Raw genomic sequence first — 72,089 nt, 5'->3', positions numbered from 1 at the left:
AGAGGAAGAGAGGAGGGAAGAGAAGGAGAGGGAGAGGAAGAGAGGGCCTCCGATGACTGCCGAAGGCCATCCGAGCTCTTATCGAGCTTGAAAAGGGCAGAGGGAGGGAAGCAGAGATAAGGGGGATCCGTACTAGGTGTCCGGAGGCTAACGCCGCTGCGACGTCTCCAACGGCCAATGAGCCAGCACTGAGAGACCTGAGGGTGGTCAAGACCGGAGGAGGGCCTCCACGCTCCTCTAGTATGGAACAGGAATTCGTCCCTATTTTACTTTTTTTTTGACTTTTATCGTGCAAAGTCGACAATGCAGTTGCCGACTTCGCTGTATTTTTTTTTATGATTTCAGTTGAAGTCACAACCAAAATTATAAAAAATAAAATAAAATACGGCGAAGTCAACAACTGCATTGTCGACTTCGCGCAATAAAAGCCAAAAAAAATGCAAAATAGAGACAAACCCTTGTTTCGCACTGAAGGAGGGCGAAAGCCTCCTCCGGCCTCGACTGCCCTCAGATCCCTCGATGCTGGCTCATCAACCATCAGAGACGTCGCAACAGCGTCGCCATCCATCCAGAAGCCTCTGACGGCCTCTGGACATCCGGTAAGCACTCCCCCTCTCTCTCCTTCCCTCCCTCTGCCCTTGCCGAGCTCACATGGCCTCTAGCGGCCTTCGGAGGCCGCCGAAGGCCCTCTCTTCCTCTCCCTCTCCTTCTCCCCCTTCTCTCGCTCTCTCTCTTCCTCTCTTCGGTGGCTGCCGGAGGCCCTCTCTTCCTCTCCCTCTCGCCCCTTCTCTCGCTCTCTCTCTTCCTCTCTTCTCCCTCTCTCCTTTGCCCTATCGATTCAGCCCAGCACAGACTGGTACAGATCCGTACCAAACTGTGCCACCAGTCGGCCGATATGGGATCTGGTTCCGATTCGGCAATCCTTGATATGATGAAATAAGAAATGAGAAACAAAAAGCTAAATAGAATAACATCTCTAGCCTAAGAAACTAAATGCAAAATCCCAATTTTTCCAAGGGGCAATATCCCTTAACCGATACAGGAACTAAGTAAAATTCTTCCACAGTCTCCAAATTAAAAGGCTTTATTTCAGGAAAAAATAAATTTTGTGCCTATCCTTTCAGACCTCCAACCAAACCATATGTTGCAACATGGCTTTGAATAAATTTGGATGCAAATTAAAAATGACAGCAAACTCAAGTGATAACATCCTTATGAAAAACAAGCTGACTTAGAAAAACAGCAGACTCCCCAGCATGAAGTAATCTGGCTAATGATGCTATCTTTAAGATGTGTGAATTTAAAAAAAAAATCTGATTTTCTCTCTTAAATAGAGAAATTATAATATCTAAACCGACATTTTCTTTCATTGCGATATGTTTATCCTTTTAAAAAAAATTATTGAACAGCATCCCTTCTTTCACAATCTCATGACCAGAACCAACTTTTCTAGTAGAGGAAATTGATATAGTAAAATATATGCCAAAATCCACAGAACAAGGACCCTCCCCTTGCATTTCTCAAGTGCAATTGGTCTTCAAATTCGAAAACAAAAAAGAATTATATCCTGTGATGAATGCTAAAGAAAAGCTTCTTTGGATCTGCACAATATCTTAGGAATTCATTTCTTTCTCTCAGGGGTCACTTGCTTTGGATTTGGCACATTTCATGTAACCTGTTTATATGGTCTTGCAATAGGAGTGTCCACTTGAAAAGTACAATCTATAAATCGAGCATGGGATGCAAAAGGTTTTGATCCTTTTGTTCCAAAAGGAATAGCCAATTCTCCCTAAGAATTTTTGCCTTAAGATATTCCATCAAGATCAACATCTTACATAATTTTATTGTACCTTTTTAGCGTTAACACTTTTGACAACCTATCAACATAGCTTTCTCCCATGTGCAACCCACCTTCGAGCCCACCTTCTCCCATTAACAGCACCTGACCCCATAATTAGAGTATATCTAGGACTACATTATAGAAAACAAAGAAAATAAAGAATATGAAACATAATTTCTCCAACAGCCTCAAGAAAATGAAAATAAGAAAGAAATGAAGTCTATTTGGCCAGCTACCATAATCTTTATTCTCTCCATGAGGGGAACAAAGACTCCTCCGCAACTTTAGGCCTAAATTACCTCTGAGTTTGTCCCCTTTGTTCCCCACATAATCATACATAAAGATAACTACACAACCACATACTCCATTGCAACTAGTTGTGCGAAATAAAACCTTAAAATCACAATTTGCCACCTATTTCAGTTAAATAAAGCAGGAAGTTCATTTGACCACATATAAAGACCTATTTAAGTAGTCATCCCTACAGGCACAATTATTGAAGACCCTCTAACAACTCTTTTCTTAATTTCCTATTATTGGAACTAAGTGTCTGCCAATGGTTGGTCATTTCTCATTCAGCTAATCCTTCACCACCTATTTCACTAGTGTTGGCACTTTTAGAGGTGTCAACCAAACTCTGAACTTCCACACCCACAAGACGGAACATTCATAACCAGAATCAACTCTTCTACCGTATGTCATGCAGCCATTATTCTAAACACCTTTAATTAAACAACTTGATCTTATAATAACAGCCAGCCAACCTTATCTAATTTTATTAAGGTTGATTCATATATCCATTTGCCTTTCACCAGCACATCTCTGTAACCAATCTTCTACAATATCACTACCAAAATATCCTTCACGATCTTCTAATATCTTCACTCATATTTCCGAACCCTTCCGCACAAATTCAATCCACATTGATCAATGTTTCATTTAGTTCTTGCAGGTCCTCCCCTTCCCTTTTCCAACCAAATACATCATTAGTAAAAGGGATGATCTCCTTAACCTCTTAGCTCAACTCTTCAGCATTCATAACATCAGTTGTTTCAAGTTACCTAGGTAAAAGGTAAAACTTGTCGTAAAATCAATGGCTATTATAATAGGCTATAACTATGATTAAACTTAAATGCTGCAGAAAGTAAATTATAAAGGGAATCTTATACAAGAAGCCAATGGTAGGAATACAAACCTGAAGTATTTCTTGCAAAGCTTCTTCAGGAGCCATTCGCAAACCTCCTTTTCCCAACCCAAGCCGTTGGGACAAAACTATTTTTATAAAGCATAATCCAATACCGCAGAAACCCAAGAAATCAAGATATACAGATACGTGAGTTACGAACAACTCTTTTAAGGAAAAAAAAATGAAGCCAGCCATTTTATGCTGCTATTAATAATGGAGATCTTAGAGCAATAAAAAGAAAAAATAAATACACCTTTCATGTCAATATTTGTTCCCGCGAGAGCTGAAACAACATAAAACCTATGCTTCTTGTCCTGCATATGATAAGCTTCAAGATGAGTTAAAGAAGATTAACTGGTAGGTGCACTTTGTAAATATCTTTAACATATTTATTGGGGGGAAAAAAATGAAATCTCAGCTAGTATCTTGAATTTACCTTTAACAGCAAATTTTTACTTAATGCACCTCCCAAATGAGCAACATGCTTTGCCTAACAGAAATACAAAAGTTGTTGAAACCATGTGTAATAATTCTCTGACAAAACAAAACGAAAGCAGTTTTTTTATTTACCAACCTGTGCTTCAACTGTCAATACAGCAGGATGATCATAGCAAATGAAATCAATCTGAAGTTCCTGCATGTAAAAAGTAATGAAGTCATAAGTTAATGAACGGATTAGTGAAAGTTAGCAAATCCGTAGGCATTCTCTGAGGATGTCTCGTTGCTGGAGGGACAAATAAATCTAAATTTCTCAGATATCTGTTTCTACTCACTTCTTTAATATATGCAAACCTAGCTCTTTCAAATTGCCAATGGTAAATATCAGATGCCTTGATCAATAACATAAAAAGAAGTCATAATGAATGATCTTCCATAGAGTATTAAGTTTGCAGGATATTATCATGAAGCAACAAAAAAGGAGCCTGCTGACAAACAAAAATTTATCTCCTTCTCTGCATATTGGTCAATATGCACTGTTATTAATAACCGACAGCACCAACTGATATGGTCCAACAGCATATCAGGGAATATCTTTTGCAGGGAACATGATAAAATATTTGTGCATGTACATATAATTACCTACTTGAACAGACACAAATATGAACGTAAGTGCCACTCAGCACAACAAGGCATGAGATAATATGTATCGCACATAGCAGCATGAAACACAGTCATATAACCAGCTGTGTCCCAGTACTTGGCATGCTCTAATGCCAATGCATATCAAGCACTGACAGGCTTGACACAGGGCATGGCACATTCTGTATTGGTGCCAAGCAACACACCACCTGCGCAGAAAAGATCAATCCTTGGTGTGGACACAATAACATGCAAACATACCCACATAACGCCAGCATCCTTTATGTGTCCATATGAGGTGATACAATCAGGAGGATGAATTTGATGATGGATAAAGGGTCATGACAGGCCACATTTGGACTTCTCTTATGGTACAAAACAGGCTGAAAGGTTTAAATTCAGAGCTTACCATATTTGATCCAAAAAATAACTTTGTTGAGACAAGTTGACCGTCCAGTGGATTTTAACTGCAACAATATGAAGAGGGTTAAGGGGAATCTCAAGCAAATCAAAAGATTTAGCTTTTGATACACCTTATCTTTCAATCAGAGTTCCGTGAACTTCAGTATAAGTGGCCAAGCCATCTATCCTATAAAGATGGACAGAAGGATATCAACTTGGAGCAAATTTTGGCAAATGAAATCCAATTCTACTGCACAATTCATATATGTTGCTTTTTTGCTCTTTCTATTTTCCTTTCATTATTTCCCTTTATTTTCTCTAAGTTAAATCATCAGTGTCAGACCTTCATCCAGATATGGGCAAGACGTCTACAACATCCAGCATTAACAACCATTAGAACCTTTCATTCAATATCCATCCAAACACATCAAAAACACAACTAAAATCCTGAGAATGAAGAATTTCAGTCTCCTCCCGTTCCTTTTATTGTCATTTACCTGATCAGGCATCTTAACTGCTTAGCCACCTTATTACCCTACTTGTGGTCACTAGGGGTGGCAATTCGTGTTGGCAAGTCGTAAATGGGTCAACCCGTTTACGACACGACTCATATAACCTAAACACGAACACAACGCAATTATTAAATGGATTGGGATTCACAATTCATACACGGACTAATTATTAAATAGGTCACCCACATAACCCGATTATTAAACGGATCATGTCAGGTCGACACGAACACAACATGTTTATGACATGATTAACAGAAGTGACAAAAAAAATCCTAAAAAAAATTAAATAAACCTGATTTTTTTGGGGGTTCAGCTAAACTGCAAAAGAATATCAGCATGTATAAATTAAAGTAAGCAAAAAGAACCATAAAACACCCAGCCACAAACCATAACAGGGGTGATGCAATAAACCTATTATAAATATATTTAAAAACCTGCATCAATCATCAATCAAAATCTATTTCAATATAAGAGTAACTAAATTATACTAACACAAACATATCCTTACTTAAATTCCACAAATCAGCAAAGTTTAAACACCAAATAACAATCAATAGTTCACAAAATACACAATAATATAGTTTACCAACACAACATAACAAAAGTCCATAAACTAAACCACAAGTCTCCTCTTAAAACCATCAAGGCTCCCACTTCAAAATACACAATATCAAAAATCACAAGATTGTTATGGACTTGACAGAAATAATCTTTTTTTTAATAAATTTACAAAAATGTTAAACGGGTCATGCGGGTCTATTTCGGGTTTGCAAGTCAACCCGCGAATGATGCGAATTTTGCGGGTCATAATCGTGTCGACCCGTTTTCGACCCGAACCCACATAAGCTCAACCCAAAACCAGATTTTTCCGCATCGTGTTCGTGTCGGGTTCGCATGTCATGTCAAAAATTGCCACCCCTAGTGGTCACAATGGTTTACTTCCAAATTATAGTTTCCGCCTTCTTCCTTCGGGTCTATGACAAGCACCAATCAAGTCTTAATAAAATCAAATAAAAAAAGAAAAGCACTAAACAAAAGATGGATGATCTTTTTGAATTTTAATGCATTGTCAAGCTATTCAATTTATAACTAACAAGTGGAGCACTGTATTTCCCTTCAATGTCCAGTGATTTTCACAAATTCATAGATTTGCATGAAACAAAAAGAATTTCAATGTGTACGACTATGTCTTGTGATGGGATGCCTTGTTCCTCCCACTTTTATTTATGCATCCAAGATTATTGAAGATTCACAAGGAAGAATTTTTTGATGGCAAGGATCATAAAGAGTGTCCTAAAATTGCAGTGTACTGTCCACATCATGTCCACCTTACAAGATAAAAGGGGATTTATAGCATCAAAACATGATAAAGATATAGAGATGAGTAGACAAGTAAGCAACTCCGTATAATCAAGCTATAAGCATGAGGAGGTAATTTTGTGAATACATGACTAATAGTGATAATCTGGTGAATTTTGTCTCGACAGAACTAGTTGAAAAGCTCTCAATCTTGTAAGAGAACAATCGAACTAATACCACAACTACGATACTTAAATCGACAAGCAAATATACAAGTTGGAGATCAATGCAAGATCAAGTTGTCTACTTGCCCTTTTAGGAAATACAATGCGAGAGTTTATGCATGGAAAGAGAAGGGAAAGACAGGAGCTAACATGGATGGTATTTCTAAGTAAGGCCTTCGTAAAGTGCAACATAAAACCAAAAGTTGTTCATGAATAAGGATTCCTAAACCAACACCAAATAGTCAGAACAAGGATTGATGATGATAATTATAACAGCCAATAATGTTCACATAAATTAACAACATCCTTCAAGGCAGCCCATTTATCCATGCTCCGGCAAGCCAATAAAAGTTTGCTACCAGAATATCTAAAGATTTTACAAAAAATCGTTAAAAAAAAAGGGTTTCATCATACATGTTGCTCAGTCCAGTTCATTTTTCTTCTCGGGTTATCGAAAAAGAAAACAGAAAACAAAAGCAATACCAAACGGGCCCCGAATTAAGCACAGGGTACAATCTTTCTTCTTTCTTTCTTTCTTTCTTTCTTCTTCTTTTTTTTTTCTTTTAAGCACCTAACTGGATGGCCTTGCTAGATTAAGGAAAGCGCACTTATCAATTCTACGCAAAACATACTCAAAAATAAAACTAACAGAAATTGAAGCAAAGGACAGAAAAAGAGAATAACAGATGACAAAGCCTCAATTTCCGATCAAGAGAGTCATATCTAAGGCGGATTGAAGCCAAATAAAATCGAATCCACATGATAAAGTATGTTATCGGTATTGGAAGAGAAAAGAGTTAGGATGGAAGGGGAGAAGAAATAATACTTGTAGGCGAGCAAGCAGCTGGTCTTTTGTGTATCCCATCTCGCCGCGTAGCTGTTCAGCCAGCGCAGGGCAGCAAAAGGGTCGAAGGATGGAGCGATGCGTTTCAGGCCTCCTCCGTCGGCAGAGTGAGAAGGATTTTGCTAGGGCGCGAGGCCTGGAGATCGCCGTCGAATTCCCAAGCTCACGTTAGGGTGGCTATTTTGGACCCAACCAATTAAAACTTTGCAAATATGGGATGGGTAGGGTAGGGTAGGCTAGGGTTGACACTGTGTCAGGTTTGGTCCCCTGGCTCATTGCAGACTTGGGTCTTAACTTTGGAGCCAGATACTATAATTCATCCAATAATTAGGCATATGTATGCGATTTTTTCGTGAGATCGACAAAATATGATTCAACCCATCATTATATTTTATATTTAATTTATTTTAAATAAATTTAAATTTATATTAAAATAAATTTAAATCATAAATATATCAATTTATTTAACCAATTCAATAATTGAATCAGATTTTGATTTTAAATTTCTGATTCATTTAATATTCAGATTGAATTGAGTTAAATAATCTGTTTAATTCATTTAACATGTTTAATTTATTTAAAATTTGTTTAACATATTTTTGATCTATTTAATTTAATCTATTTAATTTATTTAATATATTTAATCTATTTAATTTAGTTTAATTTATTTAATAAACAGATTAAAAGAATCGGATCGGATTACCTCTTTAATAAACGGATAAGATCAAATCTGAATTTTTGATATATTTAATAAATAGATCAGATTTAGATTGATAATTTTTTTATTTAATCCATATTGATCCGATCCATATTCAATCCGATCCGATCCACTTGTCATCCCTAATTTTTGCATGATGATAGATCAGTTACATCTCGAAAGCTTGTCTCGGCGTGGCAGCTGAGAAGTTTGGCATCCTGCGTTCCCTTTTAACTTAACCACACAGACCTGGTCCTCTGGAATAGGCAGTTAAGGCTGCTAAACGCATTGAATTCAACAGGCTTCCATTTAGAACTACTCGGGAAAAAGTCCGGTCTATGAACGAGGCTTTCTTCTGATGTAAGCCTCTATGAATCACTTTGAATATGGAAATTCTATGCTTAGGTAAATTTTAGGATTCAAGTGTCTTGTCTTGCATTTAGGTGCATCACAAATATTATGTTAGATACACCAGTAAAACTAATTTGGAAGTGGCATAAAACCGCATATCATAGAACACTGTTGCTGTATGGGTCCACATAACTTATCACGGATGCACATTGCCCTTAATTTTAGCCTGGACATATTACTATAGAAGGTTTATTTAGTCATTTTTTGCTTCCCTTAAACTCTCGCAATAATAATTGCAATCTAGAAAGAATTTAATTGATAAATCAGTTCAAGAAAAAATGTTTAAATGGACGATCAAAATCTCAAATTATCATACTTTGATATCTGGGAGATGTATTTTAGCATGTAAAAATAATTAGTATTTTATCATTAAATTAATTGATCGTCACATATTATTTTTTTTCAAAAACAACAACAACAACAACAACAACAAAAGATGAATAAATTCATGAGTTTATCTACAAATCTAAAGGTGATACTGGTCATATGTTCATTAACTACCAAAATTTCCATGTGTTGTTCTAATTTCAGTGAATTGTTGAAAAACTCAACTTTGCGAACATGCAAAAGGTATGGCAATAAAATAGGCAGGATACAAGGATATGGCGGAGAAAAATTGATCTCTCCGGATCCAGATATCAAAAATTATCGAAATGGGTGGGATATACGAAGAATTTTGAATGGATATCTAGGATATGCCAAGAAGCATAAAAACAACGAGCATTCAAGAAGGTACAAATCATTTTAAATTAAAAGATGCAAACAAAGAGATGTAGGCCCAGCAGAAGAACAGCCATAATTTAATATATTTACATCAAATTATCCATGCCTTGTCCAATAGCAGTATGATCGGATAATGAAGATGTATATTAGGAATTGGCACATGAAATCTGACGGAAAAGAGAGCAAATTCGGAGGCAGCAAGTGACCAAAATGGAGAGAAAAGAAAAAAAAACAATAATAGGGAATAGAGAGAAAAACATAAGGTAATTCAATGGGAAAACCCCACCAATATGGGCTGCAACTAGTCTCCAAATAACTTATGTCTTTCCTTCTCATTTTGAAGAGCTTAATCTCATGGCAGTTGACAAATTCCTAACTAATTGTATTGCTAGAAGCAAGCTTATCAATTAAGTTATGCCACTTGTATTGTTTCTCCACCGGATTTTCAACGGCCACCCATAACATAAGAGGACAAATTTGAATCACAACAATCATACAATTCATCAATTTTTACGGTGCTTTGCTATAATTTCTTATACTCAATCCATAAGCACATAAATACAGCGCCATTCGTCTTTTTCTTTTGCTCATAGCAAAACAGAATGTATCGATCAAAGGATCAAAAATAAACAAACCTCTCATTCCATATACTTGCACACAGTTGATACATAGAGGAATTTACGTATATTTGGATACAGAAACCCCAGGGAACAGCCTTAAAACATGTAGCTCCATGGGAGTTTCTCCTTGCTTAGAAATAAATCAAATAAATTATGACCATGCAGTCACTTACAGTCAGTAGTTTCCCCTCCTGATATCACCTTAATGAAAAGAAGCAAAGGAGAAGAAGATCATGGGACAAGATCAGCAGAAGCTCCAAAGATTAATGTCGCCTTCCTCGTCCCACTCCTCCATTTGTGGAGCAAAGAAGGCGCATGGATTCAGCATATAATCCATGCACTTTGGAGACTGGAAGAAGGCCTCGAAGTCGATCGATGATTCAGATGGATCGTGTAACTCATGTTCAGTAGTGCACCATCCTTCTTCCACTAGGCTTGTCATGCTGCCTCGCGAGCTCATCACCAATGAGTCATCATTGGTGATATCGGAGGAAGGTGACGGCGATGGCAATGAGGAGGGGAGGGAGGGTGGTGGGAGGGTCTCAGGGTGTGCGAAAGCAGTGGTGGCATGGGCGGCGGCGGCGGCCACTCTTTGGATGGACTTTGGGGACATGAGGGTGGTGGGAAGGTGGAGGGGTTTGGAGGTGGGGAAATTGAGGCTGGCGGAAGAGCCCTTGAGGCAGAGGAGGGCTGCGTCGTAGGCCCGGGCTGCGGCCTCTGGGGTTGAGTAGGAGCCCAGCCATATCCTGGTCTTCTGGTTTGGTGCTCTGATCTCAGAGACCCATGAACCCCAACTCCTCATCCTCACCCCCTTGTACTGCTTTTTCCCATTGCTGCCTAGCTTTGGCGGGATGCTGTTATGGCTGGGGTCATTATAGACTCCAATGGAGCCATTTGGAGTGTCAGTTACCCTGCTGCTGCTCTTCACCATGGATGGATGGATGGTGTTTGAGTGTTGTACCTCTCTCTCTCTCTCCCGTTTCTGGGCTCAAGCTATGGCTGCCTTCGTTGAATGAAGGAGGAAGAAAGGAGGATGGCAAGCTTATTTATAGAGGAGATCAGTCCGCGACACATGCCATTAGAAGTGAAAGCCAGGCAAGAAAGAGTAAAAGTTACCTTCGGAAAAAGTGATGGTTATTAAAAAGTTCAGGTGACACATAATTTAAGAATATATAGTTTCCCTTCACATCATGTGGTTTTGGTATATCTGTACTTACATGATCATTTTCTACATCGTTGGTTGGAATTAGCTTTCCACGCCTTCGTAGTTTCACGTGCTTGCAATATACGGTCCAAGGTCATACCTATGTTTAATAAATAAAAGAATAAAATATATAATATGATGATCAAAAAATTAATAAATAAAGACAACCAATCATTATACCCAAAGTTCAGATTGTGCAGACATATACATCGTTTAAGTCAAATTGGAAAGTTGCGTGTATTTGTCAATAAATAGAAACATGCAGCCTATAATATTCAAGATGCTGAACATATATATAATTATATAACAAGACTGGATAGCATCTTAATAGATTTTCAAGCTGTAGTTGCTACTATAAACTTTTATTAGTCTACCTAGTAATAGAATATAAAATACTGAGAAGACTTTGCCATCCTCTTTCTTTGGTTTTCTGGAATGTGCACATGCATATCTATTTCTAAATTAAAGAGTTATGGATTTATAATTTTGATGCCAATAACAAAAAAAATTCATTTGCATCCTCTATCAATAACCATCAATTAAATGGAGACTTCCATATATACCAAAAAAAGAGTAGAGACTTATTGATGGCACCAATAATCAGATTTGGTACTTCAAAAATATAACTTTAGGATTTACAATCGCTCTCTCTCACACAAAAAGAGAACTTTACAGAAGAAGAACCAACTCCAATGTTTAATTAGGACTTAAAAAAAAAAAATGGATAACCCAAACACTTGCATGATTCACAAACCAATTGATGTGTCATTAGCCACATGTTACATGGAAAGCTTAATTGAATGATAGAATGGTTCCAAATTATCACAGTGATGGTGTATATGTCTTCGGAAAGCTGAACGCAGTGATGATGCTAGCTAGATGTCAAACTAAAGAATTCAACAAGAGGATTAATTGGGGTATGCTCAAAGCTAGTATCGTAGCTGCTGTTAATCATCACCATATGTTCCAATTGGAACTGGAGATGTACATAGACTGAACTATATGCACATAGAGTGAACTATCATTAAACAAACAAACAAATGACCATCCATCGGAAGCTGCAGATCCACTTTCCTTTTTTTTTGGTAAGAGATCCACTTTCCTTTCGGTAATTCAGTAAAACTGCTGTCATCTAAAAACTTACCCAAGCTAACATAGTCAACAACAACACAGTGATTTTAGATAATGGGCAGCCGACCAGTTGACTGGCCGGTCTAGGTTGACCCGCCACCTGTCGGTTACATGCACCATCGTCCATCAAAGGGGTGGTACCATCGTACGTGCAGCGCATGTGGGGATATCCCTTTATCTCATCTTTATGAAAACAAAAAAGAATAACGTACAAAAAAACACAAAAAGGAAAGAAAAAAAAAAAATCCATTCATTAAAGTAAAACGAATGCAGGTCCTTTGTTTTCCCTGTGAGCTTTTTCCTGTGGGTACAAAGACATGGGTTCACATATCTTTTTAATAAAACTAAAATAATCCAATCCTCTAGAAAAATTTGAAGAGTGGTCAAGGACCTTGAATGAGCTAAGTTCGAGCGTGCTAGGTCTAGCTCTAGGTTAATTAGCATGTTCTATAATTGAGTCAAACCTCATTTATTCTTAAGCCAAGATCGAATTTTACATGAATTATGCTAATCTTTTACTGTAAATAATACTACAAAAGAAATATTTAATATATATGTTAGCTCTGGTGAGGTAGACCTTGCTCTAATTCAACTTGTTTACTATTCAAGGATGCTCAAGTTAAACTGCATTTCGGAACAAGCACTAGTTTAGTCCCATTGATGTATACCAAACGGCAGGGAGCTAGTCACTGAGAGGTTCATAGCATTTTAGCCGCAAGAGGTCTGGTTCTGGTTCCACAAAAAAACATAGTATTCTCTTTTGGGCACTCACTCCTAGATCCCAAGGCAGCTTCGCGGATATGAGGGTGGGGACGGAGGGGAAGCAGCGGGGACGTGGAGAGATGGGGACGCGCGCTGGCCAGATCTCCGCCACCCAACCACCACTGTCAGCTGGTCCATTACTAACTCTTTTTCTCGCATAGCTGGATCTCATCTGTCTCCAAGAGCATAACCGCGTATGACGCAGTGCCTCAAAAAAAGGAATGTGATTAAAAGTCCCAACTGCCTCATCCTCGAGCTCGCTTAAACGCGTTGGACTCTTGACTTGGGAGCCAAATGTCCCTTTCGCTCTGTGATCTGGGGTTTTGTCTAAAGATTATATTTATCACTTGTTTATGAGGTTAGAAGTGATGTCGATTCACATGATGGATTCTTGTAAGCTGGTGATGAATTCTCTTTGAATGGGTGCTTCCAAAGAGTATGGTACGGCTGCTGAGATTCCCTTGGTGGAGGGCAGATACTTTATATTGCGTAGTTTCTTGTGGCGTGCCGAGACCAATGGGAGGGACGCAGGGGGGGCCTCCCTGACCGCCTCCCATCTCCGGCGGATACGACTTCGCCAAGGGCTTGTTTATTTTTATCCCTTTTATTAATGCAGTGGGCACTTCTCCTTTGTCGCATGTGTAGATGTCAAAATACTACGTGCGCGTACAAGACAAAAATGTGAGGGATAAAACTAAGTGTTACAATTAGAAAGCTGGCTTCTTTTTTTTCTTTTTTGGTAAATCAGAAAAAAAAAATTAATCATTCAAGAACAAATGTATTCATGGAGAATCGAAAAATAAAATATTCAAAAATAGAGCAAAAAGATCTAAAGCAGACACTTGTTTCCAAGATGCATGCATATGTATGTAATTTAAATTTAGCATATTTATTACTTGGATTGGGGGACAAAAAACTAATTTATAACGTTAACTAGCACTTCATTAAAAGCAAGAAATGATGCAAGGCACAAAAAGGTCTCAAAAGACAAGACCGGGAGAGAGGGAGAAGAAGACGAAGAGAAAAGAGAAGGTAGGCCCAAAAAGCTTGGCCCACTAAGCACCTGGCAGGCCGAAAATGCTCAAGTGGACGAAGGAGAAGGAATCTCGGGAGGTTAAGGCCACAGGAAAAGCAACATAGAATGAGAGCTTTAGTTTCTTGGCTTATTCAATAGTAGCTGACCACCAGCTCGCAGAGAAAAATAATCTCGCTCCCCATTTCATGATCATAGGAGAGATTATGAACAAATTTGGTTTAGATATTATTATAGATGTAAAAATCCGAGGGACATGCACAGACAAACAACTTAAAGAAAGTCTAGCTCATAGTGTTCCTTAATTTTCACTAGCTTCAATATATATGTGTAGGTGCAATCTATGAATAATCCTTTTATTTTTTTTATACTTCCATTTAGATGTAGTTACATGATGCAGAACCTATGATTTTTCAGATTATTTCAACTGGCTGAATAGTTTGTTTAATTTTGTGTAATTGGACATCCATGTGTATCTGTAACCACGCAGTAATTTGAAGTACAATCAAACTGATCATAGGTTGAGTCAAAGGAATTGAGAGTGTGAAAAGTGCTACTTCAAAACAAAATTTAATTATCTATTATAATCCTATTATGTTATATAGTAATATATAAATAAAGCTTGTTATATAATACAACAATATTACAATAATAATATAATATCAAATGGAGGTTCACTTTGGATGATTGATAACCAAATAAAGCTCATTTACTTTACCGAAGTTAGGTTTCATCGTTTATTTATATCTCCTTGTGAAGTAAGCATGATAATTTAAATTTTATAACCCAATCAAGTTTTACCAAACTAAAAAGTAAAAGCCATCTGTTTTAGTAGTTTCAACAAAATAATATTCCACCTTCCATTATAAGTATTAGTTGTTAGATATTTCACTAAAACATGACAGGACACCAATTCCTTAGCATGTTTATGCATTGCATCAGTGGAATACATTTTGTTAAGCTCTTTCTTCTTAGGATCTTCAAGTTTCCATGCAATGTTACTACAATGGCATTTTGTAATGACATAACTTTTTTTTTTTTTCAAACATCTACGTTGCTCTCTATTCCGTCTGCTTCGAAAAAAACTCTAATAATGTTTAGAAAAATATAGCAGCTAGAAATAAAATGAAGTCTTTTTTGTATTTTTAAATGCAATCAATATGCTAGAGATGGAGATTCGGGGTCTACAATGACATCTACAATTTAGTTCCCAACCAATTCATGTTTAGATTCAAATGAAATTAAAACTTCATTAGAAGCATTATTTTTAAAAAAAAAAAATTATTATTGCCAAAATCCGAACTGAACTACTGAGGCCAAATGAAATCCAAACTGAAATGGTGAGACCGATTGATCAAGCTCTGAGTTGAATAGCTAAGCTGGAATGAATGTCAACAACAATTAAGTTTAAATTTGAAGAAGCTCACGTAGCATAGGCTATCCAATCCAAAAATTAAAAAAAAAAAAAAATTCATTCATCAAAGTTTGTTTGATAGGAAATCCTTCAATATTTAAGTCGATAAAATTTTAGAAGAACAGAAAAAATTAGAATAAGAGTGTGAGAGTTTAAGAAAGGACACTCGGGTCTATCGGTAGGCCAATCCCCACAATGTGCATATGGTGGATCTTAACCACATATGGATCATATGACAATGACTGATCTGCTGCGGATGAGCTGTAACCATCCCTCAATTGACAGAATTGTGATCATGCGTCTAATGGTTAAAGATTCTTGAATGGGAAACACAAAACACATGGTTTATTGCAGCCAATAATTATCTTGATGGTTCAAATCGGTACTTTGGCCAATACTGAAGTACATGGTTTGGTCGTCTGCCATGGCTGATGGTCTGGTTGGCCGCTAAGACTAGTAGCTCGATTAGTGCTGACATCGTCAATTTGATCAGTTGCCAAGATCAAGTTGACGAACATATATCATCTCAGCTTCAAAGTCTAAATTCACGTGTGGAAGCTACTGCATGATGTGAGAAGAAGCAAGTTAATATACGATCAAAGACCGTACCGAGTGACATTCCTCGAGCCTTCCCTTCGTGCTGCAAAGTCTATCAACATGCGATATCATGAGAAGGATAACGTAACCATCACCATCTGTCTGCTCCCTTTTGAGATTCTTAACAGATCTATATTGCTAAACAGCTCATGTGTCCCCACTTCCAAGCCATATTAGAAACTTGATGAAATGACTCCAGCTGGTAAAATTTAATGCGTTTCGCTAACGCTGACATCCCCTGACAGCAGATTCGACACCAGATCTCTATATACAAAATAATGACCGTTAATTATTTCACATCTTAGCTATTCAGAAATTTATTTGGGGAGAGAAGAAAGACCTACCATGACTGTTATCAGTCATAATAACTAGAAACAGCTCCATATTTAATGCACTTCCATCAGCCTTTCAGGTCGAATTGGATCAAGTTCAAAATTTATTTGGTTAGCACATGAGGTTTCTTGGGTGGAATTGGAATAATGACTGAAATATGAAAATTAATCACATCTTATAATTATATCCTAAAAATTATAGAACATGTATATATTATTAAGAATCCGTTCCATGTAAGACTGATGGCTACCTGTTCGTTATCATTTCAATGACACAAATTGATGATGACGACAAATCTGGATTGGGAATCTTATTGGGTTTATAAGAAAACCAAGATTTTTTGGGTTGGATATACTGGGTACTTGACCATGACCAAATACACTTGACCTAATAGCTGGCTCTCCGGAACTTAGCATATGCTAAATTTTTATATATAATTTTGGCATGTGCAACTACAAGACTAGTTCAAGGGGGAGGCGTGTTTTATTGATGATTACAAAATAGGTGGCATGAAAAGACTATATATATATATATATATATATATATATATATATATATATATATATATATATATATATATGAGTAAATCTATAATATAATATATGTGATGCAATGGAACCTTGCTAATTGCTAAAGAGAACTGATCTCAGATCAGACCAAGCCCCCGCCGCCCCTCCTCCCCAGCTCGAATGTGAGCAGTCTCATACTGCGATTATATTGATTCGAGATCCTGCATCTTTGGTGTCCAAGATCACCAAAGTCATAAAATAAGACGAGATCGTTAGAATAACGCCGCCAGCCAATAATGCCAGCTCCAAAATAGTGAGATTACCCTACACATTATCTTTGCATGTGATCCTCAGAAGGACGGCCCTTTCAAAAACGGCCATCAATCCTCCTCTATAAAGAGGGGAAAACAAAAAACCTCCGGATAAATCTTTGGAACACCTATGAGAGACTTCTCTCTTTCTTTTTCCTTTCACTTCTCCCTTCCTTTGTACTGGATAGTTCATTAACTTGATCGTTGGAAGGTCCCTATTAGACACTCTCTAGCAAATGAACTTACTTGTGGACACTATCTAGAGTCTTGACCACATACACCAATTTCAGTCATCCATATTCAAATCTATCCCAAGCCTATCTAAGAATTCACAGTAATAATGTGTCATGACAATGGAACAAAAAAGATAGAAGGAAAAATTACGTGCCCCACATAATCATGCATGTGCTAGTTCTTATGAGACTCATAAATCAAGTATATATCTTAATGCATCATTACAAAAATCAACAGCTATAATTTGATTGTGTGCATGAGCACGTGGTGTATGTGGTATAAGCAATAATAATTATAGGCTTTCTCTTTTCCTTATCCAAATTGACTCTTGGAAAATAAAATAAAATAAAAGGTCTCAAGCTTTCATAAAGAAAAAAGGTATCGAGGCTACGTGATCAGTGATGTCCTTCTACAAGTGTATTTAATTTTCAAGTACTGGAGATAACAAGGATATACATAACTGTTAGATTACTGTGTACATACATCATATAAGAGAATCCTGACAAAATTCTTTTGAATGATTAGAAAAGCTAGTACTCAATATATTGCATGTTACGCGTTTTAACAGCCTAGAATCCTACATCCCAACTTGATCTAAAAGAATGGAGCGGAGCCAGCTGTATTCCAATTGTTTGAGTCTTAAATTGATGGGAAGAAACTGGTGGATGTTCGGTGATCTGGACTGACGTAGTTCGGGCCAAAGAGATTCCACCAAAATAGTGCCCACAATTGCAAATTTTGATGATTTCCTGATATACTATTATTTGAAATAGTTCAGGGTCAAGTTGTGTGGAGGATGGATCTTCTTAGGAATTGTCAGCAAAATGATATACCACCCTTTAAAGGGAATTTTGGCCTATGCCCACCCTACCCACCAACTTTGAAGATCAGATCCCAAGCTTGTGGGCTCTTTTTAATTAGGGGTTTTTAATGTATGGTCCATAATAAGATTATTGATCCAAGAATTATTTTTGATGATGGCAAAAATATTTGAATATAAATTAAAATTATTAATAATATTTATGCAAGTGATTGTAGGAATTCTTACCATTCTCAAAAGGTTGATTCATTTGATGAAAAGATTTTCTCAAATATTAGATAAAATTTATGTTCCTACACTCAATTTTTAAGTAATAGAAGCAAAACAACTAAATTCAATACTAGAATTTGAAATATTTTTGAGCCAACTCAGAAATAAAGATAGCAGACTCTGGTGCATTTGGCATGTCTCTGAGTCGACTAAGATAGAAGCATAGCCGACTCAGTCTCAGTTTAAGAGAATGATAGAAAGGTGTAAACTTCACACTTTTTCTCTTAACTGATCAAGTATTCTTCTGAGCCGACTAAGACAGGATGATAACCGACTCACACAAATAGATAGCCAACTCAATCTCAGACTCAAGTTAAAGACAAAAAAATAAAGATTTCTGATATCTTCCTGAGCCAACCTAAAAAATTTAAGTTAGCCGACCAAAATAGAAGTAAGCAAACTCAAGCAATTAGTTAGTTGACTCAGTCTCAGAGCTAAAAAGAAGATAGAAAATAGTATAAAACAAAGACATCCTTCAAGCTGATCTAGAAAAAAATGAGCCGACTAAGTCATAGTGTTAGTAATTAAGAAGAGATCTGAGCCAACCCACTCTCTGATAGACAAAAAAGATAGCAAGTAAGAAAATGAGTACCTATTTTTGAGCCAATCTAAAATTTCACTTAGCCGACTCTGTACTTCATCTTAGCCAGCTAAGATTTTAGATCAGTCGACTCACAAAATTTTTATAACATAATGGCTCATTTCCAGACTGTTTCAAATGGTCATATTTTATATCTAACAACTATTTTTGACTTCCAATGGTTAGTGCATTAATTCTAGCTATTTTTTATGCTATAAATATGAATATTTTAACTTAAAAGCATATTTATCAAAAAAAAAAGAGAGCTATTCGACAAGAAAGAGAAATATAAAAAAAGAAAGAGAAAGACACTCAAAGAGCTTTCAATTCTAACATTCTCACATTAACTCAGTTCAAATGAGAGGATTAGAGCATTCAATAGAGTCAACAATCATTTGAGCAAAGCATTCAAGCCTACATTCAATCTTCTCTCAGCATCAAACAAGAAGTTCAACCATTCAAGAGTTCAACCACTCCAGCTTCTTTAAAAGCTTAGAGATTTTACATTTTAGTACTTTAAATTCTTGTATATTATTTTTTTCTATTATGATAAGTTTTTGTTGGAAAAGAACTTGAACTTTGAGAGTTGGTCCAAGCCATAAATTAGATATTGTAAAGGTTCATGCTGGTAAGTCAGAAAAAATCAGCTGTTATAAAGATTGTACTCAGTGAACCGAGAAAAATCAACTGGATTGGATGTGAACCCAAGAAAATAATTAGATTGTAATCTTGAGAGACTATAATTGAAATTTTCAAGTAGGTTTGACTCAAAAGTGGAAGTAGGTGCTAAATTTAGCATCGAATCACTATAAATTATTTATGTTTGTGATTGTGTGCTTGTTTTTATTTTTATTTTGCTGCTGCTTATTTAATTTTATCTTGATATTACATAAATATTTTTGAAACTATTTTTGGATATAAATTTCATCTTAAATTTTTTGAAATCCAATTCATCCCCTCTTAGGTTGTTGCATCTAGAAAATAAGAATAAATTATAGAAACATCCTCTCAACTTTATCTTAATTTTAGTTACATTCTTTCGACTTTAAAAAATATCAAACTAGCCTTCAAATTTTTAAAATATTTCAAAATAATCATATTATTCACTTACCTATTAGTTTTTTATTTCGATGGATGAAAATACCTCTCATTCATATAGGAGCAATCATCAGTGAGGAAGGGGTGGAGGCGGCGGGAGCCATCGTGAAAGGAGTTATGAGATCATGGAGGTCAACATGGAGGGAGGGAGTAGCATTGAAGCCTCATGGGTAAGGCTAAAGGTGGAGAAGGGGTGAGAAAGAAGGAGGGGGGGAAGAAGGGGTCGTCGATGAGGAATAGATGGAGGTGAGTAGAGCTACCGTGGAGGAGAAAGACTCATTGACGGATTTGGAGGAGGATGATAAAAAGGAGAAATGGATGAGGAGGAAGAGGAGGAAAAAAAGGAGGGGTCATCAGTAAGAAAGGGATGGACGTTGAGGAAGCCTCTATAGATGAGGAGGGCTAATAAGTGAGCTTAAAGAAGGAGGAGGAGAAATGGGTGAGGAGAAAGGGGAGAGGAGAAAGAGAAGTAGCTGACAAAGAATGGATGGAGGTGGAGGGTATATTAACGAACTTGGATGAGGAGGAGAAAAAGCGGATAAGGAGGAAGGAGAGAATGAAAAAGAAAAGTTACCAGTGAGGAAGAGGTGGAAATGGAGGGAACCACTATGGAAATGATAGGCTCATGGATAGGCTTGGAGGAGGAGGAGGAGGAGGAAGGAGGGAAAGGGATGGAGGGGTTGCCAACAAGGAGGAAGGAGAGGAGGGTTGGGAAAGGAGAAGAGGGAGGAGAGAAAAAAAGGACGGCGAGGAGGAGAAGCGGGTAAGGAGGGAAAAAAAGAAGGAGAAGGAGGAGGTGGAGAAGTGAAGCAATTGAAGAGGAGGGAGTAGGGAGGAGAGGGGAATAAGGATATTTTGATCATTTTATAAAATGAAGGTATCATATAATGGTTACATGACATTATTTCGTTAATAAAGGTAGACAGTAGAATCACTTTGAAATATCTCGAAAATTTGAAAGATTAGTTTGATACTTTTTAAAATTGAGAAGGTACGAATAAAATTGGACTAAAGTTGAAAGAGTTTTTATATAATTTATCCTAATCTTTAATATCTATCGATTGCTTCTAAAATTTTCAATCCACAGTAAGTTTAAATTTAATTTATGGTTCCTATATGACCAAAATTTTCTTCATATACACGATACTCTCTATTGACTTTGAGCTTGCAAGCCTTGTAGAAGGCATCAAAAAAGTTAGCGGATTGGAAAACCTCCTCACTAGCGGGGCCTCTGGGTTCTGGTGGTGTTGGAGAGGGAAGACATGGAGGGGGTGAGGAGGCCGCCCTTGTTGGCAATGTAGGTGAGCACCCACATCGTGGCAAGCTTCACCCATGCGTTCTCATCTATTACCACCATCACCTTCTTCTTCACCACCATCATCTCTCCTCCAACTTCCTTGGCTCCTATCTTTTGCCTTTCTTCATTCTCTTTCTTTCCTCATCTCTTAGAACTACCCTTAGAATAGTAGTTCGAGCCTTCGCTCCCACTATGAGAGCTCAACTATCTTAGAAATGCACTGCCTCCACTCCCCATCACTATTTTCTCCTATGATTTTTTTTGGATAAGTTCTTTTCTCTTTTGTTGCTCCACTTCTATCTATCTCTACCTAGTCTAGACTTGAAACAAATGAGGATGGTGAGGGACTGGTACTACCCTTCAACTAGCATTCTTTATAATAATAATAATATAGATACAAGGGCGTGGGAAGGGAACAAAAATATCTAGATGGGGGAGATGCCTAGGATTTGGGGTGGGAGGGGGTCATGAGTGGGGATGAGATGCTAAAGCTATAGGTTATCATGTCATGATTGTTAATTCTAAAGAATACTTAATCCTTGTAACTCAGTGCTCGATAGAATTGGACAGGTGGTGATGAAGGAGGGTTAGGAATGAATCTTATGATAGTTTATACAATCAACTATTTTAGTATTTTAGTTAATTTGCTCTATGACAAGGTAGATTCCTGAGCTTTTCTGGGTGCTTTTGCATAGTTAAGTGAAAAACTTGCCGATTTTAAATAATGATTATATACAGTTATTCTAGAATATACATAGTTAATTCAACATAGTACAGAGTTAATTAAACATATGCACAGTTATTCTAACATGACCTATAGTTATTCTAGCATGGTGTATAGTTAATATAAAATGGTACATAATTATCATGATACACAATTGTTTTAATATGGATTAACTATGTACTAGTGTAAAATAATTATGTACCATGTTTATTCAATAATATACCATATTGGATTAACTATGTATCATGTTGGATTAACTATATATAAAGATAAAATAATTGTACATCATGTTTATTTAACTATATACCATGATAAAGTAATTGTGTATCATATTGGATTAACGATGTACCAGGCTAAAATAATTGTGCTCTACTCTGTATCCAGATAAAATAACTATGTATTATATTTATTTAACTATGTATCATGATACAATAATTATGTACCAGATTGGATTAACATATACTACGTAAAAATAATTATGTACCATGATACTTTAACTACATATCAAGATAAAATAACTATGTATCATATTTGTTTAACTATATACCATTATATATTAGCCATGTACCAAATTTGATTAATCATGTACCACATTGGATTAACTATGTATCAGGTTAAAATAAATATATACCATATTTATTTAGCTATGTAACATATTACAATAATTATATATCATGTTGGATTAGCATGTATCAAGCTAAAATAATTATATATCATGATATTTTAACTGTGTGCTAAGGTAAAATAACTATCTATCATGTTTAGTTTATGGTATACCATGATACATATTAGTCATGTACCATGTTGGATTAACCCTGTATCATGTTGGATTAATTATGTACCAAACTAAAATAACTGTATGCCACTTATTTAACTGTATACCATGATACCTTAACTGTATACCAAGATAAAATAATTTTATACTATATTTATTTAACTATATATCATGTTAGATTAACTATAGACCACATTGGATTAATCATGCATCAGACTAAAATGATTGTGTAACATATTTATTTAACCGTGTATCATATTCAATTAACCATATATAAGACTAAAATAATTGTATATCACATTTATTAATTATATATCATGATACCTTAATTATTTATTATAATAGATTAATTGTGTATTAGATTAAACTAACTATGCACCATGATACATTAGTAGTGTATATGTTGGATTAATTTGTGTACCATATTCTGGAAGACGACATTGGTTTGTCCATCAATTCTTTCTTAGTCATAATAAGTTGATCAATTAAATTGCTTAAGTATGTCATCATGCAGTCACAAAGAAAGAAAGGGAAAGTAAATGCCTATTGTATGCATGTTAGTTCAAATTATCAAAGTTATTATACATAACTTGACAACCAAAGAAAACCTCCTCTAGAAAAGCAACTATAACCTCAATGAATCTCAAACATTGTATAACCATATGCAATGCATTATCTTTTTATATCAGTTTTACCTACTCTTAATTTATGTACTAACTCCAATAAATCCACATGCCAAAGTATGGGTCTATGTCCTTATGAATTGCAAAGATAAATAAAGGAGACATAGTTATTTCCTAATAAAGTTTGAGAAGTAGGTGATGGAAAGGAGGGTGGAGAGGGTTAAGAGCAAATCTTTTGGGCCGAGGATGACAGTGAGGAGGTCAAGGGCGACGATTTTGGGCTAGAGCTTGGGGACGGTGATGACGAGCTTGGGATTAGAGTCATTAATCTACTTGGAGATCTCAACAATGGTGTAGAGGAAGTTGATGGTAGTGGCGAAAGTGCCGAGGGAGAGGACGATGAGGGAGTGATAGAGAAATGGAGAGAGTTAGGAGAAAAGATGAGGGAGATGCCAAGGGAGGCAAGGCTGGTGGTGGTGGAGCAGACAGCCGGGCGAAGCCAGAGAAAGGTGTGGAAGTAGCCAGATTCAGCATCAGCAAGGGTAAGGTGATGCGGCCAAACAGGAAGAGGGGCATGAAAATATCCGATTCGGAGGAGAAGGCCATAGGGGGGCGAGGGAGTGGTGGATGCCGTTAGGGCCATAGCTAGACACCATCGTCACTGGAGAAAGAGAAGAAAGAGCAAGTTGCTACCATACAACACACATTTGGCCGGCCTACATTTATCTGTAATTAATATTTGATTGAGCAATTTGATATTATTTACAAGTCTAAATGGGTAGGACGCTCCATAGGAATATTCTTGATTTTTTTATGCTTAAAATCTCACTAGACTTTTTGTTAGCGCATTCCATGGAAAGGCCGCGAAAAAAATATCCATTTTAGTTATTAGGATCGGCTCTCTATAGAATTAGATGTTATCTCTTGTCTAAAATAACAAAAGCTATATCATTTGTTGTGAAAAATTTTTGACCACGTACATATACAACTGGAGCAGACTGAAAAGCATCGGAGCAGTGTTCCTGCAAAATAAGTTCCGATCAGAATTAGCTCCGGTGAGGATCTTTCGATGATCAAATCAGAAAACTGATGCAACAGAGAAGAAGGAGAGAAAATCACAAGAGGACATAAGTATAGGTGGAACCTGTGTCACTGTCCCTATTTCAAGCTGAGATGATGAACCAGATTCGATGCATGCCCATTATGCAAGGTAACTGGCCTAATGAGCTATGTTGGAGCCCCGATAGGGCCTGTCAGATTGCCACCAAGAATATGTATCAGCTGGCCAAGCCTTGTATGCTGGCTGATACTCCCTTTGACTTTAATTGTATCTGAAAGCTAAATGTTCCCGTAAGGGTAAGGACCTTCTGGTGGAGACTTCTATGGAATAGGCTGCCAATCAAAAATCTCTTGTATCGTTGGGGTATCATAGAAGAGAATTCAACACATAATGGCATTTGTGGCTCTTTGGATGAAAATTCTGAATATGTGATACTCTTATATTCATTCACTTCTGCTTGTTGGGACCATTTGCTGCACACTGGAAGCCGTGGCCTCTGTCTTACATCATTGCAGGACTTATTTCAGTACATATCTGACAACCAAATTGCCGATGTAGATAGAGGCTTGGTTGCTTGTGTGGCATGAGCATTATGGATGGCTCGCAATCATAGAATTTTCAATCAGCTCTCCTTAAACCCAAATTAGGTGGTCAGAAAGACTTCATGCTTAGTGAAGGATTATGCACAGCAGCATATTAAAAGGGCTATGGTGAGGCACTGGGCCAGTGCTCTATCTTCTCCTTGTAATCCTAACAATATTTTAGTATTGTGGCTGCCCCCTCCCTCGCGGGTCCTTAAGATTAATTGTGCTGCTGCGGTTACAGGTTCCAAAGTGGCTGCTGCCTATATAATTCGTGACCACATTGGTTGAGCTATCAGATCTGGGGATAAACAAATGACTCTTTCTTTGGTCCCACAAGCTGAACTTGCAGCAGCCTGGCTTGAGATTTATATTGCTCTTCATGAGTTGCAGGCACTGAGCTTGAGGTAGAAGGGGACTCTCTAACTGTAATCAAGTGGATAAATAATCCTTCACCATGCAAGTCTCATTATCTCCTACTCAGTGACATTTGGCGTTGGAGGACATCCATCCACAGATTGATTGTGTCCCACATTTATCGAGAAGCTAATCAAGCCGAGGATTGGTTATCAAAGGCAGCCTTAACAGCTGACATTAATCTCAAGTATAATGACACTATGCCAGATGCACCGGCTGCTATTGTGATGGCTGATTGCAGAAATGTGCAATTCCTTAGGAAAAGATGATGGGCTCTATCGTGGATGATCATTTACTTATTGTTAGGATTTGACGCCTTGAGATTCAGCCCACATTGAGCCCACAGCGAGGTTCGCGGCGAAAAACGGAGTCCAACGAGACCAAGATCACCTGAAACGGAGCTCGGATGGAGGAGATACAAGCTTATGAAGTTGGCACGAGAATCGAGACGGCGGAGGACCGCCGGCGGGCGGCAGCGGCGCGGCCGCAGGCGGTGGCGCGCGGGACGCGCCACCCAGGCCGGCGTGGGACACGCGACCCAAGCCCGCGCGGTGGGGGCCCGGGGCCCAGGCGGGCGCGCGGCCCAGCCGGGCACGCGGCCCAGGCGGGCGCGCAGCCCAGCGGGGCGCGCGGCCCAGGCCCGCGCGCAGGCGCGGCCCAGGCCCGCGCGCGCGGGCCGGCCCAGGCCAGCGGGCTGCTGGCCCCCTTGCCCCGATCCACCGTGGACCGGGTGGTCCACGGCGCGGTCTGTGGACCGCGTGGGCGTTTCCCACGCATTTCTCGAGGTCCACGGCACTATTCCGTGGACCGGAGCGCGATCCTACGGTTCAGAGGGCTCCCGGTCTTGATCCGACGGTCCAGGGGATTTTTTGGCTTTATTTAGGACTCCTAATCACTCTCTAATCAAGTTTTAACCTATGTTTAAGCCTTTAAAAGGCCTGAGAACGAACAGAAGAGTGTGGATTCGGGTTTTCTCGCCGCCGTACGAACCAGAGGAGAGAGAGGCGTGAGGCGCTGTGAGAGAGGAGCAGGAGGCTCCTGGACAGCGGTCGTCAGGCTCTTCAGGGGTTCAGGGGGGTCTCCAAGAGAGAGAGAGCTTTTGTGAGGGGAACTTCATGTGAGAGAGAATTGGGTGTACAAGGGTTGAGGGTGAGGTCTCCTCTTGTAAAATTTTCTTTTCATAGTGAAGTTTGCATGCCCCGTGGAGGCGAGCCCTTTTGTGGCTGATCCACGTATTTTGATTGTTTTTTCTTTTGTTTTGTTTCTTCTTTCTTCCTGCTGCATCGCGTGGTACTGAAAGGATCTTGGGAGGTGGTGTCCTGGCCAGACATCCACCCAACAAGTGGTATCAGAGCAAGGCGGTACAAGAACGCAGATTGCAGTGGTGGTGAGCAAGACTGAAGATGGAGAAAACAGGAACAATCAAGATGGAGATCAACAAGTTCGATGGTAAGAGCAATTTCTCCTTGTGGCAGGCAAGGGTGAAGGACGTGCTCATCCAACAGGGGTTGATCGATGCTCTCTTGTGCGATGAGAAGCCGACCACCATGGAGGTGCGGGATTGGAAATGGCTACAGATGCAGGCGGTGAGTACCATCCGCATGTACCTGACGGATGAGGTGGTGATCCATGTACTGAGCGAGACTTCCCCGATAGTGCTGTGGTCGAAGCTCGAGGAGTTGTACATGGCGAAGTCTCTCACCAACACTCTTTTCCTCTGGAGGCAGTTTTACCAACTGCAGATGACTGAGGGACAGAGCGTGCAGGAGCATCTGAGCCACTTCCAGAAGATCCTCACCGACCTCCTTAGCGTTGGCGAGAACGTTGAGGAGAAGACCAGGGCGCTGGTTTTGCTGGCGTCACTTCCTTCTTCGTACGAGTCCTTGGTGACTGCTCTTCTAGTGGGGAAGAGCACTATCAAGATGGACGAGGTCACCGCGGCGATACTCCAGAACGAGGTTCTCAGGAGGGAGAACCCAGCTTCGAGCTCAGGTGTCGATAGCTCAGCTTTGGTGGCTTCTGGAGGTGCAGGAGGCGATAGACGGAGCGACAGGAGATCGCAACGAGGGCGGTCTAAGTCCAAGAGAAACTTGAGCAAAACCAGGTGTTACCGGTGTGAGGAGTTGGGGCATCTAGCCAGAGATTGCCCTCAACTGAAAAATCGGACGGTGGCTGCTGTAGCGACGGCCGACAGTGATTTAGATGGAGATGTCTTCGAGATATCTGACGAGGTATCTACTTCTTCCCAGCAGTGGATATTAGATTCTGCATGCCCCTATCATGTGTGTTGCAGAGAGGAGCAGTTTGACTCCCTGGAGAATAATGAGAGCACTGTATATCTGCCGGATGGATCGAGCTGTGCGATCAGAGGCATTGGGATGGTCAGCTGGAGGATACATGACGGTGCAGTGAGGAGATTGGGGGAGGTCCGATACATACCCGATTTCAGACAGAATCTTATCTCACTTAGCAGACTGGATTCGAGAGGCTACAGGACGGTAGCTGGTGGAGGAATCCTGAGGGTGCTACGCGGCGATAGGATTGTGCTAGAGGGGAAGAAGGGGAGCAGAGGACATTATTACCTGGCAGGGAGCCCAGTGCGAGGTGAAGCATCGGGAGCCAGGTAGAGTCCAGAGCGAGGTGGAGCTCCAGGAGGCGGATCGGGCACGAGACAGGAGACTCGGGAGGACAAGAGGCGACGTCGCAAGGTAAGATTCCTATTGCCGCAGGATGATGCCCCGAGCAGGTCTCAGGTCAGGAGGAGCACAGCATATGACGGAGATGGGATCGAGCAGCCTGGCTCGACTCCCATGTTTGCCCATCCATGATCAGCAGGCGATTGCCCCAGGGCATGGGGGCGAGGAGATCCAGAAGCTCTCGGAGTTTGGAGGAGGCCGAATATCGAGTCGAGGTAGAGATTGTTAGGATTTGACACCTCAAGATTCAGCTCACATTGAGCCCACAGCAAGGTTCGCGGCGAAAAACGGAGTCCAACGAGACCAAGATCATCTGAAACGGAGCTCGGATGGAGGAGATACGAGCTTATGAAGTCGGCACGAGAATCGAGGTGGTGGAGGACCGCCGGCGACCGGCGGCAGGCGGCAGCGGCGCGGCCGCAGGCTGTGGCGCGCGGGACGCGCGACCCAGGCCGGCGCGGGACGCGCGACCCAAGCCCGCGCGGTGGGGCCCAGGGGCCCAGGCGGGCGCGCGGCCCAGCCGGGCGCGCGGCCCAGGCGCGCGCAGGCCCGCGCGTAGGCGCGGGCCGGCCCAGGCCAGCGGGCTGCTGGCCCCCTTGCCCCGGTCCACCGTGGACCGGGTGGTCCACGGCACGGTCTGTGGACCGCGTGGGCGTTTCCCACGCGTTTCTCACGGTCCACGGTACTATTCCGTGGACCAGAGCGTGATCCAATGGCTCAGAGGGCTCCCGGTCTTGATCCGACGGTCCAGGGGATTTTTTGGCTTTATTTAGGACTCCTAATCACTCTCTAATCAAGTTTTAACCTATGTTTAAGCCTTTAAAAGGCCCTGAGAATGAACAGAAGAGTGTGGATTCGGGTTTTCTCGCTGCCGTACGAACCAGAGGAGAGAGAGAGGTGTGAGGCGCTGTGAGAGAGGAGCAGGAGGCTCCTGGACAGCGGTCGCCAGGCTCTTCAGGGGTTCAGGGGGGTCTCCAAGAGAGAGAGAGCTTTTGTGAGGGGAACTTTATGTGAGAGAGAATTGGGTGTACAAGGGTTGAGGGTGAGGTCTCCTCTTGTAAAATTTTCTTTTCATAGTGAAGTTTGCATGCCCCGTGGAGGCGAGCCCTTTTGTGGCTGATCCACGTATTTTGATTGTTTTTCCTTTTGTTTTGTTTCTTCTTTCTTCCTGCTGCATCGCGTGGTACTGAAAGGATCTTGGGAGGTGGTGTCCTGGCCAGACATCCACCCAACACTTATGGTTTCTCATAGCAATGGTATTCTGTCAATAAACAGGGAAGTCTTGTGCAAACAAAATGTGTAACAAGATGGCTATTCCAAAAGAGAGAATAGCATCCTGAAGTTCGTGATGATGGCTGTAGCTCCGGTGGCATTCTCATCAAATACTACTGGTCATGTTATCCCTATGGGTTCAGCAGGATAGAGGCCTTCCATTCCATTCAGATTACATGCTTTAATTACTGGGAACAGGAAATACAGATGATTAATTGGGTGCGGCTTTTCCAGACGTTGGGTGCTATATAACCAAGAGGACCGGCTGGGAGGTGGTATTAGCAAATCTGGGTTTTTGTTTCATGATACACTTTGCTTCAGTGTATTACATTACCCCTGCGTACTTTCATGCCCAGGTGATAAGTTAGAGCGTCTTCATCCCATATCTGTTACTACTTTTGTTGGGCAGTTTGTTACATGGTGGCAGAACCTCTATTTTTGTGTTCTATCTTTGTATTAATGAAGCAGGTTGCTCCTATTTGTACCGAAAAATGTTATGATCCAGGTGGTGTGCCCAAGGCCCAGGGGACCAAGGCTAAGGCTAAGGTCCATCATTCATGAGGGCTTCATGGAGATTCTAGGGCTAGTTGGGCCCTAGGTTGAAAGGCTGTGGGCCTTTCGGGTTCTTGAGGTCTAGGTTATGTGGGCCTCAAGGGACCAACTCTTTATGGACCAAGTCTGGGCTCAGGATAGGTGAGATTAGGTCGAGTCATGAGTGTACATGGGCTTGGGTTAACCTAATCTCCCATAGAGTTGGTCAAGGGAGTTTTGGGATTGGGTCACTTGATCCTGTGTTTATATATACTTGTACTTGTATAGGTTTGATTGAGCCAAGAAAATAGATGACTCTTTCTCTCAAGTCTCTCTCTCTCTTCTCCCTCTCTCTCCAGCAATCTTCCACACACCAGGAGCAAGAAACCTAGGGTTTCTTGCCGCCAGTCCATAAAAGGAAAGAAAGGAAGGGAGGCGCTAGCCCCTTCCCCCTTGCAGCCGCCTACCAGATCTGCTCTCCCCCTCTTGCAGGTGTCCAAACACCAGGTCCAGGACTTGAAATCTCTTGAGAAGAGGTTGGTACAAGTTCCTCTCAGATCTGGAGTTGATCTGAGGTCATTTGAGGTGCGGGTGAGATCTCCATCAACAGATCTACAAAAAGGCTGCAGCAGGACAGATCTGCGAGGTCTGTCTCCATCTATCTTCTTCCCCATCTAGAATATCCCGATTTGAGATCTACGAATTGGAAGACCTCGATCCAGGTTTGATCTGGTTGGGTACCAGATCTTGGATTTTTTAGAGGTGGTTTCAAAGGCATCTTCATCTGAAACAAAAGGCTGACGAAGAAGACAGCAACCAGGCTGATTTCATCAAGGGCCTTGGATAGTGTCCAGAAGTCTCCAGATCTATTCGTTGCTGGTTCTGCTACACCAAAGATCCGTGGGAAGAGCCGGGATCGTGCTCCAACAGTTGGTATTAGAGCCACGGTGGTGAGGAAGCGGTTCCAAGTGCGAGAAGTTGAAGATCCCAAGTACTGAAAATTTTCAGCAAGGTACCATCAAGGTATATTCTACACTTCTTGATTTTATATTGCTTGTTTGGCTTGGATCCGGTCATGGACAGCAATATGAAGGTCGAGTTCGAGAAGTTTGATGGCAAGAAAAATTTTTTCATATGGAAAATCTGGGTGGAGGATCTTCTGGTGCAAGCAGATCTGGATCAGGCTTTGGATGAGAAGCCTGAGGGAATGACAGATAGACAGTGGGCATCGTTGGAGAAGAAAGCATGCTCGGTGATCAGAGGATGTTTGGCGGATGTGGCGTTGTATTCGGTGCTAGAAGAAAAGACCCCGAAGGGTCTTTGGTCGAAGTTGCACACCCTGTATATGGGAAAAAATATGTGCAACAAGCTGATGCTGAAGAAGAAGTTGTACAGTCTTCGGATGCAGGAGGGATCTGATGTGATTTGCCACATTCAGAGGTTCGACCAGTTGTGCACGGAGTTGGTGAATATCGGGGTGAAGCTGGATGAGGAGGACAAGTCTCTATTGCTTCTATGTTCGCTGCTCGGATCATATGATTCTTTGGTGACTACACTGCTTTACGGCAAGGAGACTCTGGAGTATAAGGACATGGTCTCGGTGCTGAGGTCAAATGAACAGAGGAAAAAGTTGACCAGAGATCGGGCTCCCCAGGAGGGTTTGGCAGTAGGGGAGAGGACAGGTAGAGGTAGAGGCAGAAGCAAGTCCAGGGGGCGGTCCAAGTCCAGGAAGGGAAAGAAAGAGGTGAAATGCTTCAAGTGCAATGAGCTCGGGCACTTCAAGCGAGAATGTCCACTATGGAAGAGCAAGAAGGGAGAAAGAAGTGGCTCAGAATCAGTGAGTGCAGTTGCTGGGCAGCAGGTGGAGGATGATCTACTTGTGGTATCAGATGGTCACAGGCATTACACAGAGGAGTGGACACTAGACTCTGCATGCTCACATCACTACACACCACACAGGTCTTGGTTTGCGACATACACCAAGACAGATGAGGGATCAGTGACTCTAGGCGACAATCATCCTTGTAAGGTGGCTGGGATAGGGACAGTCAGGGTAAGGATGTTTGATGGGATTGTGCGGACATTGACAAATATAAAGCATATCCCGGAGCTGGAAAAGAATCTAGTGTCACTTGGCTACTTGGAGTGCAGTGGATACAGCTTCAGCAGTAGGGCTAGAAGCGGAGTACTAAACATCTCCAATGGAGCTATGGTGGTGATGAGAGGCAGGAAGTTGGACAATAACCTCTATCGCATGGAGGGATCTGTGGTGACCGGAGAGTCTGATGCAGCAGCTGCAGCACAGGACCAGCAGGGGGCTTACAGGATGTGGCACTACCGCCTAGGCCACATGGGTGACAAGGGGCTAAGGGAGTTGAGCAGGAGAGGACTCATCTCTGATCTGGAGATGGAGCTACAGGGGAGATCTGTGAGCCTTGCCAGATGGGAAAGCAGAGGAGAGTTCAATTCAACATCAGTACAGCCCGCAGTACAGCCCCTCTGGAGTTAGTACACACGGATGTGTGGGGACCAGCCCCAGTTTTAGCTAGGAATGGGGCCAGATACTTCATGATCCTGATTGATGATTTCTCAAGGAAACTCTGGATTTACTTCATGAGAGAGAAGTCAGAGGTCTTCACCAAGTTCAAGATCGGAGAGCTGAGGTGGAGAAGGAGCAGGGGAGGAGCGTGAAGTGTTTGAGGTCAGACAATGGCGGGGAGTACACCAACAGAGAGTTCTAGGATTACTGTGAGGAGTGTGGGATCAGGAGACACTTCTCAGTTAAGGAGACTCCACAGCAGAATGGGGTGGCCGAGAGGATGAACAGAACACTTCTGGAAAAGGCACGATGCATGAGGCTGCAGGCAGGGCTTCCAAAAGAGTTCTGGGTTTATACAGTTGACGCAGCGGGTTACTTGATCAATCGGTCACCTCACACCAGGTTGGATGGCAGGCTTCCAGAGGAGGTGTGGTCTGGGAGGACAGTTGGGCTGGGCCATCTACGGGTATTTGGGTGCACGGCCTATGTGCACATTGGAGCTGGTGAGCAGAGCAAGCTAGACGCCAGATCACGTAAGACGGTGTTTCTAGGCTATCCGCGAGGAGTCAAGGGATACAGGCTGTGGGATCCCTTGGAAAAGAAGGTCATCATTAGTCGGGATGTGACTTTTGATGAGAAGTCAGTCCTTCGGAGGTGAGCAGGCATGGAGGAGCAGCAGGAGCAGGAGGAGGTCCAGCAGGGCACTGCTGGACAGCTTACCTCTTTTATTTTGCCTCTTGCAGGTACTACTGGAGGACATGACATTCAGGTGGAGAACCTACCTAAGGTGTCTCCACAGGTGGAGAGGACTCGGATGGATGATTGAGGCGGAGAGGTCCAGCAGGAGCGAGCTGGATCGAGGACTGATATCGGTGTTGCCCTACACAAGCCCAAGAGGACCATTAGGCAACCAGACCGATATGGCTTCGAGGAGATGCTGTCATATGCCCTGGTGACAGCGAATGGAGACCCATATACGTATCAGGAGCCTATTGAGAGCCAGGACAGAGAGCGGTGGGTCCAGGCGATGTCTGAGGAGATGCAGTCTCTCCACCAGAACCAGACGTGGTAATTGGTGCAGTTGCCACAGGGGAAGAGGTCCATTGGCTGCAAATGGGTCTACAGTCGTAAGGACAGAGTGGAGCTGGTTGAGGCCTTGGGACACCAAGGTGGAGATTGTTATGATCCAGGTGGTGTGCCCAAGGCCCAGGGGATCAAGGCTAAGGTCAAGGTCCATCATTCATGAGGGCTTCATGGAGATTCTAGGGCTAGTTGGGCCCTAGGTTGAAAGGCTGTGGGCCTTTCGGGTTCTTGAGGTCTAGGTTATGTGGGCCTCAAGGGACCAACTCTTTATAGGTCAGGTCTGGGCCCAGGGTAGATGAGATTAGGTTGAGTCATGGGTGTACATGGGCTTGGGTTAACCTAATCTTCCATAGAGTTGGTCAAGGAAGTTTTGGGTTTGGATCACTTGACCCGATGTTTGTATATACATGTACTTGTATAGGTTTGATTGAGCCAAAAAAATAGATGACTCTTTCTCCCAAGTCTCTCTCTCTCTTCTCCCTCTCTCTCCAGCAATCTTCCATGCACCAGGAGCAAGAAACCCTAGGGTTTCTTGTCGCCAGTCCATAAAAGGAAAGAAAGGAAGGGAGGCGCTAGCCCCATCCCCCTTGCAGCCGCCTACCAGATCTGCTCTCCCCCTCCTGCAGGCATCCAAACATCAGGTCCAGGATCTGAAATCTCTTGAGAAGAGGTTGGTACAAGTCTCTCTCAGATCTGGAGTTGATCTGAGGTCGTTTGAGGTGCGGGTGAGATCTCCATCAACAGATCTACAAAAAGGCTGCAGCAGGACAGATCTGCGAGGTCTGTCTCCATCTATCTTCTTCCCCATCTAGAATACCCTGATTCAAGATCTATAAATTGGAGAACCTCGGTCCAGGTCTGATCTGGTTGGGTACCAGATCTTAGATTTTTTAGAGGTGATTTCAAAGGCGTTCTTCATCTGGAACGAAAGGCTGACGAAGAAGGCAGCAACCAGGCTGATTTCGTCAAGGGCCTTGGATCGTGTTCAGAAGTCTCTAGATCTATTCGTTGCTGGTTCCGCTGCACCAAAGGTCCGTGGGAGGAGCCGGGATCGTGCTCCAATAAAAAAGATATTTGTAGAATATCTTAAGCTATATTCGATGATCTTACCTTCTCGAGACTCTAGAAATCTTGAGTTTTCAAATACTAATTGACTAGTATTTACTATATTTTTTTTGCATGGATTTATCCAAAAAAAAAATCTTTACTTGCATATTTGTATTGTAGTTGTTGGGTATAAAATACCCCCCAGCCGAAGTTTGTACCGGGAGTAACCTTTCCGAACCTTGGGCAACATCTTTCCGAACCTCTCCGACAGTCCAACCTTGGGCAACATCTTTCCGAACCTCTCCGACAGTCGAGCTTCCGCAATATTCCCAAGTTCTGCCGACGGATAAACTCCCACAGCTTCTTCCACAAGTATCGATCGGGTTCCCCCGACGGACGAACTCCTGCCGCATCTCCCGGGCTTCTCCAGCGATAAGCTTCTTCAGTTGTCCATCAGGCCGCTCCAAGTGCTCTCTGGATTCTACCATCGGCCGATCTCCTACAAGGGTCAACCGTTCTCCGGACCCCTTTCGGATCTTTTCCGACATGATTTGATCGACTCCAATTCAAATTTCTTTCAGAACTACGTCAGTTCGTCAGTGGCCGAACTTTTCCAACAGCAGATCTTCACGACGGACGGGCTCCATCTAAGTTTCTACGACGGTCGACCGCCTTTTGGATTTCATCCAGGCTCCTACGGGAGCCGGACTTCTTCCCCGAACTCCTACTGCAGGTAGACTTCGTCCGAGCTCCTACGGGAGCCGGACTTCAGCCCTGAGCTCCCATTGCAGGTAGACCTCATCCGAATTCTTACAAGGGCCGGACTTTGAGCCTCCACCACAAGCGATCTACACCGAGCTTTTGCTACAAGCGATCCACTCCGAGCTTCTGCTACAAGCGATCTACTCCGAGCTACTACTACAAGTGGTCTACTTCAAATTTCTACTACGAGTGGTCCGTGTCGGATTTCTACTGTAAGCCTCCACCCGAGCTTCCCTTGTGAACGAATTCCTTCCGAACTTCTATTGCAGGCAGGCTTCGACCGAGCTTCCTCAACAAATGATCTCCATTCGGATTTCTACGGGAACCAGACTCCGATCGAACTTCTGTAGCGGACAGATTTCGGACGAACTCCTACGACGCACGGGCTCTAACAGTCGAACCCTTCCAGCGGGTGAACCTCTCCAGTGCCATCCGACATCCACTGCCGGTCGACCTTCTGTCGGATTCTGCGTGAAACTGAACTTCATCCACAGAAAGCCCCTGACCGAGCTTCTACAGCAGATGACCTTTGCCTGCAGTGCTAGCGCCCAAGGCACCCAACGGTAGAAAGCTCGCCAGCAACATCCGAGCTCCTCTCAGACGGAGAGCTACCCCTCTCCATCAGAAACCCCAACCGAGCTTCGGCCGACAGGCCTGGACTCCCTGGCAGGCCACAGTAATGGCCGCGACTCTGCTCCACTTCCTATAACGGATCCCACATGGCTCCATCATGCTCTGGCAAGTCACGACAACGGACATCACTCCATTCTCCACAACAGGCTCCACGTGGCAGGCCATGACGATGGCCACGACTCCACTCCACTACTCTCCGTAACAAACTCCTCATGGCCCCAAACGGCCCACCACCAGACGGTTACAGACGTCGCTGTCAATCTGTTACGCCCTCCACCTATAAAAAGGGGACCCCCAGATATGTTATTCCTTGAGCTCTAATCTCTATCAAAAAACTCTACTAAAATTTTGGTTCGAGCACTCCATTCTTGTTGAGGCAGAGAACTAACTTGAGCGTCGGAGGGTCTTGCCGGAGTACCCCAACTCCGGTTTAGACTTTCTTTACAGGTCCCGATGGCGACCGCGACTCCCTCGACTTCAGCTTCTCCGACGTCGGTGGATTTTTGCATCAACAGGATTGGCGCTAGAGGAAGGACACTGTGTCTTCGCAGTACCCTTATTCTTAAAAGAGCGCTCAATGGGACCACCTCCGATCATCTTCTCTGACATCTCCTCCTCCGATTGCCTGCCTGATCTCCACCTGATGCCTCCCCGAAGGGCATCCACCAGGCGGTCAACGGCCTCCGCGGCCTGATCTCAGCAAGCTCCGCAAGCCCCGGCCTCATCTCCGGTTTCCCAGGCTCCTCCTCCTCTGGCGACGGCAGTCGGCATGGAGCAGTTTGACCTGCTGGTTCAATAGGTCAGAGGCCTCACCGAAGTAGTGCAGGCCATGCAGCAGCAGCCGCAGCAGCTGCAGGCATCGGTGCGGCTGGAAAGAGCATCGTCGAAGTTCCAGAATCTGACGACCGGATGGGCCACATGGGCCAGCCGCCCTGTCTTTCCCAGAAAAGAAAAACAGAAGGCGGAGAGTCCTCCGTCCGATCATGATTCAACCCTCGGAGAATCTCTGTCTCCGCTCCACCAGAAGACCTTCGAGGCCCGCAATCGAGAGGACCTCCTGGATCAGAGATTCCAGGAGATGAACCGACGGATCGAAGAGCTCCGCCGCGCTCCCACTGCTTATGGTGAGGACATCTGCACTAACCCTCCTTTCTCTCAAATGATCATGCAGGAACCAATCCCGCCGAACTTCAAGCTCCCCCAATTCGAGAGCTACGATGAGACCTCGGATCCGGTCGATCACCTGGAGGCCTTTCGGACCATGATGCTGCTCCATGGCGCGCCAGACGTCATCTTGTGTCGAGCTTTCCCGTCTACCTTGAAGGGAGCAGCAAGGAATTGGTACTCGATATTGAAGTCGGATACAATCTTCTCCTTTGACCAGATGAGTCACCAGTTCGTGGCTCATTTCGTCAGCAGCCGGAGTCTCCGGCGAGGTTCGGAGTCCCTCATCAACATCAAGCAAAAGGAGGGAGAATCCATCCGAGCTTACGTCAACCGCTTCAACGCCGCCGCCCTGGAGGTCCGGAACCATAGAATGCTATCCGATGAGGATTTTTTTGTAGATGATCGGATAAAGCTCTAGCGGCGGTTTTACCTCGACCACATCTATCTCGATAGCCGACCTTAGGTGGTCATATCTATGAAGATCTTGCTCTGCATATCGATACCACCGCATAAGCTATCAGCTGGCGATTTTAGGTATGTTATTAGAGTTATCATGATTTGGTGCTGGCTTTTATGCATGACCATCGTCAAAAATCATGGGTAGATAAGATTCCATTTTCATCTCGACAAGGACCGACGCAAGCAAACTAGCCATAACTGAAGAGTTTTCTCCTTGACATCAATCAAGATCAGCTAGTTATCCCCTGTAGCAATTTTATTTCTTTATCAATTTATTTTAAGTATTCGAGAGAGAAAGGATGAGAGAGCTTCCAACAATATATTTTCTATAAAATAAATTTTTAAAAAAACATATTTCAATATTAGAAAATTTTTTTGAGACATAAAATGATATTTTTGAGTGATTAAAAATATTTTTTCAACAGTTTTACTTGGATAAGGAACAATAGTTATTGAAGACTCAGAGGACAAGAGAGTCCTACAATCCATACATTTTTCACTAAAATAAATACAAAAAGTATTTAAATATTTTAAAGATTATTTTTTGAGAGATTAGGAGGCGTTAACTGGGCTCATTTTTTCACCGCCTATTGTCTTCATCCCATCGCTAGAGGGCTAACTTGAATAAAAATTTTTGCCCATCGGATTACGGCTTTGGGGTTGATCTGTATCTGGGGGATAGAATGGCATATGTCACTGTCAAATCTAACTATATAGGAGCAGCTTGGTCTTCGAAGTTGAGATGGTGCTTGCACACTGAATACTAGAGAGTAATTTACTTGGCTATGCAGTATGATTGATTCAACACTATCAGTTTGTTCTCTGATATTTCTGATTTTTGGTACTCCCATACTATTTATGTGGTAATCTGAAGAGTTATTTTCATGTTCTGGGAGCTTCTTCCTTAAGAATTTATTAAGGTTAATTTTGATAGTAGTGTTAGAAATAGTAGGGGGTACTGGTTATGTCATCCAAGATTCAGACGTCAGATTGTTGGTAACAGGGGGCTTATATCTTTTTGAGCTTTTTGTTTCAAAAGCTAAGCTTTGAACTGTCTGGACGGGCATCATTTATGCCAAGCAGGAGTTGCAAGCAAAGAAGATATTCATAGAGAGAGATTCTGCCTGCATTATTGACTATATCCAAAATGACACGAAGCAGTTGAAGGTCTATCCACTCCTCCATGACATCTGGATTTCTCTTTTTTTTTTTGGATACATGGCATGTAGACTTCTTTGCGTGATTTCATTATAATGTCTATTTCAGAAGGCGAACAGTACGGCAAATTGAGTTGCAATTTATATTGTTAAGTACATCAGAGACTGAACTTGATGATAGAATGAGGCTTGTTCGTAAGTCTTGTAGGATCTTTTATTTTCTAATTTTATTGATTATATTTATATTAAAATAATATAATTACTTACTACTTTGTACATATATATATATATATATATATATATAGCATTATGCTTGGCTAGGGGTCTAAACTTGGCCGCCATATTGCATGCACCGAGTGCAATTGGACCGCACAAATCCCACGGTGGATAACACGCCATGTTACCTCTTGTATTTCATGAATTCTCGATTGCATGCTCTCCACCATGCATATGCTTCACGATTTGCCCCGGTTCACTTGCACCTAGGGGTGCAAATGGGTTGGATCGGATCGGATCATGAGTGACTCTGATCCAACTTAATTTCTTGATCAGGTCTAAATATTGGATCCAAAACTAGTCTAATAAAAAATCAGATCAGATCGGATCTGGTCCATGATTAAATTTTTTGATCCAATGGATCATTCGAGTCGAGTCGGATTCATATATAACCCAGCCCTGATCTATGAATACGGGTTCAATTCGGATTCGGATTCGGATCTGAGCCGATTTGGATCTGAGTTATAAATAATAAGATCGATAAGTAGAAGATCTATAAATAAATCTTATTTGCATTATAAATTTTGTTCTTGATATACGAGACTATTAGAACTCTTATGTCTCACACTCTTCATCCAAAAATCCAAAAAATCTAATCACATTTTCCTCATATTTCTCCTGACTTGGTTAATCCAAATTTAAAATATTTTAATAAAATTTTAAAAGATAAAGATCTAAAAATTAATAGAATATTTTTTAAAAAATAACAGACATTAAAGCAAGATCGATCAAAATTAACATTCATGTAATATAGAAAGAAAGAGAGATAAAGGATGGGTTCGGATCGAGTCGGATTGGATTGGATCGGATTATATATTTCAAGATCCAAATCAACTCAAAAATTTTTACTGATCGAATTAGATCAGATTAGATCAAAATTCAGTAAATTCAGATCCAATCTGTAAAATAGAATAGATCTAATTTTAAAATCTAATTTAAATTCATGAATCTTTTAAAATGATTCGGATCGGATCTGTGTGGGTCGGATCGGATTACGTCGCGGGTCAACCCGGCCATTTGCAGCCTTGCGGCTCTTACTTGCACTGGTGACCAATGGCTATAGGTGCATTGGGGCCTCACAGCGCCTTTCCGGCTGGCTTCAGACCGTCGCTGGACTCGGAGAGGATGTTCTCGATTCCCTCGCGTCCTTGGCTGCCGGCTTCCAACTCCTCGCCCTCCTCTTTTACCGGAGGAGTCACACCCGCGCATCTTATCACCGTCGCCTCCGCCCTGCGGCTGGGCGACCTCCTCCGCGGACACTTCCCCGCCCACCTTACCCTTCTCCTCTGCTCTCCCCCGCCGGTACAAAACCCAAACTCCACCCATCCCCTCTATCTCTCCCTCTCTCTGAAATATACCACTAAATGTTGCTTTTGTTTTAGAAATCTCGGTCGAATTGAATCATCTCTGAATGAGAACTGTCGCAATAGTGATGGTGGATTTGATATTTTCACCTAGGCAAGATTGTGAGGAACTTATTGGGTAGACTGTGATCAAAGTTGTGTAGAGATGAATCTATCGGTGAAAAAGAGTAGAACGTGAGGAAAAGAAGTGTCCTGGTGTTTCTTGTCTCTTACCATGGTGCAACTGTATCCACTGCGGCAGAATTACTCTTCAAATTGAAGCTTTTCTTCCTTATTTCTTGTAGGCCGAATTTATTTTCGCACGCCACCTTCCTTTCATGCATCTATAGATGTTGCCCCAATCCCGCTAGATTTCCTCGCTAATAGAAGAAACATACATGCAATTTTATAGTTTTATCAACTTGAGAAAAATTGGACATCCAGTTTGGTTCAACTGAGGAGAACTAAACCTCCTAAGTCCTAACCCTTCATATGATGAAAGGGCATGTGCTCAATGCATTCTGTTATATTCTTTGGTCTATTAATTTAAATCTAATATTTTCTTGTAAAATAAGCATATAATGTCTTGGTGCGCTCAAGATGAACTTGTCCTCAAGGTTGAAGTGCATTAAAGTATACAGTCCCACTTGGCACTCCACCACTGATGCCTATATTTTTTTAGATGTATTTTTCTAACAAAACAAGGATATGACATTCCTGTTCATTTGGGTAACCCTGTCCTCAAGGTCAAATTGCAGAAATGCACAATTCCTCCAGGATCACAAGCCTTCAATGCTTTAGTTTCAACCTATCTCTTCTCTCTTTCATTTGCATGACAGATGATCATGCAAGCTTCTCTTTTATAGAACACTATGAATACAATCAAAACAAAATATCTCTTCATGAAAACTTCAAGGAATGAAATGGATGGAATTAATAAAATCAGGCACTTGAATGACTCATCTTCTATGAATAGGTAATAACCCTGAGCCTCATTGGTTATGGTGTGTATGACATCGCTGCCACTAACATCTGAATTTTCTCATTTAAGGAATCCATTTCCTTAGCTATGACACAGTTTTGTTCAGTGGTCCTCTAAAGTGCCATTGTCCCTCCATCAATTCCCCCACAGGCATCTCATTATCTTGAAATCATCATGCCTTGATGCCAAGAACTCCAATACCTTAGAAGTAAATCAGGTCAAGGCTTTGATACCAAATGTTATGTACCTTATTTTTTGATGGGATAAAATATGTGCAGTAAGTTGTTCCAGAGGAGAAACAGGCTATTTGGTGTAATTGAGTAAATCCGAAGCTCCTGTTTCTTTATTTAGTGAAGAATATTTGCCAACAAAGCTATTCTCTTCACGTTCATAGTTAGTTGTATACAGTTAACAACACTGAAAGCAACTTTCCTTTTACCAAATACCCACTAAATTATAGTTGCAGGCAATGACATTTCTACAATATCTACCTATAACCATACACCTTAAAAAAAAATCTGTATCTTAACTATTACAACCACGAATAACCAATTGGCTTACCATTACTGATCCCTAAATCTAACGATTTTTATGTTATAGAATATTCATAATAAAATGAGCTATTTAAAATAAGTTACTTGTCATTAGACAAAAATTACCTAATATTGACAGATATGATTAGTCTGTTTTTTGATAAATTTCACGGAAAGAAGACACACTAGGGAAAGAAGACACACTAGAGCTCACCGTCTTCTTGATCTGCTTTTGTCAAATACTTCTACAATGTGTGGATTGTCTTTAAGATGCCACTTTCCTTTTCCAGTTCCTCTTCGCTGCAGGACTGATATTTTGAACTTGAACATGTCCCCAAAATACCTCTATTCCAATGGGCACTTCATAAGCCATGAAGGTAGTTGAAGAGCATAATAGAGATGGACCAGGGATTTAAAATACTGCATATGACACCCACAGTGGCCATGATCTGGTACCTTATCATACTGTACTATACTTTTCCATGCTGCATTAGTCATGTGGCACATCTCATGGGAAAGAATATGGGTATGTGCAAGTTTTGTATAGGTTGATGCTGTTTCATGGTGGTCATGGACTGGCACACATGATGCGGTGGTAGAAACCTATGTACTCTGCCTGGAGATATCTCACTTGGTTGTGGATTGGTAAAAAGTACAATTTTTAACCCTTCCGTTGGACAAGATCACTTTCTTATTTGCATATGACTGATGTCATGATTCATAATTTGCTATTTCAGGTCTTGCTATGACTTTTTAGTTTGATCTCTGCCTTTACCATATGTGAGACATCAAAATCACAAAAATAGCTCTTCTGTGACATCAGCTGACATATCATCATATTAATACGATCCTGACAGTAGTTTCCAGTAAAGAACTTTAGATAGCATTGTTAAACAATCATTGACACAATGATTTCCATAAGAAAAATGTGTGCCACTAGGGCTTCATTTTTTTTTGACCATCGTTACAGCAACCTCCAGTTGAGCATTTAGGGAAGTATTGTGAAGCAATCATATTATCATCCAGCTATACCATCTTGTATGGATTAAGATATACTTTGTTTTTCAGTTTACATTTGGCATTTCGAGCTCTTTTGATGTTGTTAATCCTGTACAGCTGCTGCTGTCAATAGACTATTTGGATGCTACAAATAGCCAACTAACATACATCTTTACCATTTATGAAATTGGTGTGGAAATATTCTTTTATCTGGTTCTTATTTTTTGCCTTCTGATAACTGTGGATCTTTAGGGAAGTGTTGAAACCTACGATGCAATAATATGGTCATATTCACTATCTCAGTTCTCTACTGTATCTTCCTTACCAACTATTAGGTCAATGTGTGCATGCTTTTGTGAGCTTCATATACTTGTGGCCCATGTCTTCTTATTGAATTCGCTTTAAAGCTTTAATTATTTCCATGTCCTTCACTTTCTTGCATTTGTTCCATGATAAAAATGAACTCACTTGGATAATTAACTCGGACAACAATGTTTGGCTTCACTTCGTTTTTTGCATGTGATGGCTCTTAAGCTATATTATCTGAAATCTGACATGAAACATCTAATCGATCATCCATCATATGTGCCCTAGTATACTATCCATATTAAATGAGCTAAATCTAGCTTTGCATGCCATGCATGTGTTTGTGAGACTATTGTGCCTTTTCCAGACATCCCTTCTGTTAATATAGCTAACTATAATTAAGGTAAAAGTACTAGTTGAAAACATGATATCAAATTTGCTATTTGCACCATGTTCTCATCCAAAACAAGTATGCTTGACCTTAAACTCTTACCAACTTATCCATGTTATCTCAGGTCTTTCCCTCCTTTTTCCTTGATTGTTAAACAAAAATCATGCACTTTGCTTTAATTTTGCCTTACTAAGTCCATACAGTCTCAATTACTTTCTTTTGATTTTGTTTTCAATCAATTCATCTCCTATTCATCGACTTATCGAGTTATCCTCAATCCATCCTTTATAATTTTACCAAACATTCACCTTAGCATTCTTACATTTGCCTTGCTTTATTTTTTTGTATGCTTGAATCCATTTCATAGATCACTACTCTTAAATATTCAACCTTTTGCCATTATTGCCATTTTCTAACAAGTTTCCCTTAAGCTGAGAAAATGTGAATGCTCACAAAATGCTCAGTAGGCACCATTCCGTCCTATCAAGCTGGCCTTAACCTTATTAGATGTGCCTTCTTCTATCTTTGAAATTTCAATGCTTCTGCTTGTTATGTCCAATGATAACGACATAATTATACTGTAATAGCCCCTGGTTATCAATTTTGGTTATGGCTTTGTAGTTTTGTTTTTCAGGATACTGAAATCTGCCTACACATTGTTATTTACGAGCATAACTATGTCCTTGAAATCATTATTTTCTGATAATTCCAGTATTTTAAATGAAATATGATTTTGTCTTCCTCTGACTGTCCACTTTCTATTATGTGAGGTTATGTATGTTTTCTTTTTTAATAAAAAATCATGCATAACTAATAAAGCTACCCAATGACAAAATATAGCTACATGACACTGTTAAGTGTTAGAGCACATGGGAGGTCTAACATAATTGTTTAAATTCAGAAGTGCCTTATGTTCTTGAAATATCTTGGATTTGAAGAGGTGTAAACTACAAGGATTAACATTGAGGTTTTTTGTTCATATATCTGGCAGATCAATTGCCATAACTGTGTTTTCTTGACATTCAAACATATACTCTTATTATCAGAATCTAGTTAACTAAAGAAATACATTGTTAATGCACTTCAACTGAAATTGAAGTTCTGGTCCATATTGTTTTTCTGAAATAAGCTTGTTATAAATAGTTTATTTTAAAGAATGTGGATGCTTCACACATTTATTTTTGCATGTCCTATGTCCTACATATTTCTGATTCTCACTGTCACTTTTGCAATCAGCAGGATGCTTATCGTTCTGATTACTTGCCTGGAACCAAGGATATTTGGTGTAGGAGACCGTATTTAGTAAAGAAATATTCTTTTCTTGAAACAATAGCTGACACTTTATCAGCATCATGTTCGTCTTGCTTTTCGTTCTTCAGCGGGAAGGAATCTGAAAAGAGATACATACATAAGGGCAAGTTGCAGTTTAGGGGTTCTGAAGGGAATGCTTTTGATGGAAGGCTATGGACCAATGTTCTTCTCGCCCTTAATGTTTTGTGAGTCCCAAGTTTTAAACCAAACAAATACAATCACTTCTTACCATGATTTTGACTTGTATTATTCCCATTTTTCTACTTGATCATTTTATTTATAGGGAATTTTCTTCAACTCATGTTATAAATAACAAAAGCTGCTTAGAAATAACATGGGACAGCTACTTGTTAACTTTTACTTTGAAATCCTCCATGCAGAGTTCTCTAAAAGGTCCTTGTTTATCTAGCTAATGATGTACCTTTTGATACTTGTCTAGAATAAATGGGTAAAATCTTTCAATTTAAGCTAGCCTGTCTTTTTTCTAATACTCAGATTCAGCAACCAATAATAAACTTTAGTTATTGCATGTGGAATGTAGAATGTTCATACAAGGATTCTTGTTCTTTTGCATGAATTTATTGGTCGATTTATTTCAAAACTGATATGTCAGGTTTATTGAAAGGAAAATGGACTAGGCATGCATGCTCTTTTACAAAAAAATTCCAAGATGATGCTTTATGGGGAATGTACATTTACCAGTGCATATATGGGCTATCTGTTGGAGGATGCAGTTATCCCTATTTTTTTTTTTTTCATTTGATTAGTGTGCCTGTGGCCCTAACTACAGTCAATAAAGATGAGATCTTATATTTGCTATCATATATTGTTTTTCCCCTTCTTTAATACTTTGCTCCAGGAAATAGTGTTCAGTTTGGCTCTGTGGTTTATAAGTTTAAACTTAGGAACAAGGTTTCAAATAGTTCAGTCTGATTGTGTCTCACATGTCAACCAAAGATCAGTATGGTGTGTGCATGCCACGCACCGTAGTGACAAAGGGTCTCGATTGCCCTGCTATGGCCTGTTTTAGCGTCCTTTTTTTTCCCTCTTTCTTATGTTATATTGTCCTGACGCTGTGTTTTTTTGGAAGAAATAGGGTTGGGTATTGTCCTGATGCTGACTGTGTTTTGCTAGTTTATTATATAGCACTGCATAACTTGCGATTAAATGCATTGAAACATATGTGATAAAATTAGAGACTGAAACACAATTAGGTTGCTGGAATAGTTGATATATATGGTATTGAACATTACCAAGATTTGAGATGATATAACATATTGGTAGCAATGATATGGCAAAAGAATGAAAGAGTACATCTATAGACTATATATAATATTGAACAATGCCAATCATGTTTTTGACATGGGAGACTAGAAATGAGGTCCCTCACATCACATAGTGCCCTATGGAGTGCCTAGAGGGCTCATGTATGTTATTGTCCGTTACCAAGCACACATCATGTATCAACTTGAGAACATATTTGAAAATCAGACTGAGCAAACACTATTTGCTTTGGTTAATTTCGGATTTACATCATTGTTTGGTGTAAGTTTTGAGGTTCAACCAAAGAAATCTCAATTTCCCTTTATTTTGATCCTTGAATCCAGTGATCAAAGGCCACTAGATACACATACACCTACAACAAAATCCCATCATGTTTAGGCTCCTTTCTTGCCCTAAATCTCCCTAGTTAAGCTTCAGAAAGGATACGATGGTTTCATGTTGAGAGCCATTGGTGGAAACATTGTTAAAACCTTTTTGGATCATATCTTACGTTAAAGTAACCGACTATTATTGATGCTATAAGTTTTATTGGTCGATAGTAACTGCTACAAGACAATTACAACTTCTGAATTCCAAATTCATAGTAGGTAGGTTAATCAAATGTCAGTTTTCATAACTTTCTTCTCTTAAATCCGCTAATGAAAATTTAATTACAATAATTATTGTCTACAGCAAATTTGATTCGAGCACCAAACTTGATACTTCATGCCAATTTTGCTAGAATAACAACTGTAACAATAAGCAGATAAAAATATGAAAGGAGGATAATTGTGATGAAGCTAAAAAGTAGCCTCTAGCTGAATTTCTAGCTCAATACGATGGAGTCAGACTATTAGAAGCGTAAGATCAGTCTAGGATGCAGCTTTTAATTATCATACTCTCTCATTGTGATAATGCTTGTTGTAATGGCTTCCTTGAAACTCTGCCTTATCAAACCTTATGCTTACTGGAGGAATAAAAGAGAAAAGATCATCCTAAACATTTCTACCCAAATGAGATTGAGTTTGATGTGTACCACTAAACTGATAGGGCTTCATGGAACCTTTTCTTACAAAATGAGATTTGATTTGATGTGCAACACTAAAATGATAGGGCTTCATGGATGCATTAAACCGGTTTTTAGGACTGTCAATCTGGTGGCACTTGTCTATGAAATGGTACCAAATTCCTGTCTAAGGCAACTATAGGCAGGAGGAGCCCACAAGAATAGATGGCCACTAGGGAGACATACTGGGTCAGTTGTTATTTGCCCTAACGCAACTCAAGAGCAACATTCAGAGTTCCTCTAGACTTGGAATGAGTTTAGATGAAAGAAGAATATGAGAAATTTTGATAGTGGGAGTCCATGTTCATCATCTTTAGGACAAATTTAAGTCATCAACCATGTTACAGGTATTCGGGTTCATGTCAGATGTTGGTGTAACGGATCCTTTTAACATCTAAGGCTCTCTTCTTACTGGGATATGTCAGAGTGTCATATCAGTGTGAGAAGGGCCGGATAACATAGGTCATTGACTTCTTTTGAAAGTTGAAAAACAGTTACAGATACAGACACAGTGACATTGAGAAAGAGAAGAGAGAGAGAGCAATTACCTCATCTTTTACATATGTAACCATCAATAATAGAATTTAAACATAATTTTTAACAGATGCATTCAGCTGAAGGGAATCAGTAAGACTAGTGAACAAAATTTATGCTGAAAAGTAGATGGAGAAATGGAACTTAATAAGGCTTTTTTATCTTCATTCCCTTTTTTCTTGCAACCACTTTTTAACTGCATCCACCAAGTTTTTTATTAAATATAATGACAGTGAAAATGAGTAAAACTAATTTTATCTATTTCTATGGTTGTCAAGCTAAATTACCTCTTTGGTTCCTTGCTACTTCTCTTGTTAATCTGATGTCGCTCTTCTACATCATATCATCTCGACTCATGTCAGGTAGTAGCATTTTAAGTGTCTTGACTCTTTTCCTGTTTTCACAGAGTTTATGCAGCTCAGATTGCAACCCAGGGAAAGCTGCTTTTGTGGGGAGCTAAGGTTAGAAATGTCAGATAACCTCTCCATGTGAAGCTTATCCTGACTAAGGAATGACTATCTGATTGTGTACATAGGTCAATAGCCTGATTGATAAAGGACAACTATGGAGATTTGCTACATCATCATTTCTGCATGCAAATATTGGGCACCTCATGGTGTGTCTTCTAGAACTCGTTGGTCTTAGTATATGTTAAAATCATGAGTTTAATTGATATGCTTGTACAGGTCAACTGTTTTTCTTTGAACTCCATTGGTCCCATTGTCGAGAAACTAAGTGGGCCTAGACGTTTTCTTGCAATTTACTTCAGTTCAGCAATAACAAGTAACAACTCATATGCCTGCTTTGGAAGATAAAACTGTTTGTGTTCATGCAACTGTGGCTTCCACTTTGGTTTAAGTTCTGATTCAAATTTTGCAAAGAAACTAGGTTCCATGATGAGCTATCGGTTCTGTCATTCTCCTGCTGTTGGTGCATCCGGAGCTATTTTTGGATTAGTAAGTATATTTTAGTAAGTATATTTTTAGTTATGCCTTTTATGCTTCGTGGGTCCGTTAACATATTTATACCCATTGTTTTAAAAAGTGGGCTTGGATTTTGGACAACAATATATCTTGACTTGGGTATACTTTGCTAATAATCTAAGTGAATCAAATTTAATATATTGAACAATTGTTAAGATGTGTTATGCCATAACCATAGTTTGAGAGTTTTGTCTTCAACAATACATAATTTTATTGTGGAAATTATTCATTAGGTTATTCTCTGTTAATTACTAGCATTCTTCTACATGCTTTTCTTGAACTTGTAGTTTGTAAATTTATCTTCGCAGTTGGTTACTTAAACTACTTATTCACCTTTCCTTTTTCTTGTTTGATAACATTTCACTCAATTGTTGTAGCTTTTTATATACTGCCCATCTTTTACATACATGATCCCCCACATCTGTGGTTATATAAAAGGCGTTACCTCTGTGGATTTGATTATTTGCCTGCCATTAGTGAGCTCATTTTAGATTACAATTGGGCTTTATAATACATACATTTTCTATTTGGATATAACTCTGTGATAATTTCCTTATGCTGCTGTCTGTTTTTTTATCAGAACTTTGTTGATATTAATTGTAAAGTTCATATCTACCATCTTCTTATCCTCTACCATGGTTACGGGGGTGTACCAGTAACATACCAACATGGTATGTACCACTGTACACCCCTTATGTACTCATAATTTACCAATATGAGGAGGTATGGCATGTGGTACATACCAGTAGGTACCATAGATAGTGGCATACCAGTCATGTACCAATATGGTATATACTGCAGTATGCTCTTGTATCTACTCATGTTTTGCTGACATGATGCAGTATGGCATGTGGTACATACTGGAAAGAACCATTATGTATCATGATGTGGTCCAATTTTCAAACCTTGCCTCTATCATATGTTTACATGGTCAATCTTTGTTTGTTCAGTTTGGAAGGCATATATATCCGTTAAATAGCTGCTTCTTTTCCTGTTCCGAAAGCATACTTAGTAATGTCATGTTCATAATATATATATATATACACACATACAGGTTGGTTCTTTTGCTGTATTTGTTCTGAGACATAGAGGCCTCACTGGGGGTGGAAAGCAGGATTTAAAGTACATTGGACAAGTCATTGCCTTAAACATGGTAATCACTTACTAGCTTCTGTCATAAGTTGTATGCATGTCAAGCTTTGTTCTTTTATGACAAGTCCCTCCCACAGGTTCTCGGGCTTCTCTCCAAGGGTATTGACAACTGGGGTCATGTAAGTCCCCATAAATTTTAGCTTTTATTGAGTTCTCAATTGGATGATTGCACGCTCAGATGTAACACCCTTGCATGTATGATTTCAGCTGGGTGGCTTGCTAGGTGGAATGGCTATGTCGTGGTTTCTTGGCCCGGCATGGCAATATGAATTCCAAACTGATGATGGAAGATTAGTTTTTGCAGACAGGGCTCCTGTTTTCTACTTCATCAGAAGAAAGAGGTTGCGTTAAGACAGTCACTGCTATCTGAAAGTTATAATACTTACTAAGACACTGTTTTGATTAGTAAAAGGGGTCATTTGAAGGTTATTGGCTGTTATCAATTGAAAATCAGGGGAAAAAAATAAAGGGAAAAGTTGGATGCCAAATGAAAACCAGATATAAGAACTCTAGAGCAAATTAGGTTTACTGTTGTGATAAAATGATCCTACATGATATTACAGTCTTTAAGAAATCTCATCTCTTTCATACTTGGATGGTACCCCTCCTTTTTTTGGCTGGGTTGCTTAATAGCTGCATGGGTTGCCACATGCAAGAGCCAAGCCATTTCATTAGGAGCACAGAGCTATTGTGCATTAGTTCTTAATTGTCTGGGAAACCTCTTGTTGCAATTTAGATTCTTCGAGAAGCACAAAGATTCTTTGACCAAAGAATCTTTTACAAATGTTTGGTGTGTTCCCTTTTGTTCAAAGCTGGACTGAAGGTTTTGCTGGGTTTAAGATGATATACAATGCAGCGAGGGTTATTTGATTTGTACTTATTTGGTTGGCACTTCTGCACCCTTGGAGTCATGACTGCTCCTCCTGCACTCCCTGATGGAAGCTGATCTTGCCCTAGGAAAGCAGTTTTTCTTTTCTTCCATCAAAAAAAGGAAATACTCCAACTCTACCATTGAATGCTTATGAGCTTCTTTAAAAAGAATACATTATAGTTCTCCTATATTCTTTGTTTTGTTGCATGAAATTATCCACAGTTTTCATTTGCACCTTGTTATTTGTATTTTTGATATTTTTTTTAGATTCAGGATATCTTTTGATATTGGAACAAAATTGCCCGCACCCATCCCAACTTGAAGCTTTCTCCCCTGCGGGGGGAACCCTTAGTTTCTTTCTTCCTGATTTCTCATATTTTGCCCCCCTCTCTCTCATCTACTTACTCTACTTTCTCCTCCTTCAACCTCAGGATTTTGGAACTCTAACCTTGCTCGTTGGAGAAGAAAACAAAGAATAGTTTAGCTACGATGACTCTTGCCATGCTAATGACAAATAATCTTACCCCACTTGCCTGGTCCATTCTTTTGTGCCGCAAAAATGTTAACGAGTTCAACACCTTCGGATGGAGAAAGAGAAGATCCAGATAGCTATGGCATCTGAGCATATTTGTGCAAGTGGCCATTCCCTGAAATCTTCGTCGCTGTTGCCGCCTGCAATCATTAAGAATTATATTTAAAAAAAAAAAAAAAAAAAGGGAATCCAGTGCATGTCACTATATATGGAAGATAAAGGAAGTCAAAATTAAATTATCTTATCATTTTAATGTTGATTGAAAAAAAATTAAGCTATTAATTTGATCGATGTCAAGGTTTTAAATACTGTAGAACGGATGGTTCTGATTTTTTTCATAAAATGGAATACCATACGTCCTCGTACTTGGGACATCATGGTATGTCCATTAAGATGTCCTGTTACATTGTAATGCTTGGGATAATGGTATGCCTCACCATCCTATCAATATATAAAATCTTTGATCAATATTCTATAATTACATAGATTTTTCTTGCATTTTGATTTGCTAGTAAGTTCAATTATTTTACAATTCATAAGTAGCTATACTATATTCAACTATTATAAAATGTTGGTCATAAATGGTGTATATATTATTAGAGAAAACAATATTTTGAATATGTGCGTATATTCAAGGAAACAACTAATCCAACAAACATAACCTATCTTTGTTTTATAAAGAAATAAGCAGTGTATACAAAAATTTCAATACTAATAGATACATCAAAATTATAAAATATTTTTTCCTGCTTAATATGGAACTTCTCGCACAACATTTGTACAACTTGTCCAGTGAACATCAGATTTCATACTTTTGAGTATAGAAATATATAAATTTCCTATAAGTTTATATTTATCATGTATGCAACACCCGTGAAGATTCTCTCTTTTTTTCTTTTTTTTTTTTTGAGAGAGATTAGAAGAGTAATGAGCTTCAGTCATATTGGTCGCCTTTAATTTTAATCAAAGATAAAAAAAAAACATTTATGTACATGGAAGGAAGACTATAGGCAAGAATTTACATATGAAACAAAGACCTCGAAATAACCAAAGCAAGAGGAGCCGTTATCAAAAGGAGACTCGGAAGAGAGGAAACCCATCCAAGTGTGGTACGCAGCAGCAAACAGGTCCAGTTCACATCAGAATGCTGCACTCCATCATCGTATCCACAAAATAAACCAAAAACCAGAAAACGAAATGGTAGAAACCAAAACCAAACACAGCTTCCAAGCAACTAGAGAGCATTTGCATCTAATGGGAGACTCAGAAGAGAGAGAACCAATCCACGTACAGTACACACAGTTCACATTACAATGCTGCAAAATATCCATCATTGTCTCCATAAAATAAGCTAGAGACCAGAAAACAAAGGGATGAAAGACCAAAACAATACAGAGTTTCCAGCCAACTAAAGAGAGAACAAAACCAAACCCACAGAAAGCGGCAGGATGCCTTAATCATGCGCATGAGAAGGAAAAGCTATGCTATCCTTCCGATACTGGAGTTGGCTGTGCAAGCGAACTCGTGAAGAAGACCATCTGGAACTAAGTTGAAGACTTCTTTCTCTCTCTCAATTGTAAAGAGGAATATTGTTTTTCTCTCCACTGTTCCTGTTGCTGTTATGCTCCTCTGCTTCCGGTTCTATAAGTCTGAACTTGGTTTTGCGAATTCCCTGCTTCTTATGTGACTAGTTAAGTTCATAATAAATTCTGGTGGAAGCCCAAGTCTTCTTCCATTTTCATCAAAAAAAAAAAAGGGGGAGAGAGAGAGAGAGAGAGAAGGAAAATCACCTGATCTTTGAATCCTTTTGGTCTGGTTCCACTATTTGCAAAAAACTGGAAGGGTCTTATGATCACAGAGGATGGACCAACTATTAATGTAGTTCATTACAGAGAAAATAGCTGCAGATAGGGAAAAGGAATGATTAAGAAAATCTAATAGTTCCTTACATTCCAACAACTCTACATAACAGCTCTAAGTAGCATAAGAATAGTGGAACGAATATTCTTCGGAAAGCAAGCAGCCAAGAATTTAGTGTATAAATCTCTTTAGATTACCAGTTGAATAGAGAACATTAAGAAATGAGCAGAGAATCCACCACATTTGAGATGCAAAGGGACACGAAATGAAAAGATGGTTGACAGTTTCCAACTGATCAGAACAACATGGGCAACCACTAAGAGATTTTTCAATTCTTCATAAAACATTGGCTCTAGTATTTTACTTATCATGAAGGGCCAACAAGAGAGAACATGTTATTTTGAGAAGAATTTTGAGTCTCCACGGTGAAAGCAAGGTCTATTTAATCTCTCTGGTGTTGAGGAAGTTATATAGAGAAGCAGTTGACGAGGTTCCAGAAATAATTAGAGATCGAGATAAAATCCTGCCAGTTGGTTTAAGAGTTGCTGCGATTCTGCAGAAGCCTCAACAGAAATGGAAGAACCATAGCGAGAGTTCCAAGTATGTGATCTACAAATGAATAATTGAAGCACATAACCAGATTTAAGCCTTGAGGCTTGGTAGAGATTTGGAAAGAGAACTTTAAGGTGTGTTGGGGTATACCGACCGATCCCACTCACGCCGACTCACCGTCGGGCCTACATGACCGGCGCCCGACTCTGCCGACCGACGGCAGCCGTCGCCGACTGACCGAATATACGTCGGTCGGACAGACCCTCTTCGCTCTCCATCGATCGAACTATGGAGCCCGATGCCCGACTCCCACAATGCGCCCGACGGACTGTCGAAGGGTTCTCGGGCTTCCGCCCGACGCCCCTCAACCGACCGCCGACCTATAGTCGATCGGCTCCTCCAAACGCCGTACGACTGCTGGAGGCTGCCAGTCCTGACACCGGCATGCGGCACAGCCGCCTTGGGACATTATCTCACCTAAGACATGGGTCAACCCTAGTGATTTGACAGCCCCACGGCGATTTGACAACCTCACGGTGGCTCTGACAGTCCTCGGCGATTTGACAATTCTTTCATTGTCTGCGCCATTAATGACGGCGCCATACCGTGCTCCACTATATATATCGGGGAAGGCAACAGTGCTGGGAGGTCTTTTCGAACCCCCTGAATCCCTCCTTCTCTCTTTCTCTCTCTCTAACCCTCTCTCGTTGAATTCCTTAATTCTAGTCTACTGTTGCCTAGTCTCCTCTCTGACTTGACCGTCGGAGGGTCCCCATCGAAGTCACCTCCGATCAGTACAAACTTCTTTTGCAGGCGCTCGTTTCCGACGACCAGACGACGAGGAGATTGGCCGCAACAAGATAGACCTTAAAATCCATTTATACTTGCAAAAGAGCACATGGTCTTTAAGATATAGCATTCAATTACTGTCACTCGTGAATCAAAAGTATAATATTACAACTATATTCTTGTGATGTGTATATCACCGAGCTTGCACCCAAGAAAAGTTTACGAATGGAAAGTAGATTTCAGGGCCTGAGTCTCTCTTTCTTTTCCCCCGTTGAAGTGGCTAATTCCAGTATTATTATATGCAGTAAAAGTTCACAAAAGACAGCAAGACGGTATAGAGTAAAACTACGACCAACCAGTGTATGGAGGAAATAGCCAAAATACCAAGGTAAAATAGGTATTACCAGCCATAGAAACCAAAACAGAGCTCCCCATGCAGTAATAACGCACTACTAACACCAGGAGCTTAGTTTCGCTGCCTAGCGATGGGTCTACCATGCTTACAGGCTGCCTTCTTTTCTTCTCTACTTCTTCTTCTTCTTTTTAATAGTGCTACAAGATTATCTATTAATTAATATAAAATTAAAAATAATAATAAATAATCATATATAAAAAAAAAACATAATGATTTATCTGATTCAATCTGTAGTCTATGTCCCCGGATGAAAATGAGAAAAAGTTTTATTATATCAAAAAGATGAAGTACCAAGAGCACGCAATAGCTCAAATAATAAAAGATAGTTCTTAAATAACAAAAGACGTGAGTATAATATATATATATATATATATATATATATATATATATATATATATATGTTTCGCTGCCTAACGATGGGTTTATCATGCTTACAGGCTGCCTTCTTTTTTCTTCTTCTTCTTCTTCTTCTTAATAGTGCTACAAGATTATCTATTAATTAATATGAAATTCAAAAGAATAATAAATAATCATATGCAAAAAAAAAAAATACAATGATTTATCTGATTCAATCTTTAGTCTATGTCCACAGATGAAAATGAGGAGAAATTTTATTATATCAAAAAGATAGAATACCAAGAGCACGTAGTAGCTCAAATAATAAAAGATAGTCCTTAAATAACAAAAGACATGAGTACAATAAAAAAATAAATAAATAAATATATATATATATATATATAACCATCTAATTCTAATATAAATAAAAAAAATTAAAATATCCAAATGAATCGGATTCGTACAATGGGTCACATTAAATTCAAGCTGCACTCAATTGGTAGCAACATAAGCTCAAAGCATAATAGTAAATAAAGTTACATAATAGTGTATATATATATATATATATAAAACCATTTAATCCTAATATAAAGAAAAAAAATTAAAATATCCAAATGAATCGGATTCGTAGAATGGGTCACATTAAATTCAAGCTGCACTCAACTGGTAGCAACATAAGCTCAAAGCATAATAGTAAATAAAGTTACAAAGTCTATAAAAGAAACATCCTGACATCTTAAAACAGACATTTGGGAAGCTACAAAATTGAAAAATATACTAGTATGATCAAAGCGTAGTATGGTAAGAACACCCAGCTCGACACAGAAGATGATAACGAGGTAGCCAGCCCTCATGCTAAAATATCTGTAGGTGATAATAAAGCCACTGATTTCATACCAATAGAAGTCCAAAATATGCCACTGAACCAGAGTATTCTTCACAGTAGTCGACAATCTATGCAGAAAGACAAAGAAGTAATGCAGCAGAGCATTAAGGCAAGGCGAAGTCCAAACAAATGAAGCCAAGAAACTATATTGCCCCAATACATCCAAATACAGCAGCAATATGATGATGGAACAGAGAAGTGTAGCCTGAAGAGGAGACCAGCAGAATAACCAGAATACAGCAGCTGAATAGCCACACAATAGAATGCGTATATTGGGACACCCAACATGGCATCGTAATAAATCCTTGTCTCCATAGATTGATGACAGCACCAGCAGATACACCAAGAGCAATGAACCAAAAAAAACCAAAAAAAACCAAAGACCAATGAAAGAGGACATAATAAGAAGAGAAGCTCCGTAAAAGAGAGAGCTTGACGATTTATCACAACCTTGGATAGCAAACTCCATATGCTTCAGCTTGTAATGAAGATGCAAACCGAGAATCCACCACAGATTGAGAGATCCAATCAAGATCTTTATTTAAAGCTTTAGTAGCCATATAATGAGCAGACAGCTTGGCCTCTCCGAAAACATGGGTAATAACAAGTAGTATTCCATGCAAAGAAGTCCTGCAAGAAAGGATTATGCTAAAACCTACCCAAAATTGGATGTTAAACTAACCAACTACCGTTGAAGAATCACCTTCCAACCAAATTCGAGTAGCATGCAAGCAAACAATAGTTGTTTTTGATACAGGGTTGACCTCGAATGACACTGAAACCAACCATCCTAGGGCTGAGGAGGCTCATACAATTAGGGTGCACTCGATCTAGCGCAGAGGTTATACCAATCCAAGATCACAGCCAAACGCCCCGCATGGAGAATACCCAAAATCTTATAAAAAAAGTAGGAAATCGTCGAGATCATGACACTATCACTGAAATAACGAAATGAGCATTAAGCATTGACCTCGCGTATACGAACATGGAATGGCCATTTACGATCCTTGCCACTGGCCCTCTATCTACAAAAGGGGAAAGGGGGAAACCCCCGAGATAGGTCTTTTAAGCACCCATAAGAGTTAACTATTATCCTCCTCTATCTTGTTTTATCTCTCTTCTTCTATTCTTAGCTTCTAACTGATTTAACCATCGGAGGATCTTCGCCGGATACACTTCGATAAATGGACTTATTTGCAGGTGCTGACCAATGTTCTCCTTGTGCAATGCTGCTCCATTCTCTGCTACCAGTTCGAGTCATGGCCGGAAGCCGACAGCAATAGTTTTTATTGCAAACCATGCTGTCATGAGCTCAGCAACAGGGATGGAAGAAGGTAAGCAACAGTTTACCCTCAGCATGAATTAAATAGCATGCATAATCTTTTCCAGAGGAAACAATAGCATCAAAATTAATTTTAAAGATTCTAAAAGGAGGGGTTAGCACAACACATAACGAGGAAAATCATGAGCAAAATCCTGCTAATTAGAGCGACACCAGTGCCTTACCAAAGTACCAATAGAATCATGCTGTTGAAGGTAATTCAAGTGAGAATGAAACACCAGTACGTATCTAATAACTTGATTAGGGGGTCATAATATATTGCTGAAAAACTCACTGATTTCTAGCCGTCAAATCATAGGTAAATGCGAGCGGAGAAATGCCGGGTCAATTGACCCACAAAAAATTCACAAACACACACAATTCACTGACACATACGGATAAAATTGACCCCACATACAAAAAAAATTGACCCTACACATAAAAAAATTGATCCCACAAAAAAAAATTATCCGCTCACCTCCACACACATACAGACACACATATATATAATAGTAGAAAAAATCATATTAACTAATGGAAGAAGTCAAAATTGATCCCACTAATTTTATGAACTGACTCCATAACTTATAAAAAATTTTGAAGAAATAAATGATAAAAAAGACTATATCAAAAAAATAATTATGACTTGCATTCTCTCCCTTTAATGGCTCATATATCCTATCTCTTTTTTTCTCTTTCTCACACCACTTTGATCTCTCTCCTTCTCTCTCTCTTTTTTTCTCTTTCTTTATTAATTACTTTTCTATTTATCTTTTAATATCCCACTCCAACTCTATCATTCTATCTTTTATATTCAAACTCCACATCAATTTATTTTTTATATTCTAAAAAAATCGCATCAAAAAATAAAAAGAATAATTATGATCTATATTCTCTCTCTTTAATGATTCACATGTCCTATCTCTTTCTCCTTCTTTTATGCCACTTTAACCTCTCTCACCCCTCTCTTATTCTCTCTTTTTATATTTATTATTTTTATATTTATCTTTTAATATACCACCCTAATCCTACGGTCCCCATCCGTCTACCTTTTAAAACATTACATTAATTTATTTTTTATATCTTAATCAATCTAAATATAATAGAAAATCATATGTTATTCTTGTTTCTCTTCTCAATCTGAATTAAGTATGTCTTTTTTAACTTCTTTTTTTATAACATTTTTTTAATTTTTTTCTATCTTCTCTTTTTTTACTTATATCAAATATATATGATTAAAAAAATTTGAGTTAGCCATTATAATTTTAATATTTAATAATATCTAAGATTTTGCTATGGCACTCTTTTATAATATTTTTTATAAAAAATATTTAAGATATTACATATTATCATTTTTTATATATTTTATTATTTTTAAATAATTTTTTATTTTTTTTCATAACTTTTTTATTTTTTTATTATATTGACTCCACAAAGTAAAATTCCTAAATCTGCTATGGTCTAAATCAACCGAGCCACATACACCATAATAGACCTCTTCGACTCCTTTACCATGGCAGTAGATACATATTCTACCAAAGTCGGCAAAGAAATTGGGCGAAGGACCACTTCGCACAGGTCTTAGCAAATTCCAATAGTTAGAAGCAAATGAACAATGCAACAAAACATCAGAACAGTCTTCAAGTGGAGTTACACATGAATCATAGCATTACTTAACATCTACAATAATACCCTTATGAAATGAGAGCAAAGCTCTTTATACCAACGGCTTTTTATGGGAGGGCATAAGGTATTACACATGACCCTAATTGGGTTTGTATTAAATAAGTAGTCTAACTAAAATTTAACTCGACTGTGGATCTACATTGATTGTGAGTCAAGAGAGACTTTAGCTTATATAGGAATGGACCATCTTTCCCGCGTGACATCTTTTGAATTAAAATCTAAAGGGAAAAAACTATGAGGCCACCACCCTTCTTATATAAGCCAAAGTCCCCTTGACTCATAACCAATGAGGGACTAATCATGCCCTCCTTCCTTATTATCATCATAGCCCCCAGTCAAGGACGAGTCTATGTATAGGTAGGAAGCACCCTCTTTCTTTATTATTACCATAGCCCCTTAGTTAAAGGGGAATCTATGTACGGTTGAGAGGTGCATCACGGTTGCAAGTTCGGGACCACCAATGTGTGATCAAGGGCCCATGACTCGACATGTGAGATATTGTTCACTCAGCCCATGGGCCTCAGAATTTTGTCCATCTAGATTCTAATCCAATAGATACCTCATATAAGAAAAGTAATCCCTTTCTATATATATCACGCCTCAAATCCAAAACATAATACAGTGATGCTACCGAGGGATATTTTCCATGATAACATGAGTCAATCAATCATCATTAGTTAAAATCCTTCATAAATAAAATATAATAAAATATTAAATTTTATTATTCATTAAGTAATTAAATCAAGATTAGTTTAGAGCATCTAAATCCGAAATCAAATACCAAACTTATATGTCAAAATTTATAAATAACTGACTACAAATCCATGACCATCTAATAAACTAAGTTGAGCTATAAAATTCTTAAACTTACTATGCAAACCCCCAAGCCTGAATCCTCCATCATTCCTAATCTTATTTTTCTATAAAAAAAAAATAAAAAGTTATGAGCTATACTAGCTCAGTAAGTAAAATCTATGCTTTCTTATCTGATCAAGCTTAAATTTTTTCATAGTAATATAGTATTTAAAAAATAATAAATATTATAAAATAAGTATTTCATAGAGTATATTATAAAACAAGTCACAAAGTCAATCATACATGTATAAATCATGAAATTTCGTAAACATGATATATAAATCATTCTTATCAGATATTCGTATCATGTTTCAAAATATTGTTCATAGATATTCATGCTAAGATCATTTCATGTAGAAATTTTGTAGTGCACCTATAGCTTTGGAGACGACCACAGGTGGAGTCGGTTTGATAGGCTTCAGGTTCACTATGATGGGTGCGATCATAGGCTAAGACAAGAGTGGTCCTAGGGTGGAGGCAATGCATAGTTTCCACGGGCTCAAGGTTCAATGACGAGGAATTCGAGAAGCTTGGTTAGGGCTCTGGATACCTGGGACATAAGGTGGAGTAAAGAATCAAGCAAAGGGCTTCTGCTAGCAAAGGAGTCGACTTGGCTCTAGGAAGAGTCGACTTGGATCAAATTGAGCCGACTTGAGCTTTAAGAGAGCCGGCTCGGATACCAGATAGAGAGCAGCATTTCATGACACGCTGGTGGCATGGTATCCGAGCTGACTTGGGGTTTGATCGAGCCGACTAGAGTGCAGTCAAGTCGATTTGAGCTCTGATCGAGCCGATTCGAACTACAGGAACAAATGCATGGGATTTCTGTTTAGATCTAGAATTATGTTTTGATCATAGGGTCTTAAGATCTGGTTTGATGGATCTTGAGAGGATTAACTCAAGGGGTGAATGCATAATCAGACCATGGATGTATATGGATTTGGGTGAGTGTATTTGGGTTAGTCTAAGAAGTTTTTTAAGTTTGAATTTTGACACATTGTATAGGCTATATATATATGTAATCTGTTACAAGAGGAAAGAATCGAATCTTTTTCTCTCCAAAATCCTCATCTCTCTCTTTTCTCTTTGGTTGCACGCCATATAGGAGGGGCAGCAAACCCTAGCCGCCACCTCTAAGGAAGTAAAGAAGGGAGGCGCTCCCTTCTCAAGCAAAACCCTGGTGCCACCTCTTTTGTGAGAGATTTGCTGGTGTTCTCAAATCTCCACATCCTAAAAAATTGCTCTACAATTAGTATCAAAGTCAGGAGGAGCATGGAGAAGACAGAAGATGTCAGGAGTTGAAGATCAGAGTTGAAGATCTTCATATCAGTAAGGTTTTCTTGTCAAAAGTATTTTTTCTCAATTAGATCTGTATTGTTTATTTTGAGACATCATAAGCAGTGGGTTGAAGATCGATTTTAAGAAGTTTAATGGAAAGACAAATTTCTTGATGTAGAGGATAAGGGTTGAGGATCTATTGGCTCAGTAGGAAGTGGATCTAGCTTTGGAAGAAAAGCAAGAGGGGATGACAGATCGGGCTTGGAGTTCTTTGAAGAAGAGGACCTGTTCACTGATCAGGTGGTGTTTGGCAGATTCGATGCTATATGGCATGCTGAAAGAGAAGACATCCAAAGAATTATGATCAAGATTGTACTCCCTGTGCTGGAAATAGTATCCCAAAGCCAATCATCAGCCTGTTGACGGTTGTGCTCATTTTTGTATTTGTATATGAATTATGAATTAATAAAAATTATTTTAATATTTTTCATCACAAAATATTTCATCTTCTAATGAACTCCTATATTGTGGTGAAGTCCTTAGGACTATTTAGACTCGACAAAGAAGGATTTGTCATTTAGTCCTTAAATCTGTTTGCGACCAAATGATACGTTGTTACCAAGGATGACAACGTTTATCAAGCATAGGTCGTTGTGTGCCATATAGGTTGGTTGTCCTCTTAACTAATGAGTATGGAGACACTGATATGGCATACAGATGAGATGTAAGGGTACATCTGCACTGAACGTGACCGACTCAGGAGCTATTTCTGCTGTCAAGATTTGCTCCGATGGAATATGGGTATAAATATCCCTCCGACCTGAGACCGCCATGGTGACTTGCAAGCAACTCACTGTACTTAGGCACTGGATTATCTGAATTTTTAATTCAGTGACGGAAGGCTGCTGGGTGTAGTCAAGTACTTGACTTGTCGGTGCGTGTGTCAAGATGTGATTGACCACTCCAGTTTAGGAGCTATGTACAGTCGTGTTTCAATTTAGCAAAACCTTGGCTAGGGTAATCCTTGTGAGGAGTCACAGGACTATTTGAGTTGAGCATGATTCGGATGATCTGATCAGGGTTGACAGTTTAACCCTGAGTCGTCCTAAACACAGGGGTCAAAAGGATGAATTATACAATAACCATATTCATGTAGGTTCTGAGTATTGTGATTGCGACTCTTCGACCTATCCAGACGTCGGGTACCATTGTTAGATGGTCACTTCGATTAGTACAGGAATTGGTTCCTGTGCTACCGGCTTAGGTTCGAACCTGTGGGGTCACACACATTAGAGGTTCCTATCTGATCTGATGGCTGATGTAGAATCCTACATGTTTGAGACTCAGTGATCGAGAATCAGGATTCTCTGATCACGAGTTTCACACATTATGGGTACCGGGGTTAAAAGTCTCACTGGTTGGGATTTTTCAATCAGGATTACATATCGATGAATTCTGATGCCTGATTGCCCATCGGATTTGGACTCAGTATTTATGAGAGGTTTAATTAGTGATTTGATCGCTAATTAACTCAATTTGATTGAGTAAATATTTTTAGATCAAGTCCAATTGAATTGGATTCAGTTGGGTTTGACCCGATTAGGTTAAGAGTTGACCTAATTGTCGAGATGGTTTGGTCTCTGATTTGATCAAGAATTGGGCTTAATCAATTCCTGATTTGATTAGGATTTTATTGAGCCTAATTAAGTCTAATTTAGTTGGATTTAAATTAGTCTAATTAGACCTAACTTATTTGGTTCAATTAGGTTGGTTTAAATAATTAAACCACCTTGACCCAATCTCCATGCGCCACCTCACTTCCATTGCACCCATTTGAATTCATGAGAAGGAACTTCTCATGAATTTTTTTCTCACGCCAAGCCCTCTCCATGCCCCAATTTAATGTGCCAAATGAATGGATAAGGATGATTGGTTGACTATTCAAATTCAAAATAAAGTTTGAATTTGAATGGACAATCAATCTTTGCACCTTATCTCTTTTTTTACGCCCTATTTATTACATGAGAAAAGATTTCTCATGAAATCACTCCATGCATAATTTAAGCCACGCCTCACGCCTTTAGTGGATAAGGGATGAGTTGGTGTCCATTTGAATTCAAAATTTGATTTGAATTCAAATGTACAATTACTCATCTTTATCCTTTCTTTTGGATAAGACATTTGACGTTGTTATAAAAGGAGGAGAAGAGTGGGGCGTGCAAGAAAAAGATATTTAGAGAAAAATTTTGGGGCGTGAGGAAGTCTTGTGCGTGAGAAGGAAGTCCATATCCTTCCAAGAGAAAAACAATGAAAAGAAAGAAAAGTGGGTGCAAGGTTTCCGGTGAGTTTTCTAGAGTTTTAGCCTGGGGTTCGAGAAGTGAGAAAGTGAGCTATGAGTGTCGTGAGCCCATAAAATCTTAGGGAGATCTTTAATATCTTTTCAAACATGTCTGTTGATAATTTGGAGTATCCGAAGAATCAACAGACATCGATCGAAGGAGTTCTACAACGAGCTAGCATTCGTGAGGAGTTGATCAGACCGGAAGCTTCATGTGGATAATCCGCAGAGGCCAGACATGCTGTGTGGCTGCATCGCGATGATTAGACTCTTCCGATTGTGATCAGATTACGGCGATCTACTATCCGCACAAAGGTATTGTGTTCTGAACACATTACAGTAAAGTATTTACTGTTCGAATTTGAATTTCAAATTTAAATAAATACATGCTATATATCATATTTAGATCCTAGTATAGGATAAATTCATATTAATTAATTAGATTAATTAATATTTTTTACTATAAAATTATGATTTTAAAAAAGTTTTAAAATTATCATTTTACCCCTGCACTGAATTTCCCCACAAATGGTATCAGAGCGGGTTCTTAGATATGATATATATATTTGCATGCATAGATTAAGTTGTAATCTAAAAGTTTAAATTTGAAATTTGAAATTTATTTGAAATTTAAAATTCAAAATTTAAAATTTAAAATTTAAAATTTAAATTTTAAATTTTAAAATTGGTATATTTAGATATACTTGATCCAAGTAGCAAGTAATCGAATTGGGTTGGTTGCCATGGCCGTCTGGTCATAGGAGAAAAGCAGGGTTTAAAGGCCCTCTCCTCCCATTCGATGGGGTCTCCTATAGCGGTAGGGGTGCCGCTGCAATTATATCCCATGCAGATGAAGCAGCGAAAGAAATTAATTGTAAAGGTTCAATTGTGAAATTTATCATGAATGTGTTAGATTAGATCTAAAGGAATATTCATGATTTATTTTGATTGAGTTATTTTCTGTTATGTAATTAGCAATAGGATTGCTATTTATGAAATGTGCTGATCTATTTGTGAAATGAGTCAACATATTTGGTGAACAGAAAATAAAACCTTTCAAATTTGAAAATTATTTTCGAAATGTCAAATCCTGACCCATCAGCCCAAATACTTAATTAAAAGAATTAAGTGTTGTCTAGTAGGTCTAGAATTGTGAATTAAAACCTAAGACAATTGCATAAACTTTTGGGTCAATGGGTTAGATGGATTAGGTCCATAATTGGGTTAGACCTAAGGTTAGCTTAAAGAAATGGACTAAATTAGAGTAACTGGTCAAATCTAATCAAAAGTTGAATTAGATTAGGTCAAGGATACTCTTGACTCAACTTCAATAGTTGTAGTTGAATGGATCCATGTCTTTAACTAGACCAAGATGGACTTAATTCATGGCTACGCGGTGGAACCTTATTTAATAAGTTGATCAAATTAAAACTAATGAACCGGTTGGTGTCTAAGGTAAGTTTGGCATTTTGATCAGTGATTTTTAAGCGGGAGCTACTCACAGTGATTCGATCTCTGACGAGTTAATGGCATATCCCCACCACTGATCTCACTTACCTGGCCAACCTGGTGAATTAGGTTTTGATTAGATCACTTTGTGATTAGGGCTCACCCATGTCATTAGGTAAATCAGATTGACAGATTTAGGTGCTCCTAATGCCAGCTTTAATTAAATCCTTTTTAATCTGACTTGGTGAAGTCAGTGGGAGGATTGAAATTGGCTGGATTATTTCTTCTCATCTATCTTTTAATAAAATTCTCAAAAATTATTAGGTCCCTAAAAATGATTAAGTTATATTGATAACTAAGCATAGCCTTCCATTAAGTGAGTGATAATGAGTCCATTAGTTTAATAATCATTGGAGGCCCAAAGGCCTGGTGCTTATTGACTAATGGAATTATCATTCATAATATGATAATTTGGTTTGAGTCTTTCTGATGGTGATCAGGTTGGCCGGCCAAAGTCGGACCTGATCATTTATTGGTTCGATTCACCAAATCAAATCATGTTAATGGTTGGACCTAATCAGATCTTTTCAGTGGAGGCCAAAGCCTACTGATTAGGTTCTGGGGCAAAATCAATTACTAGAAGTTATTTAGAGAAACAACTGGTTATGAACCTACCCATAGATGCACATGGGTTGACCAACCAAAGTTGAACTCGTGTGTAGTCTGTGTGGATTCTAGTACCCCACTAAGAAATTAAAGTAATTTCTCGAATTGGAGGTTGAGGCTACCAGTTCGTAAAAATACTGGGAGAAACTTTAGACTAAAGTCCAAATCTTTAGTATTTATAATTTATGTACTAATAGAGGTCTGATTTTTCTTTATGCAGCTATGGCCACTACCCTGTCCCTCCGATCATTATTAGATAATGACAAGCTCATGGGACCTAATTTTGATAGCTGGTATCGAAAATTAAAAATCATCCTTGAGCATGAGCGGATCCTTTATGTAGTAACAGATCCGATACTTGAGGAGCCAGCCCCGAACGTTAGAGGGACGGTCCGAGATACTTATCAGAAGTGGCTCAACGATCGCATCACCGTTCGGTGCATTATGCTGGCGGCAATGAATGATGAGTTCAGCCACAGATTCAAGAATACCCAACCACAGGAGATGCTTCAAATGTTGAACGATTCCTTTGGCACGCCTGACGACGTTGAAAGGCACAAAACTAGTTATACCATTTTCAATACTCGGATGAGGGATGGAGCCTCAATCACTGATCATGTATTGTACATGATCGAAATGATTGAGCGCCTAAGTAAACTGGGCTTTTTCCTGCACGAGTAGCTCGGTAAGGATGCGATCCTTAATTCTCTGCCCAAATCCTACCTTCCCTTTCTTACTCATTTTCAAATAACAAAGCCTGCAGTGAACTACCACAGCTTGTTGGGGTTGCTACAGAACTTTGAGAAGGACCACCAGCTCCATAAGGAGTCGGTAAATATTGTGGGAGGGTCTTCTTCTGGTCGTCGATCCTTTAAGAAAGGGAAGAAGAACAAGAAGAAGAAGAATAAGAAGGTGCAACCGCATGCTGGGATGTCTGCACATGGTCAGACCAAGAAGCGCAAGCCCGACCAGAGCCAGGCGGAGTGCTTCTTTTGCAAGAAGCAGGGGCACTGGAAGAGGAATTATCCTCTATACATTGCCTCACTAGACCCGAACAGGTCGAAGAAGAAGCAAGGTACTTATATGATAACACCTTGCAACTTTTTCATTTGTGATACTACTGCCTGGGTATTGGATACCGGAAGCCCTTATCATATTTGCAATTCGATGCAGGGTCTACAGGTCAGTAGGAGATTTGATGAAGACGAGAGATTCCTGAACGTTGGAGATGGAAGCAAAGTTTCAGTTCTAGCATTAGGAATCATGAACCTTGTAATCAATTCTCGAAATATAATTCTGAGTGAATGTCACTATTGTCCAAGTTTTTTATTAAATATTATTTCTGTAGGCCTTTTGGCCATGAACGGTTATCAATTTTTAATAAAAAAAAAGTTTGCAATATCATTTTGAATGGTGTTACAATGTTTGTTGGACAACTTAATAATGGAATTTACTTTCTATCACAACCTGTTAATGTGGTTCAAACCTCCGGTAAATGTCCTAGAATAGATAATGTGTCAGAAGCCTACCTTTGGCACTGTAGGCTAGGTCATATCAATAAGAACATGATAAACAGGTTGGCTCAAGAAAGAATTCTTGAAGTAGGTGATTATGAATCACTTCCAACCTGTGAGTCCTGTCTTCTTGGTAAAATGATCAAATCACCTTTTACTAAAAAAGGTGAGCGAGCTAGTGAACTCCTGGCTCTGGTACATTCTGATGTATGTGGATCCATGAGATCAAGTACAAGAGGTGGATATATTTACTTCATAACCTTCACAGATGACCTATCGAGGTATGGGTATGTCTATTTAATGAAGCATAAATCGGAGTCATTTGAAATGTTCAAACTATTTCAAAATGAGGTAGAAAAATAAACTGGAAAGTGTATTAAAACTCTTCGATCTGATCGAGGAGGTGAATACCTTTCCAATGATTTTCTGACATATCTTGGAGAGAATGGGATTCTCTCTCAGTGGACTCCTCCTGGAACACCATAACATAATGGTGTATCTGAAAGGAGGAATCGAACTTTGTTGGACATGGTTCGATCCATGATGGGGTTTGCTAGTCTGCCGATCTCCCTCTGGGGATATGCGCTCGAATCGGCTTGTTACCTTCTAAATGGAGTTTCGAGTAAGTCTGTAACCAAAACACCATATGAGATATGGATAGGACGTAAACCAGTACTCTCGCACCTTAGGGTTTGGGGGTGTCTGGCTTATGTTAAATGTTTAATTACGGATAAGCTTGGACCTAGATCTGACAAGTGTAATTTTATAGGGTACCCAAAAGAGATCAAAGGGTATTACTTCTACCTAGCTGATGAGCAAAAAGTGTTTGTCAGCCTTAAGGCAATCTTTTTGGAAAAGGAGTTTCTTAGTGAAGGGACTGTTGCCTCTAAGATCGAACTTGACGAAGTTCGATAGGTGGAAAAACCGACACAAGTTGCTGAACCTAAACCAGATTTGGTTAGATCAGATTCGGAGCCCATTGTTCAAGCATCCTTAAGGCGATCTGGTAGAGTATCACGTCAACCGGACAGATACTATGGTTTTTTGGTCCGGAACGATGATCCTATCGAACTTGATGAAAACGATGAGGATCCGATCACCTACATGGATGCAATGCAGAGATCCGACTCTAAGAAATGGCTAGAGGCCATGAAATCTGAAATAGAGTCCATGAAGGTCAACGATGTATGGACATTGGTTGACCCACCCGAAGGAGTAAAACCCATAGGGTGTAAGTGGGTCTTCAAGAGGAAGAGAGGCACAGACGGAAAGGTGAAAACCTATAAAGTCTGTCTGGTTGCCAAGGAATATCGTCAACGTTATGGTATAGACTATGACGAGACATTTTCTCCAATGGCAATGCTCAAATTCATTCAGATTATGCTTGCGATAGCTGCCCATCTGGACTATGAAATCTGACAGATGGATGTGAAGACAGCTTTCTTAAACGGAGAGCTGGATGAAGAGGTGTATATGATACAACCTGAAGGATTCACATCCACAGATGAGTCTAAGGTGTGCAGGCTACAGAGGTCCATTTATGGACTTAAGCAGGCATCACGGAGTTGAAACATACGTTTTGATAAGACAATCAAGACGTATGGCTTCGTTAAGAACAGAGAAGAGCCATGCATTTATAAGTGGGCTAATGATCCAGTAGTAGTATTTCTTGTATTGTATGTGGATGACATTCTCTTAATCGGGAATGATGTTCCTGCATTACAGAGAATAAAGATTTGGCTGTCGTCACAGTTCTCTATGAAGGATCTGGGAGAAGCTTCCTACATCCTAGGGATGAGGATCTATAGGGATAGATCTAAAAGGTTGCTTGATTTATCTCAGTCCACATACATTGATACTATGCTGAAGAGGTTCAGCATGGAGAATTCCAAGAAAGACTATCTTCCGATAGGCCATGGAATTTCTCTCTCGAAGAGGGATTGTCCGACAACACCTCAAGAGAGAGAGCGTATGGATAGGATTTCATATGCTTCGGTAGTGGGATCTATCATGTACGCCATGACATATACATGATCAGATGTGGCATACTCACTAGGGGTAGTGAGTAGATACCAATCTGATCCAGGAGAGAATCACTAGAAGGTTGTTAAAGCCATCCTGAAGTATTTAAGAAATACTAAGGACCAGTGGCTTGTTTATGGTGAATCGAACTTCAGACTTATAGGGTTTACAGACTCTAGTTTCCAGTCTGATCATGATGACAGCAAAAGTATGTCGGGATTTATTTTTACCCTTAATGATAGGGCTATCTGCTGGAAAAATTTCAAGCAGCACACAGTGGCTGATTCAGTTTGCGAGGCGGAGTATGTCGCTGCATCAGATGCTGCCAAAGAAGTGTGGCTGAAAAAAATCATCACCGAGCTCGGAGTAGCACCCTTCCTTGTTGGTCCAGTTCTGCTCTACTGTGACAGCTCTGGAGCCATTGCTCAGTAGAAGGAACCAAAGGCACACCAGCGGACGAAGCATATTCTGCACCGCTACCATCTCATCTAGAAAATTATGGATCGAGGTGACGTCGATCTTAAGAAGATCGACGGAAAGGAGAACCTGGCTGACCCATTCACCAAAGCCATTGTGGTGAAGGAGTTCGACAACTACAAGTCGAAGATGGGTATTAGATACTGCACCGATTAGCTTTAGGCCAAGTGGGAGATTGTTGGGAATAGTGTCCCAAAGCCAATCGTCAGTCTGTTGACGGTTGTTCTCATTTTTGTATTTGTACATGAATTTGAATTAATAAAAATTATTTTGACATTTTTCATCACAAAATATTTCATCTTCTAATGAACTCCTATGTTGTGGTGAAGTCCTTAAAACTATTTAGACTCGACAAAAGAGGATTTATCGTTTAGTCCTTAAATCTGTTTGCGACCAAATGATACGTTGTTACCAAGGATGACAATGTTTATCAAGCATAGGTCGTTGTATGCCATATAGGTTGGTTGTCCTCTTAACCAATGAGTGTGGAGACACTGGTATGGCATACAGGTGAGATGTAAGGGTACATCTGCACTGAACGTGACCGACTCTGGAGCTATTTCTGCTGTCAAGATTTGCTCTGATGGAATATGGGTATAAGTATCCCTCCGACCTGAGACCACCACGGTGACTTGCAAGCAACTTACTGCACTTAGGCACTGGACTACCTAAATTTTTAATTCAGTGATGGAAGGCTGCTGGATGTAGTAAAGTACTTGACTTATCGGTGCGTGTGTCAAGATGGGATTGACCACTCCAGTTTAGGAGCTATGTACAGTCGTGTTTCAATTTAGCAAAATTTTGGCCAGGGTAGTCCTTGTGAGGAGTCACAGGACTATTTGAGTTGAGCATGATTCGGATGATCTGATCAGGGTTGACAGTTTAACCCTGAGTCATCCTAAACACAGGGGTCAAAAGGATGAATTATACAGTAACCATATTCATGTAGGTTCTGAGTGTTGCGATTGTGACTCTTCGACCTATCCAGACGTCGGGTACCATTGCTAGATGGTCACTTCGATTAGTACAGGAATTGGTTCCTGTGCTACCGGCTTAGGTTCGAACCTGTGGGGTCACACACATTAGAGGTTTCTATCTGATCTGATGGCTGATGTAGAATCCTACATGTTTGGGACTCAGTGATCGAGAATCAAGATTCTCTGATCACGAGTTCCATACATTATGGGTACCGAGGTCAAGAGTCTCACTGGTTGGAATTTTTCGATCAGGGTTACATATCGATGAATTCTGATGCCTGATTGCCCATCAGATTTGGACTCAGTATTTATGAGAGGTTTAATTAATGATTTGATTGTTAATTAACTCAATTTGATTGAGTAATTATTTTTGGATCAAGTCCAATTGAATTGAATTCAGTTGGGTTTGACCCGATTAGGTTAAGAGTTGACCTAATCGTCGAGATGGTTTGGTCCCTGATTTGATCAAGGGTTGGGCTTAATCAATTTCTAATTTGATTAGGATTTTATTGAGCCTAATTAAGCCTAATTTAGTTGGGTTTAAATTAGTCTAATTGGACCTAACTTATTTGGTTCAATTAGGTTGGTTTAAATAATTAAACCACCTTGACCCAATCTCCATGCGCCACCTCACTTCCATTGCACCCATTTGAATTCACGAGAAGGAACTTCTCATGAATTTTTTCCTCACGCCAAGCCCTCTCCACACCCCAATTTAATGTGCCAAATGAATAGATAAGGATGATTGGTTGGCCATTCAAATTCAAAATAAAGTTTAAATTTGAATGGGCAATCAATCTTTGCACTTTATCCCTTTTTTTATGCCCCATTTATTACATGAGAAAAAGTTTCTCATGAAATCACTCCATGCACAATTTAAGCCACGCCTCATGCCTTTAGTGGATAAGGGATGAGTTGGTGTCCATTTGAATTCAAAATTTGATTTAAATTCAAATGTACAATTACTCATCTTTATCCTTTCTTTTGGATAAGACGTTTGACGTTGTTATAAAAGGAGGAGAAGAGTGGGGCGTGCAAGAAGAAGATTTTTGGAGAAAAATTTTGGGGCGTGAGAAAGTCTTGTGCGTAAGAAAGAAGTTCATATCCTTCCAAGAGAAAAAGAAAGAAAAGAAAGAAAAGTGGATGCAAGGTTTCCGGTGAGTTTCCTA

The 72,089-nt window shown here is 39.7% G+C and overlaps 3 protein-coding genes across 11 annotated transcripts in view; 1 reads left to right on the top strand and 2 right to left on the bottom strand.

The window, feature by feature from the left end:
- LOC105058217 (uncharacterized) overlaps window positions 1–7,576 on the bottom strand; it is a 19,669-nt gene extending 12,093 nt beyond the window's left edge. For 6 of the 7 annotated variants that reach the window (XM_010941082.4, XM_073249027.1, XM_010941084.4 and 3 more), the window contains exons 1-5: window positions 7,370–7,576; window positions 3,601–3,660; window positions 3,463–3,516; window positions 3,280–3,340; window positions 3,036–3,112 (exon numbers count right to left, since the gene is read on the bottom strand). In XM_010941082.4, coding sequence (XP_010939384.1) covers window positions 3,036–3,112; window positions 3,280–3,340; window positions 3,463–3,516; window positions 3,601–3,660; window positions 7,370–7,408 — 291 coding nt within the window. In that variant the 5' untranslated portion in view covers window positions 7,409–7,576. Of the gene's footprint in view, window positions 1–3,035; window positions 3,113–3,279; window positions 3,341–3,462; window positions 3,517–3,600; window positions 3,661–4,515; window positions 4,696–7,369 lie in introns of all 7 variants that reach the window. The other variant, XM_029268406.2, reaches the window with a different exon arrangement.
- Window positions 7,577–9,835: 2,259 nt separating this feature from the next.
- On the bottom strand, window positions 9,836–10,873 carry LOC105058216 (ethylene-responsive transcription factor ERF013). The gene has a single exon (XM_010941081.4). The coding sequence runs from the start codon at window positions 10,767–10,769 to the stop codon at window positions 10,083–10,085; it is 687 nt and encodes a 228-aa protein (XP_010939383.1). The 5' UTR covers window positions 10,770–10,873; the 3' UTR covers window positions 9,836–10,082.
- A 29,422-nt stretch (window positions 10,874–40,295) lies between these two features.
- LOC105058215 (RHOMBOID-like protein 10, chloroplastic) lies at window positions 40,296–50,686 on the top strand. Of its 3 annotated transcripts, none has more exons than XM_010941075.4 (9): window positions 40,296–40,535; window positions 45,027–45,283; window positions 48,368–48,422; window positions 48,497–48,577; window positions 48,648–48,744; window positions 48,850–48,917; window positions 49,999–50,097; window positions 50,174–50,215; window positions 50,304–50,686. In XM_010941075.4, exons 1-9 carry the CDS (start codon window positions 40,359–40,361, stop codon window positions 50,445–50,447), a joined length of 1,020 nt encoding a protein of 339 aa, XP_010939377.1. In that variant the 5' UTR covers window positions 40,296–40,358; the 3' UTR covers window positions 50,448–50,686. The 3 variants fall into 3 exon arrangements, with proteins under 3 accessions (XP_010939377.1, XP_010939376.1, XP_073105459.1); XM_010941074.4 differs by having other exon boundaries at window positions 45,024–45,283; XM_073249358.1 differs by lacking the exon at window positions 40,296–40,535 and having other exon boundaries at window positions 45,049–45,072; window positions 45,167–45,283.
- Window positions 50,687–72,089: the final 21,403 nt, after the last annotated feature.

This window comes from Elaeis guineensis, chromosome 15 (genome assembly GCF_000442705.2).
Source record: "Elaeis guineensis isolate ETL-2024a chromosome 15, EG11, whole genome shotgun sequence".
In the NCBI taxonomy this organism is placed as follows: Eukaryota; Viridiplantae; Streptophyta; class Magnoliopsida; order Arecales; family Arecaceae; genus Elaeis; species Elaeis guineensis.
Note: the sequence above shows the minus strand (reverse complement) of the source record. Positions and strands in the feature narration are given on the sequence as shown.

Coding starts and splice junctions, on each gene's coding strand:
- LOC105058216 (XM_010941081.4), bottom strand. CDS start 10,769: ATGGTGAAGAGCAGCAGCAGGGTAACTGACACTCCAAATGGCTCCATT.
- LOC105058215 (XM_010941074.4), top strand. CDS start 40,359: ATGTTCTCGATTCCCTCGCGTCCTTGGCTGCCGGCTTCCAACTCCTCG. Junction 40,536..45,023: donor TCCTCTGCTCTCCCCCGCCG/GTACAAAACCCA, acceptor TTTTGCAATCAG/CAGGATGCTTATCGTTCTGA. Junction 48,918..49,998: donor CCGGAGCTATTTTTGGATTA/GTAAGTATATTT, acceptor ACACACATACAG/GTTGGTTCTTTTGCTGTATT.